Raw genomic sequence first — 72089 nt, 5'->3', positions numbered from 1 at the left:
TTTGAGTTTGAGTTTGAGTTTGAGTTTGAGTGGGGATGAGAAAAAAAAAAGGGAAAAGGGAAAAGGAAAAGGGTGGTAAATGAATTGGTGAGGGTTCAATGATTCAATCCCATTCTCGTATATGTTTGGGTAGTGCGGTGTGAAAAGCGAGAAAGTAATGAAAGAACAAAATAAACTATAGGAGAGGAGTGGGTGGGTATTCACGCGGCAAAATCGTACAGTGTTAGCCTGTCGGGTCATGCACAGATTACAGACTTGCAGAACAGAAGTGCAGAAGCCTCCTCCACCCCCACACCCTTACCCCTTTTCAGATTATCATTACCCTTCATTCCATCTTAATTCTCATTCACATTATTTAAATATCATTACTTTTTTTTTATTTTTTTATTATTATAATCTCACTTTCTCTTTCTTTTCTTATTTTTCTGTTAATACAACCCTTATCAATTACATTCTCCACATTATTTTCCTAATAATTAAATTCAACTTACAACAACTCAAATATATTTACGATTACATTCTTCTTCTTATTATTATTCACATATTTTATCATAACATCGTTTTTATTTGTCTCTAATATTGCATGCATGAATTATTTTAACCCCTATTTCTCTTTCTTCTATTTATATTTTTCTTTAAGTTCTCAGTCCTTTTACTCTGCTTTGCTCACTGTTCTATACGGATGTTTTTTGTTATTTACTGGCTATATATACTAAAATTATTCACCAACAACTACAGGTCAAATTTTATGTTTAGTTCAAATTATCCACCAACCACCAGAGCTCAAATTTTATGTTTAGTTCAAATGCCAGTTAGTTAATCAAAAACCCTTTTAAGAGGTTTCATATATAAACTTAACTTAGTTATGGTTTTGGATAGTTTTTTCTTTTTACATTATCATGTTTTTAGTATCTAAAAAATAAGTGAATTTTCGTTTTCTTTTTTAATTTTCTATTTTTATTCTCTCTGAAATTGAAAATCAATATTTTTAATATTTAGTGTTGTATGATACTAAGTTAATTTTTCTTAATGAAATAAAAGGTCAAATAATTATTCCATGTAACATGTACTAATGTTTTCATATAACGTGAGCATCTGACTTCTAAAAAAACTCTTAAGATTTGTAAAATAAAAATTATTTATCTATTTTAAAATAAATACTAATAACTTAAAATATATAGCGATTTGAAATTATCAAGGGATAATTAAAAAAATTATTTTGTAGGAATTAAAATTTTTAATTTTTCATCAGCTAAAAATATATTTAAGCTTTTTTTATAAATATTTTTATTATCAGAAGCATTTTTTATTTATGAGAAAAAAATTAGAACTATACTTTTGCATTTAACTTTTGGAGGAAAATTTAATTGCTCTAATTTTTAAACATACACTAACTGTTATTTTTACTTAAAAAATTACAATTGGATTTGATTATTGTCTTTTCGCTTCTAAAAAAGATAAATATACTTCTGTATTTTATAATTTACTGTTTATTTTTTAAGTTATAATGGAATCTTATAGAAAATAAGTAGCTATTTTACATTAATTATGCATGGAACCTTTAAAAAAGCAAATAAATTAAAATTTATTTAATTTGATTCTATTCTGAGACTAATTTCAAATTCTTATTGGTTTCAATTGTATCACTTTTCCCTTCAAAGCTGAACAAACTACTGATGCTTATTACTACTCTACTGTCTGAGTGATGATAGTTCATTTTGAACAACGAATGAAGTTGGCTTTTATGAATTCCTAGCTTTAGAATTATCGAATTAGTTCCTCAAGGTCAGTTTGTTAATATCAACTTTAAATTAGACTTCAAAAAGTGTAATTAAAAGAAAATAAAGCTTCTATTTCACATGGGTTTATTTGAGTTCTTAAGCTTGGTGTAATGCAGATTAACTTCGACATATAGATAGTTACATCTAAATTATATAAATCACAATGAAAAATAAAAGGATCACCCTCTTCAATTAATTTAAATAAATTACAAAGTATAAATCTTGATTTATAGATAATGTAGCGAGGTTTCGTGGCAGTTTCCTGAATTTAAAATAAAAAATTATTAAGTTTGAAAGAGCAAAATCAACCATCATGTTGAGACTATGGTCCCCTTAGTTATGGATATGTACTAAACATTAATTACTGGTTCTTTTTTTTCTCTGATTAATTAATATTAGTTATCTCCTTATAAATACTCCAACTAGGTCAATACAATGGATCTTAATTCATACTTATTGCTTTACTTATATACATTGCACTGAACTATGCACTGTCTTTTCTGTTAATTTAATTCATGTACGTACGTAGTAGTATCATTACTGGAGTAAGAGTGGGTTACGTTCAGATAAAAGAACAAACTAATTAACGGGACTAAGAAACACTAAAAAGTTATTAATGTTTTAATTACTTGTTATTTTATATTATAAATAATTTTTATTAATTTTTTAGAAACTAATTTATAATTAAAATATTAGTAATTAAATATAAATTAGTAGTATTTAAATACAAATAATTTTTTAGTCTTTAAAACAGTATTTAATTTAATTAATATAATGATTAATTATATTGTCTTTAAATTTAGTTTTTATTTAGTGATTTTTTATAGTAAAATATTGTCCTTAAAAAAAATTAAATATGCAAATAAAATTTATGAAGGTTTAAATGCTGGTGGTTGTAAGAGTGAGTTTTAGTAACCATCAAGAATCCTTATTTTTAAAATTTCGTTATATACTTTTAAATTAGGTTTAACTAAAAATTATATGTAAAGTTTGCGTTACTGTGAAAGAAATTGATTATGTGTATTTATTAGCAAATAAATACTTAAAAACTTGAAAAAAAAAAAGTTTAGCGGCGTGAAATTCATCAATAATGAACTAAAGCACTGTGGTCAACTTAGGTATAAATAAATTAATGTAGAAAGTATTAATGTTTCATAACATCTTTGAAGTTTTTACAGAAGCAAGAATGGAGAGAATGAAGTAGAGTAGAAGGTTTATGGTTGAGCTGCTTCAGAAGAAGGAAAGGCTATACTTATATTTATAGAGACTAATAAGAATTTAATACGAAAATATTGATATTATTATTTACTGTTATGATAGGTATTTGAGTTGGGAGGATTTAGGTTTAGGGCACATGCATATAGATAAATGAAAAGATATATGTGATTATATTTTGGCATGATTTGGAGGTAGGAGTAGGTGTCTTGAAAGTTGAAAGCATGTGGTGGAAGAATAGAAGAAGGTGGTCTTACATTAGCTTTCTCTTTCTCTGTTTCCGTTTGATCATTTTTGGGGTGAATGGATGAAAGAACAGTGTTAGGAGCATGAGTTGTTGTAATTGTAAGGTTAGTGGTAATAGTAGGAGTACCCTACTACACGACACGGTCAAATCAAAACTTAGGTGTTAGGTTGCCACTTCCAACATCATCCACATGTTAATATCCATCTTCATGTATTAGTTACCACCGACATGACGTTCAACCTTCTGCTGCATTTATGTTTCCAACTATTCATTCCTAAGGAATCCCCATTTGTTGGAACTTGTTTTGATAAAAAACTTCTCTATTTACCAACTTTTTTTTAATGCACAAATTATTATTTCTTTCTTTAGTAGTAATAATAATTGTGTGATACATATCCAATTACAAAAAATATAAATTTATATTTCTAAATCCTGAAAAATAATGCACTTTTTTTTAATTTGTTAATCTTCAAAAGCCATATCAAATATAACACTATATTTATATTTAAATTTCTAAGTGTATACATTGGTTATATAAGTGGTCTTAACTACATTTCTATTATTATTTCAAACAAAACACTGCAGCAAACTTTTTACAAAATACAAAAGGACATATCAAATGAATGATTATATTTATATTTAAATGTTAATTACCAAAAAAATATTAAATAATAATTAAAATTAAAAATTAAAAATAATTAATTATTATATTAACTAAATTAAATACTAATTTAGAGATTAAAAAATTTATTTATATCTAAAATGATTTTTATTATTAATAAAAATTAATAAAATGGTTTTTAAATTTGTATTTAAATTAACTATCTAAGTTTTAGTAATTATTATTTTAGATTATAAATTAGTCTCTAAAAGATTAATAGAGACCAATTTAGAATATGAAGTAGTAAGTAGCTAAAACTTTAGTAGCTAATAATTAGATACCAATTTAAAAATTATTTTAAATTTTTTATTAATAATAGAAATTATTTTAGATATTAATAATTTTTTTAGTTTATAAAATTATCTCTAATCTAATTGAATAGTAATTAATTATTTTACTTTCTAAAATTAGTTTTTATTTAATGAATTTTTTTTAGTGATCAACAATAATATTTTTTCATAAATTTACTGATTTATTTTACCAAATTCTTTGTTATTTTTCTTAAAATCAATTCTAATGTTTTTAAAATGAACACTAACTCAACTCCCATTTTGTTTGCCAAATCAATATGCTTAATTTTTAAAATAATGACATATATATTGTACATTGTTTTTTACACGTAAATATTAGAAAAAAAAGAAAAGCAAACGTTAGATAAAGAATAATAGCATTAGAACAAAAAATAAAGAAAAATACTCGTATAATTTCAAATTATTCTTTTTTATTTATTTATAAAATAATTATTTTCAAGGTTTTGATTTTTTTTAATGTGTTTAAAATTGACATTTTTATGTAACTTCGTGTATTGATATTATATATATATATATATATATATATATATTTTTGTATTTGTGTTCATAATTGAATAGAACAAATTCATATACATTTTAAAATTAAGCATCATACAAATAAAAAAATATAATATGTTTTACCCATTCCATGAAATCAAAGAGTAGATTGAGCATGTATAACACTATAATTCTTTAAAATTCGGTAAATAAATAATCATAACTAGTAAAATATACGATGACATTTTTATAATAAAATGGTTCTTGTAATAAGGGGAACCGTTATTAAAAACAATTTTTTAAAAAAATACATTGGTTATTTCAGTGAATCATCATTAAAAATGTCAAAAAGAATGATGGTTTCTTATTCCAATCATCATTAAAAGTCCCATTTTTTTAAATAACGATGAATATACTCAAAATGTTATTAATTTGTATCTTACAACAACAAGTATAGCTTAAAATTGTCATTAAAACTATTTTAACGTCAAATTCACTCATTGATGACTATTTTACAATAAGTGCACCATGTTCTTAGAAGTAATAATTTGTCTCTAAGGATGAATATCGAACACACAAGGAATAGTTGAATAATCAAGTATAAGATTTACTAAATAGAAAAAAAAATAACAAATTTTGATGGAAATTTGTTATGAATGGAATAATTAAAAAGAAAGTGAGTCAAAGAGTTTGTTGGTTCAATTGGGATTGGGGTTCATCCTTCTTACTCTTTTGTATTTTGATTAGCATGGTAATATTCTATCATTTGATTGATGTTGATGCTCATATAAAAGTCATTTATATCGATTTCTCGCATATAAAATTATTAAGAGAGTCTCCTAAATATGGATTCCTCGCATATTTATAAAAACTTATTATCATTACAATTAGATATTGATAGCAATTAGCATTTCAAATCTATTCCTAACATTCAAATATGTTAATCATTATCATTTGTGTCATAAACTTAGAAGTACTTTCCAGTCAAATCTAAGGATCTTGATAGTGGTAAAGAAGCTTAACAAATAAAATGACAATACCAATCATCAACCAAGAACAAAATATTATATTTAAATATCACCTCAATACACAAGAGTTTGAACAAATTACTCCCAATCCCAAAAGGTAGAATTAGTCATTCATGTTGGCCATTACAAGCATGGAAAACAAGAAAAGAAGATCCAGGATGTTTCTCCTTGACGGCTGCCTCCTCTAGGGTTTCTATCACCTTATATTCTCTCATTTGAATCTCAAATCCACTCAATGATGTCTAGGGTTGTGACTCACGCCTCATATTTAACATAGTTAAACTTGGGCTAAGTGACTTCTCGCCTGGGCGAGTTGGACGAAAAAGGTCCAACGTCACTGGAGTGATCTCGCTTGGGTAAGATTGGGCTCGCTTGAGCAAGATCCTTTAGTAGCTTATGGCTTGGGTGAGTGTTAGAACATTTTAGCTTTGTTTATTCTCCTTTTGCCCTTTCATTTTCATTCTTCCTTATAATCCTGAAATTGATACATATTTGGGAATAAATCGTTCTTATTCAAATTATAATCACAAAATACGTAAAAAGGTTTAAATTCATAAATTAGGGGTTATATTATAGTTAGTTTATAAATTAATATTCATAAGTGTCTGTATTTTAATATGAAATATTACTGAAATATGACACTTATTACTCATCGTTGAAAAATGTGTCTTACAATGACACATCGATCAACAATGGTTTGTGGTGTTCAATGTTTTGAAGAATCCAAATCCTTTGAAGGATGTTGAAGCCTCTGCTTTGCTTGTTGTTGTTGTGCTGGTTTAAGCTTTGTTCTGGGGTAGTTTATATGTTGTAATCCACCCTTTGATTAAATCTCAAGCAATTAGCATCTCAATCTTTATGAAAGTAAAATGTTTTTCAAACTAAGTTGAAACAACCGATTGTTTTGTCGAAACAACCGATTGTTTATACTTGGGTGTTTTGAGAAAGATTGAAAACTGTTTTTGAAAGGTTGAAACTGTTAAGTACCAAAACAACTGATTGATTCGAGGAAACAACCGATTGTTTGTTTTGGAATCATAACAGAAAAACTATTTTGTGTTTGACTGAGCTTTAATGCTTTAACTGAATACGCTCCAGTCATTAAATGCTTTGACCAATCTTTTAATGCAATTTAAGAGTTTGTTAAGATTTGAAAACAAACTACATCTTTGAATATATTAAGAAAAAACAGATTTGAGAATAAGTAATCTTTTGACAAAGTTTTTCTAAAGAGTTTTTCAAAGTGCTGAGATTGCTTAAGAGTTTGTGATTGATCAATGTGCTGGAATGGGATTCTACTTGTATTGATTTCAGATATTCATCTGTAACAAGTGTAATCTTTGTAATCTGTTGAACAATTCGTTTCTGTGTTTGTTGAGATTGGCTGTGTGTTCTTGAGGTGTTCAAGATCAGCAATCTTAGTGTTGGCCAAGGAGAGTGTGTTTCTTGAGGTGTTCAAGGTCATTCTCTTGGTTGTTGTGTAAGTGATCAAGGTGTGGTTGCTTAGTGGATATCCTCAGGGTTTCTGAGAAGACTGGATGTAGCTCTGGTTTGGAGTGAACCAGTATAAACAACTGTGTACAATCTCTCTATCTCTAACTCTTTAAATTCAGTTTATTTGTTGTTTGCTGGTATAAACAACCGATTGCTTTTATGGTATTACAGCTTTTGCTTGCTGTTTTGGCTAACTGAATTGCTGAATCAATTGGTTTCTAAGATAAATTCATTCTAGCTTTGAAAAGTTTGCGAAAACTCTTTTAAACAATTCACCCCCCCGGTTGTAGTTTAAAGTTATCTTTTCTAACAATTGGCATCAAGAGCTTGGTTCTTGAAAGTTATTCAAGTTGATCCTAAAAATCTTTTTAAAATGGCTGATAGACTACCGTTTGGGGAAGGTGCCTCAATTAACAGACCACCCCTGTTTTGTGGTTTGAATTACCAGTTTTGGAAAGTTAGAATGAAAATATTTATGGAATCTTTTGACAAAGGAATTTGGGATGCAATAGAAAATGGTCCTTTTATCCCAAAGTTTGAAAAAGATGGTTCTGTCATTGAGAAGCCATGGTCTCAATGGACTGATGCAGAAAGCAAAAAGGCCAAATTCGATTGCATTGCCAAAAATATTATAACCTCTGCTTTAAATTCTGGTGAGTTTTTCAGGGTCTCACAATGCAAATTATCAAAAGAAATGTGGGACACTTTGGAAGTCACTCATGAAGGAACAAATGAGGTGAAAAGAGCTAGAAAGCATGCTCTCATCCAAGAGTATGAGATGTTTAGAATGCTTAAAGGAGAAACAATAGCTGAGGTGCAGAAAAGGTTTACACACATCATCAATCACCTTATGAGCCTAGACAAGACCATTGACAAAGAAGAGCTGAACATCAAGATCTTGAAATGTCTTGATAGAGCATGGCAACCAAAGGTAACTGCTATTTCCGAATCTAAAGATCTAACATCATTAAGTGTTGCTTCTTTGTTTGGAAAGCTTAGGGAACATGAGCTAGAGATGAATAGACTCAATGTTCAAGAGAGTGAAGATAAGCACACAAGGAGCATGGCCTTGAAAGCATCCAAGCATAAGGGAAAGCAAGATTCAAGTGATGATAGTGATGAGGAAAATCTTAGTTTGCTGTCAAGAAAGTTCAGCAAATTCCTAAAGAGAAACCACAACAAAGACAACAACAAGGATAGGTATGGAAACAAGAAACCCAATGAATTTAATTCAAATAACTATACTTGTTTTGGTTGTGGTGAGCAAGGTCACATAAAGGCAGATTGTCCTAACAAGAGCAAAGAGAAAAAGACAAGCTACAATGAGAAGAAAGGCAAGACAAAAAGAGCCTACATAGCTTGGGATGAAAATGAGGTGTCATCATCAAGTTCTTCATCAAGTGAAGATGAAAAAGCAAACATATGTTTGGTAGCTGAGAATGATGATGATTCTTGCAGTTCAAGTGAGGTATGTTCATGTGCTTCCTTAAATGAACAAAATTATAGTGAATTACTTGAAGCTTTTCAAGAAACACATGATGAAGCTAATAGATTGGTTCTTTCAAACAACCGATTGAAAGATCTTAACAGTGGGCTTGAAAAGAAAGTTAAATCACTTGAAGAGGATCTGAGAAAAGAAAAAAGTGATTTTGAAAAATTGGAAAATCATTTCAAAAATGTCTCTTGCAAGTGTGATACTCTCATTTGCACAAATTGTGAAAATCTTGAGAAACAGTTTCACTATCTTGTTGAAACTGTGGACAAGCTTTCAAAGGGGAAATCAAACTTTGAGAATGTCTTGGCATCTCAAAGCTGTGTTTTTGGAAAGGTTGGTTTAGGCTTCAACCCACAGAACAAGCAAGATAGGTTTTCAAAAAGTTTTTCATTAAAATCAGAAAAACAACCGATTGTTAAGACGAAACAACCGGTTGCTACATGCTTTTACTGCATGAAGAAAGGCCACTCTGTTAGATTCTGTAAAATTAGAAAATACTATGTTCCTAAAGGTTTTATGAAATGGATTCCTAAGGGATGTGATGTTTCTAACAGCAAAGAAAAGTCAAATGGACCCATTTGTAAGGGGACCAAATCTTGCTACTTGAAATTGTTTATGCAGGAAAAATAAAGAGAAAAAGAAGAATTGAGCCATCTGATCAAGCTGTTGAAGAAAAAGGCAGTCATTGAAGTTGAATCAATGTTATGCAAAAGATCTAAACAGTGAAAAGGAGTTTTCTTGATCAACAAGCAGTTGGCTCATTGAAGAATCAACATAAGGATAAAACTTTCCTTTATTTGTTCTCAATTTCTGTTTCAAAGTTCTTTCTTGTGATAAATTTTCTTTTAATCAATGTCATCTGTTTTAAACTGCTTCTGCTTATGGTTAAAATTTCAAAATCAAGTTTTTAACTGTTGCAGAAAAACAACCGATTGTTTCTTCGAAACAACTGATTGTTTTGAGACTGACAGCACTATGAAGAAATTGATTTAATTGCTACTTTGAATTTCTATCCGTTGCAGATCAATTTAAAAGAGAGAATATTGGTCAAAAGATCTGTGTTGAAAGCTGATCATGTTCAGAAAGAAGTTGCAACAGTAAAAAAGGAATATATTCCAAAATCTTGGAAATTCAAGAGTCTTAATGACTAGTCAAAGATCACATGTGAAGACCATGTGATTTTCAGCTTTTTCTGACATTTTCTGTGCAGAACAGAGTCAAGTCCTCTCTCTCTGAAAATCAGGTAACCATTGAATGAAATTAAATTCAAATTGATTCTCTTACTGCTATAAAATCAGGTGCAGATCTCTTCCACAAGAACAACCAATTGCAACATCTCTTGCAATATCTCTTGCACCATCTCTTGCAAAAATCTGTGAAGTGTGCTCTCCTCTGTTTTCATCTCTGCTGTCATGGAATCAACCCCTCCCACCTCCAAGAGAGTCAAAACCAGGGCTGTAAGATCTGGAGGAAGGCTGGAAGGCTGGTTTTCTGGAGACAATGATCTCATTGAGAAGTATAAATATGAGACAAGTATCAAAAAGATAAACAACCCCAAGGTTGTATGCTTTGATTGGCTGAAAAGTCAAAAGCTTGATAATGTGAGAAGGCTGCTCAAGGATCAATCTCTCAGAAAGTTCCTAGAGATGAAGGGAAACATTTATCCAGATTTGGTGAGGGTATTCTACATAAACTTGAAGTTTGAGGGAAACAATCTTGTTTCTCATGTGAAAGGTGTGGAAATGGAGATAACTCATGAAGTATGGGCTGCTGTTTGCTGGGCTTAAGTTCTCAGGTATGAGAATCAACAAGGGAAACCTTGGTGTGGTGGAGGATTTTAACAAAATCCAGTTCTACAAAAGTTGCTTGAAGAATAATCAATCTCAAGTTAGTACATGCTCGGTTGGAGGTTTGAAGCTAGATGAGAGGTTGCTTGCTCTCATTGTAACTTGGATTCTAACTCCAAGGGGGAGTAACCACTCTGTGCTAACTGAAGAAGATCTGGTTTATATCTTCTGCATCACCAAGAAAATCAAGATCAATTGGATTCATATAATCAAAGAACACATGCAAAAAGCCATGAGGTTAGGTGATTATCATTATCCCTATGCTGTTTTAATATCTAAGTTTCTACTCTATTTTGAAGTTAATCTTGAAGATGAAACTTCTGAGCTGGTCAAGTCAACTCAAGAGTTGAACAATGGATCACTCAGCAAGATGGGCTTTACAAAAGTAGGTGGAAAATGGATAAGTAAGGATGGTGATCATGGTGCCTCATCTAGTGGTGCTGCTAATCTTGAACAAGATGAACCTGCTGATATGGATGTTCAACATGAAGATCCAACTGAAAATTTTCAAGATGCAGAACCTAGTGCTGCTAATGGACATCAAGGAGAAAGAATACCAACCATGTCGTCTTTTGAAAGACTCATGATGAATAGGCTTGAAAGCTTTGCTGAAAATCAAAGGAGCCTCCATGATCTCTGTGTTAGTAATTTCCAAAGGATTGACACCAGGTTTGACAACATGGATGCAAGGTTTATGACTCTGGATGAACAAATTGAAGCTGTCCAGAATCAAATCTTTGATCTTCAGTTTGCTGATGAAGAAGAATGAAGGAAAATCAACCGATTGGTCATCGAAACAATCAATTGTTTTTGGCTGTTCTTTTCTGGTTTTAAAATTTCTTTCCTTCTGCTGTTACTGTTTTATTCTGATGTAATGAAAACAATATCTTGTTTTATCTATTATCTTTGTCTATTTGTGAAGACAAATAGGGGGAGATATATGCTGTGTTTCGAGTTTGTTTTAAGTTTCTATTTTTCAGTTGATAAAACTGTTTGGCATATGTAATATGTTTATGATATTAGATATGTTTTCATATTTAAACTGTTTATCTGTATGCTAACAGAATATCATAAGTTCAACGTATTGCTCAAAGTTTTATTGCAGGAACTGCTTCAGATTTAATCAGGTACAACACAAGCATCAGGGATTTGTCTTCATCAAATAGGGGAGATTGTTGAACCTTGTGGTGTTCAATGTTTTGAAGAATCCAAATTCTTTGAAGGATGTTGAAGCCTCTACTTTGCTTGTTGTTGCTGTGCTGGTTTAAGCTTTGTTCTGGGGTAGTTTATATGTTGTAATCCACCCTTTGATTAAATCTCAAGCAATTAGCATCTCAATCTTTATGAAAGTAAAATGTTTTTCAAACTAAGTTGAAACACCCGATTGTTTTGTCGAAACAACCGATTGTTTATACTTAGGTGTTTTGAGAAAGATTGAAAACTGTTTTTGAAAGGTTGAAACTGTTAAGTACCAAAACAACCGATTGATTCGAGGAAACAACCGATTGTTTGTTTTGGAATCATAACAGAAAAACTGTTTTGTGTTTGACTGAGCTTTAAATGCTTTAACTGAATACGCTCCAGTCATTAAATGCTTTGACCAACCTTTTAATGCAATTTAAGAGTTTGTTAAGATTTGATAACAAACTACATCTTTGAATATATTAAGAAAAAACAGATTTGAGAATAAGTAATCTTTTGACAAAGTTTTACTAAAGAGTTTTTCAAAGTGCTGAGATTGCTTAAGAGTTTGTGATTGATCAAGGTGCTGGAATGGGATTCTACTTGTATTGATTTTAGATATTCATCTGTAACAAGTGTAATCTTTGTAATCTATTGAACAATTCGTTTATGTGTTTGCTGAGATTGGCTGTGTGTTCTTGAGGTGTTCAAGATCAACAATCTTAGTGTTGGCCAAAGAGAGTGTGTTTCTTGAGGTGTTTAAGGTCATTCTCTTGGTTGTTGTGTAAGTGATCAAGGTGTGGTTGCTTAGTGGATATCCTCAGGGTTTCTGAGAAGACTGGATGTAGCTCTGGTTTGGAGTGAACCAGTATAAACAACTGTGTACAATCTCTCTATCTCTAACTCTTTAAATTCAATTTATTTGTTGTTTGCTGGTATAAACAACCGATTGTTTCTACGAAACAACCGATTGTTTTTACGAAACAACCGATTGTTTTTCTAGTATTACAACTTTTGCTTGCTGTTTTGGCTAACTGAATTGCTGAATCAATTGGTTTCTAAGATAAATTCATTCTAGCTTTGAAAAGTTTGCGAAAACTCTTTTAAACAATTCACCCCCCTAGTTTAAAGTCATATTTTCTAACAGTATAACCATTTTTAACTGTTGTTAAAAACAATTTCTATAGTAGTGCATGTGCCTTTTGTTGTTTATCATGACCTTAATAGCAACATTATTCTTTCTTGAAGATACATTCTTATGACCTTCATCACACTTAGTTTTGATACAACAATTTCATCTTCATACATCAGCTCTATAACATAACAATAAATAACATAACATTAAATGTGGTATCTCTCACAATTGGACCATACATAGTCTGTGACAACCAAAGAAATTGTATTCGATAATTTCACTACAACATAAGATGATATAACTTTCAATTTTCCTCCCTCCTTTAAGGCTTTATGTTAGGTTATTTCTACATAGGACTTCTTTTTATACTTCTTATGGTAGGTATGCTTTTGTTCATGATTATCTCACACCAAATGTTTTATTCGTCCTATATAGTTCATTGCAATAGATTTGGATCTCCCCTTAAAACTCAAACACAACAAACCCCAAAATATTATCCTCATACCTTTGTAACAAGTCTTGATATTTTTTGGGTTATTACTAGATTCTCACTCTACCTTGGCTAACTTTGATACCCTAAAGGATGCTAGTCAAATAACTATACATTATAAGCCTCTTATTTTCCTAGTATAGCACTACTAGAAAATCATTAAATAGAAACCAATATTAGAGACAAAAAATAATTAGTTGTTATATTGACTAAATTAGATACTATTTTAGAGACTAAAAAAATTATTAGTTTCTAAATGAGTTCTATTATTGATAAATAATTTCTAAATTGATATCTAATTAGCTACCAAGGTTTTAACTAAGTAGATAATATAATAGAACTAATTTAGAAACCAATAATCTTTTTAGTCTCTAAAATAGTATCTAATTTAGTCAATATAACAACTAATTATTTTTTGCCTCTAATATTGGTTTCTATTTAATGATTTTCTTGTAGTATAGGTGTAAATACTTCCTAAATCTTAATACAAGCACTAGCGCAAATTGTGTTATTGACGAAAAAAATGACGACACTTCCTTCAAGATTGTCGTCCCTATTTAACTGGTGGATCTTTGGTAAATATAGTGACCTATAAGACGATTAAATGGGAATCATTGTAGAAAAGAACGGTTAGAGTAGTGGTGGAAATTTATTCGAATTCCTAGGTAGATGTGACGTGGCATCGGCTATTATATAGGCGTGTTGGATGGGACACCTGGCTGGCAGAAGGGAAGGAAGTCGGGGGGTTCGTGTAGTCGCCAGTTATTAAGTTGGCGTGCTCCGATCTCCAGCATACCTAAACCGGCGGTCACCGGGTTGAAGATGAAGTCGCCAGATGTGAACCCAGGCGACCAAGTAATTAGAGATCGCCGAAACAAGGACATCGCCGAAGATAAAGGCAGATAGTCATTTCCCAGCTGGCCAGAGGATGAGGTCGGGAGACAGCTTACTTGAACATACACGGTGAAGCAGGTAGGGCAGATCATGAAGGCGGCCGGCGAGACCACAGGGAAGGTGTGTACGAAGGCACCCGAACTCGCCACCCGAGAAGAGATCACGCTCCAAGGCAGCTATGCACTGAGTTGTATCATGCATAAGTAACTTAGCCAAAAAACCTGAAGAGTAAGAAGTAGCGCCCAAGTCAAGGATGCTCCAGATGATGGCACGTGTACAGCTGGATGCGAGCCACGTGTCCAGATGTGTAACTGCCAGGAGAGAGAAAGTGCCCATGTATATAAGAGTTTCTAACGAACTTCTGAGGTACGCACGTTTAGATTGTTTCTTTACACTTGCGAGTCTTGAGTACGCTGAGAGAGAATTTGTGCACGGTTCCTTAGAGTTCTTGAGTTTTCTCTTAGTATTTGGTGGTTCAGTCGCTGACTTGGGCGTCGGAGCGTGATCGGCCGCAGCGGCGCCGTTCTGTCTTTTGCAGGTTCTTGAGGTGGATCGCAGTGAAGGACGGAGGCTAACACGGCGCAGAAGTCGATCCAGGTTTGACGAGGCAAGGCTCTTGCGTTCTGGTCAGCAGGCAGGATCAGTCAATATAACAACTAATTATTTTTTGCCTCTAATATTGGTTTCTATTTAATGATTTTCTTGTAGTATAGGTGTAAATACTTCCTAAATCTTAATACAAGCACTAGCGAAAATTGTGTTATTGACGAAAAAAAATGACGACACTTCCTTCAAGATTGTCGTCCCTATTTAACTGGTGGATCTTTTGTAAATATAGTGACCTATAAGACGATTAAATGGGAATCATTGTAGAAAAGAACGGTTAGAGTAGTGGTGGAAATTTATTCAAATTCCTAGGTAGATGTTTTCTATACTTGATCTTGGTTTGGGTAAGTTGTGAAATCTTCACCAGTACAACAAGCCCTTTTAACAACAATTTAAAGCAGGTTCCATTGACGATTTTTAAACAGTAATATTTTGGGACATTGTTAAAAAAACTTATTAGACAATGGCTTGGTCCATCATCATATAGGTTTATAACGATAATGATTGATTCAAAAACTAGAGTTATATGGTCCGATAATGTTGAGGATTGAATTAAAAATCGTCATCACAAGTGATATGAATGTGTAAAAAAATACTTCTCAAGGTGGTATATGATGATGTTGTACTAAATCATCATTGTTGGGTTCTTTGATGACGATTGATGTAAAAACCGTTGTCATTTTGCATGTTTTCTATTTTAGTTTTTGTTTTATGTTTTTTCTTGCTTGTTAACTAATCTACATGTATACAGTATATATTCTAGAACCATCCAAAATGAATAATATACTAAGAAACCATACAAAAAGTAAGACAAATGAAAAATTTAAAAGATAATATCCAAAATAGAAAGGTAAAATTACAAAGATAAGTTTATAGAGTTTTGTAATATCATCTAGCCTAATGTGTTGTAGAAGTTGATGAAATATCTTTGGATTCATAATCAAATGATTGAACATCCATAAAATACTACAACAAATAATAACTTGAATAAGTACATAAAATATACATAGGTTGCTGAATTACGAATTAGTTAAACAATTACTTTGTCTCAACCATTTTCAATACGAGCTTGGACATTGTTTGCCATCCTCTTTCTACTCTATGACGACGATAATATTTTTAACATATGCATATACATAGATATAGGCGTGTGACCTTTGATATATATATATATATATATATATTAATATATTAATATTATAACACAAACATACACGCACTACTGAGAATGCAGTTAAATTGGATCAAAAGTTTTCAAATATTTTTACTATATTTCTTTCTCTCTCTTTCTCTCACACTTTGTGCTTTCTTCTTTTGTTCAAATTTCGATTTTATCATCATTCGTATTTATAGGCACTTTTGTGATGATTACTTCATTTGGTTTCAATTAATTTTTACTGTACAAATTTAGCTTTAATTTGTTTTGGTTTCAAAGTTCAATTGGTTATAAATAGATGCATTTAAAGAGGGTGCACTAGAGATACATCGTAACTATAGTAAGAAGTATATGGGATCAAAGGAATAATGTAATTTTTAGGGATATAATAGTATATTTAAAGGAGATATTGTTCATGCCCCAGTTAAAAGCTTGGACTTGCATGAAATAAATTTTTTATGTTTGAATTACACTTTTTCATATTGGCATTTGTGCCCAATACAAAGCTTGAAATATATTAGGTAGCTGTTTGGGGTTATTTGTCTATTGTGAATTCATGATTCTACTTGAGTTGATTGAGGGGTGGAAAGGAGACTATTGCAGGTGTTGACGATTTCATGTGGTTCAAGAATGATGGAGAAGCTCATTGGTGATGATATCAAGGCATGAAGCAAGGACAAGACCTAAAGGAGACAAACAATCATTTGTTTTCTCGCCCCTATTGTCTGATAATGAAGTTGTTTAATAATATGATATTTGGTGGGTTTTATTATTAGAGAAAAATGTGAGTGAAAGCTAGTGAAAATTATGTGTGTATAAGTATAAAGTTGTGTGATGATGGTGTTTGAGGATATGATATTTCGTGGGTTTTGTGAGTGAAGCAAAAATGTTTTTGGAAGTTAATTAACAAATATGATGAGTTTATTGGTAATATAGAATTGTGCAATCAAAGTCAATGTATTTTAATATTGTTTTATATTTTGATACAATTAATTTTAGGAAAATTAATTTTTAACTTATTTGAGAAATTCAATTTGGTTTTGCATATATAAAATTTGTATCATATACAAGTAGCAAATTATATTATATATTAATTACATTTTTCTTATATTTTATGTGAGATATATACAATTTGTATCATATACAAGTAGCAAATTATATTATATATTAATTACATCTTTCTTATATTTTATGTGAGAGTGTGAACTTCAACATTTATAATATTGATCTATGATATTGCTTTTACTTATTATTCTATTGAACAAACTGGTATTGGGCCAAAGAGTGTTCGATCCCTGACAAAATGTATTGTTTATATTTTGAAAAATTTGTATTTCAAGTATTATGCTACTGAAATCTCAGAGGATTTGTTTTTCTCATTTGAGATTTAAAATAAAGATTTGTGCACTATGGCTTTAATTTTGAACAGTCCTAATGCTTTATATAAAAAGAACGGGAGGTATTAGTGACAATCATTATAATGAATTTTGAATTGTTTGATTGGACAATTTGATACTATCACTTGTTTTTCATAGTATATACACTACAAGAAAATCATTAAATAACAACCAAATTTAGAGATAAAAAATAATTAGTCACTATATTGACTAAATTAGATACTATTTTAGAGACTAAAAAATTATTAGTATCTAAAGTGGTTTCTATTATTAATAAAAATTTATAAAATGGATTTTAAATTGATATCTAAATTAGCTACCAAGGTTTTAACTACTAATATTTTAGATTCTAAATTAGTCTCTAAAAGGCTAATAGAGACTAATTTAGAATATAAGGTAGATAATAGCCAAATCCTTTACAGTTAATGGTTAGATACAAATTTAGAAACTATATTATAAATTTATATTAATAATAGAAACTACTTTAGATACCAATAATTTGTTTAGTTTATAAAATGGTCTCGAATTTAGTCAATATTGTAACTAATTATTTTGGTTTCTAAAATTAGTTTCTATTTAATGATTTTCTTGTAGTGGTATGTTTTAATCTAAATTTAATATATTTCATAAAAAAATTAGTTGATTACATTTTGTGTTTATCTTAGTGTGTATATTTGAGTGTGGTTAATTTCATCTCATCACTTACATTTCATGTTACCTGAAAACTAATGTGATATGATGTCAAAATTTTGTAAACTATAAAATATGTTCATTATAATTTACATATAACTCAAATATAAAAGAGTAAATATTCTTAAATAAGATAAGGTCACACATTTATTTTTAAAAAAAGTTAAATTTGCATACATCATGATAAAGCTTAATTATAATGACACATGTACAAAATGTTAAGATGGATTAATTCAGTACATATAAAAGATAATTATAGTAGATGAATTTACACAATTTATGCAATGTAATGTAGATAATAGTGATGAGGGAGTAAAGATTACGTGTTCGTGCATGAATTGTTTAAATAATAGAAGATTGCATGTTATCTGTAAGATCTAAAAATTCATAATGCAATATTTTTCATATACTATGTATTCGAATTATGTTATTTACCAATATTTTAAATATTTTTTTATTTTTTTATTTTTTTTATTTTAATAGGAGACCTAAAAAATAATAATAATGAATTACAAATATGGACCTTTTTCTTGAAGGTCTCCTTCTTTGTGTCCTTCTCTAAGTTCTTGTTCTGGACATTTAGATTTTATGTGTCCAAGTTTATTGTAGTCTATCTTTGCTTACCTTTGCTTTTGAAGCAGTGTCTATCTTTTCATGAGTTCCTTTTTTTTCACATCTTTTTGAACTTTTGTGTGATGATTGAAATCTTCATTATTAGATTTTGAGTTGTTTGATGTGTTTATGGAAGCTTCAACGGGTTTAGACATCTCAAATTTTCTTCTTCTTGTGAGAGGTCTTTAAATTCTTGGTTTTTCTTTTTACTTCATTATCATCTCCTTGTAAAACTCGTTCATAAACAATGGGATTACCTACCATCTCTTCTAGAGGCATGGCTTCAAGATCGTTGGATGTTCTGAAAGCATTAACTTGAGATCTCCATTTTAAGGGGAGGGTTTTAAGAGTCTTATCATTAACATCATATTGGCTCATGACGATCCCCAAGGTTCTGATTTTGTTCAGAATAAATTGAAGGTGTGCTATCATAAATTGAATGGATTCGCCTTCTTCTATTTTAAATGTTTCGTATTGTGTCCTCATCATAGTGAGTTTGTTTCTTCTTAGTTCCTTGGAACCTTCATGCGACAAGGCAAGTGCCTCCGACGTGTGTTTTGCACTTCATCCTCAATTAGAGCACATACGAGGATGTGTCTAGCTCTGACATTTAGATTATATAATTCCTTATGTTTTTCATTCCATGAATCTTGATCAATGAGATTACCAGAGGAGTCAATGAGATAGGGAATACCTTTCTAGATGATTTTGAAGTGTTCCACATTGTTGTATTTTAGAAATGCTATTATCCCTAGTTTCCAGTAGTCACATTTCTCTCCCTTGAACAAGGGTGGCTTGTTGATTGCTTGTCTTTCAAATTCCATGAGTTCACCTAGGATCGTTGATAGCTGTCGTTTTGCTGTCAAATTAATATGATTCTAGCGTAGACTTGTCTAACACTAGAGAGATGATAGTATAATTGTGAACAAATGTCCCCAAGTCGTCTCCCAACGAATACAATAGTAAAATCAGTTGATCAAGGTTTAAAATCTATCTGCAAGCAATAAAAGTTAGCAATAACAATAAAGATTAAAAGGGGGTTTGAGATAGTTGTGCATAAAATATAAAAAAGATTAAAATAACAAATAAAAAGCGGTTGATCCCAAGTTCTTCCACCATTGAATTCTTCACATGTTCTCTAAAGATTAATCTTTTCTCAATCCTCCAACAGAGCTAAACCAGATTGAACATGCGCCGATCTGATTCAACTGAAACTCACCAGTAAAGCATGCGTCTACTAGTTTAATCAATACCTATTTTGTTCCATGCGTATACTCCATGGGAATGCTTACCTCCTCTATCTTGAATCATGCGCCCAAGAAATTAATTAGAACAATGCGAACTAATTAAGAAACCAAAGTTTAAGATAAGGAAGACTCTCAATCATGCGTTCAAGTACAACCTCTCACAAAAACTAGTTTTCCAGAAGATTAGACAATAAAAACAACTGTTATAAAGAATTGAAAGATGAAACTTTTATTGAACAAAACCTCAGAACTCAATGGAGAATTACAAAAGAATCAACCAAAAAGGTTTAGCCTTCCATGCGGAGGCAAAACAAAAGAATTACTAAGAAGAAACTAAACTAAGAAAACCCTATGAAGCTCTCTCTTCTCTCCTTGATGCTTGTATCCTTTTATAGGCTTTTATGCTCCAAGGATCTTGGGAGAATATTGTAGTTTATATTTTGTTAACCGTTTCCAAGTTTTTGTCTTTCTAGAATTCTTGTATTTTGCAGAAGATTTGCTTCCAATTCTGTTTCTGAGATATTGTAGATTTTATTTTCTCTTTCTTCTCCTTAGAATTTGTTTCCTGTTTTGGTTCAAGAAGCAATTTGGACTTTTGCATATTTGGCCCATTCACAAAGGTAGATGCTTCCTCCGGATAATTTACTCTAAAAACACAAAATTAACAATAATAATAGTTAAGGCCTAAATAAACCCAATTATAAGAATATTAATTAAAAAAATGGATTTATTTGTTATTATAGTCCAATAATCTATGAATAAGGCTAATGAGTGTGAATAAATATATGTTCATCAGTCGTTTTCTCAAGTCTTATAAAGAACTAATTTATAAGGTTAGCTTTAATATCAATTGAAGGTACAATTGGCTAGAAAAAGGGGGTGGAGGTTGAATGAAGTTCAAACTCTAAACGCAAACCTGAAAAACAAACAAACACAAAATCTAACAAATAATAGAGAGATAGAGAGATGGAAAGAAAGAAAGAGAGAAATTGATCAGAAATGGATACTAGATCACCCCTTAACAAGGGTTACATCCAGTCCACTTGAGTAATCCAGTCAAGAGACTTTCACTAAGTATTCTCCACCTTTCCAAGTACACCAATATTTTACACCTCTACAGGTTCACACAGTACTCTCTACCTCTGCAGGTTCTCTGTATATTATAACCTCTCTAGATACAATGTCCTAATCTCTCTGTGAGACTAAAGACCTCTACATACAATGAGAAAGTTTTAGTTCAGAGAGGACAATGAAAGCTCACAGGGTATACTTTACAAGAGTGAAAGACTGATAATGCTTACACTCAAAACCCAAATTCTCATAGGTTACTCTCTTCTACCTGATACGAAAATGTATGCTCAATTATAAAACACAAATGCAAAGAGCTTTTATGCACCCTTGAATGTATCATATATCGCTTATATGTATTTTGTTTTTATGTTCTTTTCTTCTGAAATAGATGATTTAGGGTTTCTTATTTTCTTAGTAGTTGTTAGACGCTTGATATAGAAATTATTGTTTTGATTGATCTTTACGTGTAAAGTTTTTCAAAAAATTTATTTATCTTCCTTAAATATGAACGTTGAAACTTTAATGTTACTTTAATCTTTATTACTTTGAATATTAGCTCAATTTCCCATGTTGCTCTTTCTCTGGAATGCATTAGATGCTAGATATGAACATTTTTGTTATGATGTAGTCTACGCATTCTTTGAACATTATGAAACATTTGAAAAAATACTTTATGCGAATGTTGAGGCTTGAATTAATCCTGCTCTTGGATATTCTCTTTCCAGTTATGTTCATCATCTTTTATGTGTTAGACACTCGATATGAAAATGTTGGCTTCAATGAGATCTTTACGTCTTAATCATGTTTTTGAATTTCAAATACTTTCTCCACATGTATGAACTCTATGTGTTCAACATTGCTCATCTCTACACTTGAATATTTCTACATATCCATTGTTCATCTTCACTTTTGTATTATGTGCTGAAATAGAAAACTTATGGTGTGTGTCTTTAATGCGAATTTTATCTTTTAAAATCATCAGATTACTTTGCGTACTGTATTCCTTTATTTAAATCTTATTGATGTTAATTGACTCTTGATTGACACAAATCTTGCTTGTCAAGTTTATCTTTTGTTTATCAAACACTAAGAAATAAAACTTTTCCTTTCATCTCTAAAAGTGTCTTTAAGTCCCTTTGATATTTTCTAGGAACAAAATAAGTATTAGAGAACAATATAATTTACAAAATAAATCATGTTTGTGAATTATCAATGCTTTCTAATCTCAAATATCTCACATTTAAACCACTTTCAAATTCTTTCCAAGCTAATATTAATTTAGAACAATGAAGCATAATTAACTTTATCATGGATAATAGCTCATTAGTCATACTTTGAAAAACCTTTAATATAAATAATTCAAACCATGTTTATCGAAGACTTTTACAGTGGAATATTGTTTAGTCAAATTATTTCCAAAATCATTTAATCCAATAATCTTATTTAAAAAATATAATTCAATAATATCAAATAAGAAATTCAATATGGACACTTCCGTGACATAGTGGTTTGCCTGACAAGTTGAAGATGCTTGTATCGTCTGATTTGTGCAATCTTTAGTACGTCTGCTACTTGTAAACTTGTGCATTTACCTTGTGTTTCTCATGTTGGATTAGGATTCCTCAATCATATAATGAAACGTGAATAATGATTAAATAATACCTGGTAGACCCGTGATCGTATGGCTGAGGGACGGAGACATGATCTTGATCGGGTTCCCCTTTAGGGTGTATCGCTTAGAATGAAATTATGTGAGTAGAGAGGCAAAGAGATGAGAGGCTCGAAAATCCCTTTAGGGAATGAGTTTTGGCCGTGTGATGTTAGAATATGAGGGTGTCTCTTTAGTTGTTTGGTAATCTCTATTTATAATACACCCAAGGGGAAACCCTAATTATTTATGGTAAGAGTAATTACGTCCATCAAGTAATTACCAATAATATCATAGGATAATTATGGTATGAATTAATAAGATAAATAATCGTGAGGTGCCACATAATATTCTTACATTCTCCTACTTGGCCAAAGGATTATTTATTACGAGCATTAGATAAGTCTGGCCAGATTTTAATACTCATTTTAGTCCTAAACTGTAATTGTAGCAGAGAAATACAGTCTTTGAATCTGTATTCAACTCAAGACCCTCATTAATCATACTACAATACAAATTTAAAACTTAAGTAAATTTTAGGATCAATTGATAAGTAAGCCCTTTAGACTTTGATTTGTACAGTTAGTGTTTATGTATATTTAGGCATGCATAAACATATTTAAGGACACAAAAATCAAGGTAAATGAGGAAATTTTATTAAACATAAGTAAGTACAAATATGCTATATAAGGTCTTTAGATAATCCCATCTTCGAAACATGTTCTTCGAATACTTTAGGTGGGAGACCTTTAGTCATCGGATCCGCAAGCATATTTTTAGTACTAATATACTCAACACAAAGCTTATTTTCCTCAACTCGCTCACGTACGAACAAGTACTTTGTATCAAGATATAATCCAGCGCCACTCGAACTGTTATTGTTCGAAAAACTAACGACAGCTGAGTTATCACAATAAAGCTTCAATGGCCTGGAAATGGAGTTAATGACTTTGAATCCAGTGATAAGATTTCGCAACAACATTCCATGACAAGTTGCATTGTACACTGCAACATATTCTGCCATCATTGTTGAGGTTGTTATTAATTGCTGCTTATGACTCTTCCATGAGATAGGCCCGCCTGCTAACATAAAGATATACCCAGAAGTGGATTTCTTGTCATCTTTGCATTTTGCAAAATTAGAGTCAGAATAACCCACCACTTCTTAACTGTCACTTCTTCTATAGGTCAATTTATAGTCTTTTGTTCCTTCTATAGGTCCTTGTAGACATGGTCAAGGTAGGCCCTTTGGGATAATCCCAAAATCCCCTTAGCTCTATCTCGGTATATTTCGATGCCAATAACATAAGCGGCCTCTCTGAGATCCTTCATGTGAAAATTATGCGAAAGTATGCGCTTTGACTCATGCAACATGTCTATACTATTACTTGTCAATAGAATGTCATCTACGTAAAGGACAAGTATAGTAAAGTTGCTCCCACTCATCTTGAGGTAGGTGCATTGATCCACTTGATTCTTAAGGAAACCTTGTTTCTTCATGACTTCATCAAACTTTATGTACCACTGCCGTGAAGCTTGCTTCAGTCCGTAAATGGATTTCTTCAGCTTGCAGACTAAGTGTACTTGACCTTCAAGTTTAAAACCTTCTGGTTGTTGCATGTACACGTCTTCATACAAGTCGCCATTAAGGAAAGTGGTCTTGACGTCCATCTGATGTAGCTCTAGATCAAAGTGAGCTACGAGGGCCATTACGATCCTTAAGGAATCTTTTCAAGAGACAGGTGAAAAGGTCTCTTGATAATCAATTCACTCTTTCTGAGTGAACCCTTTTGCAACCAATCTTGTTTTGAAGCGTTCAATGTTTCCATTTTGATCTAGCTTGGTTTTGAACACCCATTTAGATCCTATGGGTTTTACTCCGTCGGGTAATTCTACTAGATCCCAATAATTGTTTTTCTTCATGGAGTCAAGCTCATCGAGCATGGCATTATTCCATTCAGAAGACTGATCACTAGTAATGGCTTCATTGTAAGAGGTAGGATCAATATACCTTCCGGCATCCATTTCTGCTTCATTCAGGTAGGTTACATAATCATCAAAATTTGTAGCAGTTTTAGTTCTAGATGACCTCCTGAGCTGATTAGCGGGTTCTGCATTGTACTGATGTTGGTCGTTCAGGGTGCCTTCATTCTCGGATGGATTCAGAGTAGCATCAAGTTCTGAGCGTGGAGTAGGTGGTGCAGTGACGCGTGGAGTGGGTACAAGAGGAGTGATCAGAGGCAGATTAGTAGTCGATGTAGATTTCCCCCCGCCTCTTGTACTTCTAGTAAATCCAGGTAAGGATTGTCACTGCTCCCACTGATCTTGAAATCCTCTAGGAAATGAGCATGATTGGTTTCTACAATGCGGGTGACGTGGGAAGGACAATAAAATCTATAACCCTTTGAGTGATCAGGATACCCGATGAAGTGACAAGTTACTGTTTTCATGTCAAGCTTCTTTAAGAAAGGGTTATAAACTTTAGCTTCAGCAAGGCAGCCCCATACTTTCATATATCTAAGAATCGGTTTCCTTCCAGTCCAAAGTTCATAAGGAGTTTTAGGGACAGATTTGGAAGGAACTCTATTGAGTATATGAACTGCTGCTTTTAATGCCTCAGTCCAGAGGAATAAGGGCAAATTGGAGTTGGCTAACATACTACGCACCATGTTCATTAGGGTCTTGTTTCTCCTTTCAGCAACACCGTTTTGTTGAGGAGTACCGGCATGGTGTATTGGTTCACAATCCCCTGGCTTTTACAAAACTCATAAAATGGACCAGGGGCTTGTCCCAAATCAGTATGTCTACCATAGTATTCACCTCCTCTATCTGATCGCACAACTTTTATTTGAAGATCAAGTTGTTTTTCAACTTCAGTTTTATAATCTTTAAAAGTTGTAAGTGATTCAGATTTTTCCTTAATGAGATATAAGTACATGTAACGAGAATAATCATCTATAAAAGTGATAAATGAATTATGTCCTGTTATTCCAACGATGTTGTAAGAGCCACTAATGTCAGTATGAATAAGTTCTAATAATTTTGAACTCCTAGTGGCACCTTTCTTAGTTGTGGATGTCATTTTGCCTTTGAGGCATTTGACACATGTTCCAAAATCAGTGACATCGAGAGATGGTAAGACTTCATCCTTTACAAGTCGAGATAAGTGATCTCGTGAAATGTGGCCTAAACGTTGATGCCACAACATGGATGAAGTTTCTAAGTCTCGTTTTCTCTTGGTCTTTGTTAAGTTCTCATTAATATTATATGATAACAAAGATTTGGAGAAGCTATCATCTAGTTCTAAATTATAGAGACCGTTATCCAGAAAACCAGTACCAAACAATTGAGAATTTAAAGAAATAGTAAGTTTGCCATGACCATGGGAAACATAAAAACCATCAATGTTTAACTTTGGTCCTGATACAAGATTCCGAGTAATCTCGGGAATATATAAGGTATCATAAAGTTTAATACATTTTCCAGTTTTCATAACTAATTCTAAGGTTCCCACAGCTTCGACAAATAGTTCTTGTCCATTCCCCATCTTAAGTGTTCTTTGGTTTCTTTCCAGCTTCCGGATTGTAAGGAATCCCTGGATTGAATTGGTCACATGAACCATAGAACGAGAGTCAAGCCACCAAGTATTAGTTGGAATATTTAAATTAAAGGACTTAATTATCATATTTAGATGATTACCTTTCTTAGCCAGCCACTCCTTAAAGCTTGAGCACTCAGACTGCTTATGTCGTACCTTGCGGCAGAACTTGCAGTAGGACTTGCTAGTGGATTTGTTAGAGCTGGAGGGTGCACTTGAATCAGTTTTAGGGACCTTATTAGATTCCTTTTTATGGAATTTGCCCTTCTGCTTCTTCAGCAGCCACGAGGTAAGCAACATCTGGTTTCTCCAGCTTCAGGCGCTCTTCTTTTGAACAGTCATAGTAATCAACTCACTCATGGACCATTTGTCCTTCTGAGTATTATAGTTGACTTTGAAGGCTTCAAACGCAGAAGGAAGAGAAGTCATAATGAAGTGGACTAGGAAACCTTCACTGATCTCCATGGCTAATCCCTTAAGTTTACGGGTCATGTCGCTCATCATCAGGATGTGCTCGCGAATGCCGGTGCGCCCGTCATATTTTGTAGTCACCAACTTCAAGATAAGAGTACTAGCATGCGCCTTAGAGGTTCCTTGAAATTGTTCCTCCACAGAAGCTAGATAAGCCTTAGCGTTAGGTGAATCAGGAATGCCTCCTCTGATGATTGGGCTGATGGAATTCTTGATAAGCATAAGACACATCTTGTTACTCCTTTGCCATTTCTCATAAGCCTTCAGGAGTGCTCTTATCAGTGAGGGCAAGAGGAGCAACTTCAATTAGTGCATGATCAAAATCCAGCATCGCAAGAGTCAACATCAAGGAATCTTTCCAAGAAGAATGATTTTCACCAGTCAAGATCTCAATTCCCATATTAGGGGCTGGTTAGACGACGAATTAAGATACTTAGGCTAAGGAAAAAGTTAGAGTGGCATAGGGAAACTTAGATCTAAAGCAGGCATAAGTAAGAACCATTATGATAATGAAGCTGTGATAAAATCTATTATAACATCAAAATAATAGACTAGATTAGGTTCTACTTAAACAATCAGCTTTCACTTTGGTTAATTACCAATTATTTAAGCATAATGAACAATTATAAGTAAGGTATGTGCAATAAGAATGTGACACATCATCTTTGAACAGAAGTGAACATTTAAGCTTATGCACATATTAAGTTTGCAAAACACAAGTGCATCAAACATCGTTGGACAAAATAGAAATAATTATGTTTTTAGGCAAATGTCATGTGAATATTTAATAATTAAGTGTACTCACAAGTAAGTGAAGGTGCTTAATTACACTCAAAAAACAAGACATAACCCATCATCGTTTGACAGAAGGGAGACTCCTGTTATTAAATTTAAAGCAAAAATTTAAATTTAAATTTGTCAAACTTAATATTTTTTATTTTTTTTAAGAGTTTAACAAAATAAGTAATTTTTTTTAATTTTTAATTTTATTTTTTTAAACATAATTACGGTATCATGAGATTTACCATATTTAATTCGATAAATAAAAGGAAACGCGTAAATATGTTACTCGTAAAGCCGATAAGGTGAGTAGCGGAATATTAGGGATTTGGTTTTAAATTTGGTCTTCAAAATTTTAATTAGATTGATATGTTTCCAAGTTTGACACGACTGCTATTTTCGAAAATAGTAATAATAATAATAATATTAATACCCGGAAATTAATAAGGCAAGAATATACTATCCTAAATAAGGAAAAACTTGGAGACTAAGATATCAATTTTTATTTTTTTTTATTTTTTAGGAAAACACAATCAAATTAAATCCATTCCTAATTAAGGTAATACTCACGAAAATTATATGAAGAACACATAACATTCATGAACATAGAATCAAAATTAATTTCATTCGAAATAAGGGAATACTCACGAAAATTATGAAGAACACATAACATTCATATTAAATTTTTTATGGATCTCGAAAAAATTAAAATTTATTTTATGATATCAAGGTTGATTTTCGAAAATAAGTGGTTCAATAATATATCAAAATAAAAACATCGAAAATCAATAGGTTGAATCAAAATCCTCGTTTCTTCCAAATTTAGGGAAAACGAAAGAAGAATCGATTAAGCAACATAAATGCTCTGATACCACATGTTGGATTAGGATTCCTCAATCATATAATGAAACGTGAATAATGATTAAATAATACCTGGTAGACCCGTGATCGTATGGCTGAGGGACGAAGACATGATCTTGATCGGGTTCCCTTTTAAGGTGTATCGCTTAGAATGAAATTATGTGAGTAGAGAGACAAAGAGATGAGAGGCTCGAAAATCCCTTTAGGGAATGAGTTTCGGCCGTGTGATGTTAGAATATGAGGGTGTCTCTTTAGTTGTCTGGTAATCTCTATTTATAATACACCTAAGGGGAAACCCTAATTATTTATGATAAGAGTAATTACGTCCATCAAGTAATTACCAATAATATAATAGGATAATTATGGTAATTGATGAATTAATAAGATAAATAATCGTGAGGTGCTACATAATATTCTTACATCTCAAGGGGTTTTGTCTAATGTGAGCTTTTAATGAGTTCGTCAACAATAGAATCGTCTGATGTGATCTTTCTCAATTATTTTATCTGGCCCTTTTTATGATGAGAAATTTTTCTGACATTAAAAACGTGTGTCATTTGTTTGTCCACAATAATTTTTCTTGTTGTATCATCTTGAGTCTTGCTTGACTTATCTATTGTTTTTGTCTCAACTTATACTGCACATGAATGAATTGTTTTATACCACATCACACTTTATAATGTTTGTTATCATCAAAATATACAGACTCTCATATCATGAGATTGTTTGATGGGTATTAATTTGTCTATTGGCTCAACATATGTCACTAGGAGAATATTGTTGAATTAGATGGAGGCCAAGTTCAAGTGGGATGAATTAACACAAAACATTTTCATAAATTTCAGCTTATATTGAAAAACATTATAATTCAGTCGATTGTTAATTAAAGAAATTGATAAAAAATTTAATCAATAAACGTGTCAGAAAAATAAACCAATTATCTCACTAAACAGTTTATTCAAATTTTATCAGAATGTATTAGAGAAAAAGATAATAAGTTCTTTAACATAAACAATTGATTAAATTGTAAAGGAAGATTAATATGTAGCAGATTAAAATGTAGAAATAACAGAATTAAAGATCACCAAAATTCTTGTACTGGTTTACTCTTTTGAAGAGCTACATCCAATTACCACATCCCACCGAAATGGATTTCACTAAGAACAACACAAAATTGTACAAAGAAGAAACAAGAACAACAATCTTGAATCCTACAAGATCAGTTGTAACACCCTCTTACAATTTATAGTATCTAAGAAATCCTATCTTGCGCTGTAATACAATTCAATTACAAGAAAAAATAATAATAAAGAATTGAAAACACCTTGGAACAGAAACCAGATAACTCAAACTGGGTTTCTAGTTTTTCAGCATTCTCTTTAAAACTTTTTCGTTTCTAGTTTTTCAGCATTCTCTTTAAAACTTTTTCTAACAAGATGATGGAACAACTTTTCAAAAGCTTTGTGAACAGTAAACCAATGTTTCTCTCAATTTCAAATTCAAAAACAAAAGTGTTACTCTAACGTTTGAAGGTTAAAGGAATCTATATAGAGATTCTTGACAAACAACAAAATTGTTTTTAAAACATAATTCTCACTAAGAATATGGTAAAACACGAATTTACTGGTTAATTTCAGTTAAAGTGAAATTACTCGTATAATTCAGTTTTTCTCATATGTTAAAAACTTGACCCGAAAAAAATTATTTTATCTAAGTTATTAAAACATAATGTTTTTAAAATATTAAAATTGTTCATAGAAAATAGTTAAATCTTTTATAAGTATTTTCAATAAATTGATTTATGAAATGAACAGATGAAAAAAACTTAAACTTTCATAAACTATCTTAAAAACCTTTTCAAAAACATTCAAACCATTTTAAAAACTTTATCTGAAATCCATCATCTTATTTAGCAAAAGATAAACTGTAGACACAAGACTAACCTAAAACTAAACAACCTAAACCTCATCAAATACCCTAAGATATCCAACAAATATGTCTCTAAGTTTAAAGAATTAAGAAAGTATTCTACTTTTGTTTTATCACCTAGATGAAAGAATGAAGTGCATAAAATCTGAGAATGGACTTAGGTCTAAATTAAGAAATGTAGTGGGAATATTATATATTTCTAATTTTCTTACATTTATGCACAAGTGTAAATTTCTAAAAGATTTTTAAAATAGTAGAAATAATAACCCAAAGTATATCATACCTAAGTCAAATAAAAGGAGACTTGACGAGGAAAAACCTTTTAATTGCCCCCAATGGAGATCTCAACTCAATCAATTTCATTCTAAAAATTATAGTCGACTTGTGAATAGTTAAATTAGGTGTCTTAAGCGTGGAAAAGATCATTATGCTAAAGATTTTCATCTTAAGGACTTGTATGTCTCAAATTTGGAAAACTTATTTATGTAATTTCTAAATGTGAATAACAAAAACCACATTCCAATCATTCTACACCCAAGGCAAGACCAACGATAACATGAAGATTCTACACCATGAATGGCCTTGAAACCGCTCAAAACCATGTTCTGATTCAAGATACATATTTCATTAAAGGTAAGATTTTAAGTGTACTGTATAACACAGGTGCAACCCATTCGTTTATTTCTTTTGATTATGTCCAATATTTTGAATTGTCAATCTCATTTTTAGACGCTAGTTTAGTGGTTTCGACTTCCACAAGTAAATTTGTAAGTACCAATAAAGTCGGTCTAGATTTTCCTTTGTTCATTAAAAATATAATATTTTTGATATATTTAATTTATCTACTTTTATCATAAATATATATAATATTAGGTATGCACTTGTTATTTTCCAACCAAGTCCTTATGAATTGTAAAAAAAAAAATCAGTAATTTTTCCAATTTTGGGAATCTTTTATATAAAATTTATTCAAAACTTATAAAAGTATGTATATGAAAACTCATAAATTAATCTTACAAGTATAACAAAATACTCACTATTTGTACCATAAAAAAAATTAAAAACTCTTTTAAACACCCTCTCCAATTAGTAATTTTACTTTCTAAGAGGAAGATTGTGCAGTACAAAGCAAACTACATTCAATTAGCATCCAATAGAATTTGGGTAATCTGCAAAATGAAGTGGAAACCCTTTTTCTTGGTAGAGTAGACTGGGTGTGAGATTTGGTGTGAAGTTCCTTTAAGTATGGTTGTTGTTATGGAGACAGGGTTGCTGGGTTGATGAGTAACGAGCTCAGATATGGGCCATTCTGGGCCCTACTCTAAACAAAAAGTTAATCATAAATGTCGTAGACAACATGGGCCTCAAAAAGGTTTGATCCTATCATATTCTGATCAACCGTTAGGCCCACTATGTAAGGGTCATTAAATAAATCTCCCTCATGGGCCAGCCTTCTTCTGAAAAATAAGTAGGGACCATAAAAGCAAGCTTTCACTAAACCATTTTGGTGTAGAGAATAAAAAACCTTTCCCCATTGTCTCCCTCGAGGATACACCTAACCCTCTTACCTAACATGGAATTAAAGAAACGGTTAGTTATTCAATTATTCCATTATAAATGCATATTACAAATTTTGTTGTAATGTATTTGACATTACAACTTTCTCACTTTTTTTTTTCTGACTTTGCTTGTGTATGTGATATTATTTCACGTCTTACTAGGTTTTTGAATATTGTCTTCCATCGTAAGCATTGTCATGGTTATTTTTCAGAAAAACGGTTTAAACTCAATAATGGTCAACAAGTTAAAAATACACCTATTCATAATTTTGTGAGAAACAACGAACAAAACTTAAATGAGAACATAATAAAATTCATTTTTTTCATAAACTATTGATATGATATGTACATATACATTACCGCTTAATAATAATGTATACTTAAATAATAATATAAATTATAAGTATTAGTTCAACTTGTATTTATTTTCTACTTTGCTTCATTTTAATTCTTGTAATCTATGTCCCGACGTTTTTAAAACTTAAAAATTACATTATTGTTTTTATCATAAAGTTTTTTTTTTATATAAAAGCTTTCATTAGATATCACTATGCAACTTGACATCTCAGTTAGGTTGGCACCTCAAGCAACAACAATCATTTATCATAACATGAAAAAAATATTATTAAAAAAAAGAAAATACAAAAAGAATATATGGGGGAACTAGACCAAAACTCATGTGTTAACAAAAATAATACATAGGTAGAATACCTATTCATAAAAAATTCTAAGAACAGACTAAATGGAACCCTATTATACCAATGAAATAATTCTCTATGAATAAATCCTATATATTAGCCAACTTGTCAGCACACGCATTCCCTTCACGAAAAATATTAGTAACTCTAAACCTGATTTTTCCATAGTAATTAAGACAAAAAGCATTCACAGAACATTAGTCCTAATAGTAAACGCGGCACAAACTAAGGTAGAATCACATTAAAGCCATACATTAGTAAGCCCTATCTTTTGAGTTTTCTCCATAACATGTATAACTCCATAAAACTCAGCAAACATAGCAATCTGAACTTTAAGAAATGCAAAGAAAGCACCAATAAACTCCCCCATACTCCCACGAAAAATACCTCCACAAGTAGCAAGACCAGGATATCCCCTAGCAACCTCATTAGTGTTAATTTTACCCTAGTCTGGTGAAGGGAACTCCCATCTAATAGGAAGAGGACAAAGAACTTTACCAGTACGAGTATTAATACCAAAAAACTTAATCACGTTGAAATCCAACATATCATTCTTCATTGAAGCTTTAGAAGAATTTCCCACTACACAAGTTAAATATTTAATTATTGAAATAACCCTACAAACATCAATCTTATCCTGAAATCTAACATAATTCCTCATACACCATATCATCTAAATAGAAAAAGTTATCACAACAAGCTTAATCAATTTAACCAAAGGACTACCATCACTCTTAATTAAAGAAAGAAGATAATCCTTATTAGATAAATGAGAAGTAAGAAAAATTTGTCAAACCTAACTCCAAATATGCAAAGCATTAGAACATTCAAAAAATAAATGTTGAATAGATTCCTCGTGCTTTTCACAAAGCGTACACATAGAACATATATACAAACCTTTATTCTGAATATGCTGATCTGTAAGAAGTCGCCCATGAAAAACTTTCCAGAGTAGTAGAGTTTTGGAAGGCGGAATAGATGAAGACAAAATGAATTTACCCCAACCACAGGGAACTCCTGGTTCCAAGAAAAAAGTTCCAATCGATTTAAGAGTGAAACAACAAGACTCGTAGTCCAATTAGGAATATCTTGTTCCTCCCTAACCATGATATGATTAAAAAATTGAGGCATTTGATGTAAAGACAAGGGAATATTCCAATCACAACATGTTCAAAATTGAGATACTGTATCTGGAAAGCTAACACCATCAGATAACCCTGCAATATTTTCTAAAGAAGTAGTAAAACACCATTTATCATTCCAGAAATTAATAAAAGTGTTAGAATATATGACTTTAAACTAGAGGGGGGTGAATTGTTTAAAGAGAGTTTTCGCAATCTATTCAACCTTGAATGAAATTACTTCGAGAAAACCTTGATTAAGAAATCCGTTTTTCAAAACATAAAGCAAAAGGCACAACACTAGTAAAAACAATCGGTTGTTTTACCGAAACAATCGGTTGTTTATACCAGTTAACAAATATCAAAACTGAATTTAAAGAGTTAGGGATAGAGAGAATGCACACAGATGTTTATACTGGTTCACTCCAAATCCAGAGCTACATCCAGTCTTTTCAGAAACCCTCTGAGGAAATCCACTAAGCAATCACAACTTGATCACTTACACCACAACCAAGAAAAGTGACATTGAACACCTCAAGACACACACTCTTCTTGGCCAATACACCAACACTAAGATTGTTGATCTTGATCCCCTCAAGAACACACAGCCAATCTCAGCAAACACAGAAACGAAACTTGTTTCACAGAGTACAAGAATTACACTTGCTACAGAAGATAATCTGAAATCAATACAAGCAGAATCCTATTCCACAAACTTTGATCAATCACAAACTTTCAGCAATCTCAGCTCTTTGAAAAACTCAAAAACTCTTAGCAAAAAACTTGTCAAAGATTAATTCTCAAATCTGTTTTTCTGAATTTATTCAAAGATGTAGTTTGTTATCAAATCTTAACAAACTCTTAAATTGCATTAAAAGATTGGTCAAAGCATTTAATGACTGGAGCGTAAGCAGTTAAATCATTTAAAGCTCAGTCAAAGATAAAACAGTTTTTCTGTTATGGTCCCAAAACAAACAATCGGTTGTTTCCTCGAATCAATCAGTTGTTTTTGTTTTAACAGCTTAACCATTTGAAAAACAGTTTTCAAATCTTTTCTCAAAACATCTAAGTGTAAACAATCGGTTGTTTCGACAAAACAATCGATTATTTTAACTCTGTTTCAAAAACATTTTACTTTCAAAAAGATTGAGAATGCCTATGCTTTAGATTTAATCAAAGGGTGGATTACAACATTCAAACTACCCTAGAACTAGACTAAACCAGCACAGCAACAGCAAGCACAGCCAAGGCTTCAACATCCTTCAAAAGGTTTGGATTCTTCAAAGCTTGAACACCACTTGGTTCAACAAAAAGTACATGTACCAACAATCCAATAAGTATATATCAAGTATAATAGAACAAAACTTCTTAATTCCAGGCCAAAGTGATGAAGACCTGAAAGATAAAGCATCCCCTGGCCAAGCCCAACATTCCAAAAGGATGACCCAGAGCATGACACATGATCCAGGGCTAGGTCAGGACCATCCACTAGCTAGTGCCTTACAGCCTATCATTCCTCAGAGAATCACCAGAAGCAGAGCCCATGTGATGGGAGCAAAACATCAACTAGTTTCCTTATTTGTAATTTCAATAGATTAGGTTAAAATAAACTAGAGTAAGGTGTGCTTAGTAATTTGAGTAGGGTGTTCTTAGTAATTTGAGTAGGGTGTGCTAAGTAATTTGGGCTTGTGCCAAGTCTACCTTTCATGACAAGTGCTTCTAGGTTTAGGTTTTCTTTGACCTACCTTCTAAAAGGCTTCTCACAAATGACACCCCTACCCCTCTATCTTGTTCTCCAAGACACTCTCTCCTACAAATAGAGTGTCTTACCTCATGTATTTCACACATTGAATTTTGAATAGAAAAGAAACTTTGTCAAAGTGTTGAGTGAGTCTTGAGTTTTCTCTTTTTTGGGTCTTATCTTGGGTGTTTTGTGCAATGCAAGTGGCGGCTCTTCACCACTCATCTTGGAGTCTCCCACCACTCCAAGTGGCATGACCACCATCATCATCCATAAGCTTCCTCTATTTCTTCATCTCTTCCTTCCTTTTACCATTTCCATTCCTCTTATATTCTTGTGTTTTTCTTTTCCTTTTTGGTTTTTCCATCTTGTTCCTTTCCATTATATGCTTTAATTATTCACCTCTTCATCATCATCACCATAAAATTGTGTTTTCTCTTTGCCCTCTAGAAGTGAACCTTCACACTAACTTAACCACTTGGTTAAGTTCGTGTCCAGTGGGAATCTTCTTTAGGTTTCTCGCCATATTCTGCTTAAAAATAAAAAACCATAAACAAAGTGCAACCCATAAAATGTCCAATCTTAAAATCAACTCACATCATGTGGTAATCAGAGCATGGTTTTAACTTGTGCTTATCTTTTTAGTTGATTTTTCTGTTTTAAAAATTCCAGCACATTTCAATTTTGCTTTATTTTCCTACAATTTAAATTCTGCTTTGCATTTAGCACCTTTCAATTCCGTCTTAAAATTCTTTTCATTTACATTTTGGCTTTTTATTCATTAAGCACTCTAAATTCTGCTTTTGATTTTTTTTGTCAATTTTTTTTCCTTACCTCTTTTGCTTGAGTCTTACGTTCTTAGTGTTCTAGGAGTCTTAAATTCATTCTGCTTATATTTATTTTTAATTGTGAAGAACAAAAAATCAATTAGAATTTGTTTGAGTAGAAGTTGATTTAGATCCAAACAAAGAATTCAAGTGATCATATGAATTGAATCCCAAGCTATTTGTGAAAATTGAAAAGTGAAGTTAAAATATGCATGATAAAAAAATGTGGAAGTATTGAATCCATAGAACAAAAGACAAAAGAAACAATTTGAGTGCATTCACATTTCAAAGTTCAATTACTAAAGAAGATTCTTTTTTTGTGGCAAATTGTTTTCATATTTGTGGAATTTTATCCTTCTTGCTTTTAAAATTTCTAAGAAAATCAAAACTTCATAGTTAAAAGTTTAAGTAAGTTTCTTTGAGTCTTCATAAGTGTTTTTCTTGTTTGTCTTGTTCAAAGTTTTGTCATCCTTTAAATTCTACTTTGGTTTAGCTTTCTTTCTTTTATCTTTTCTTGCTTGTATGCAAATCTTTCTTAAGTTTTGTTAAGGGTTTTTTGGTGAGAAAGTGTTAAGAGCTTTGACCTTTTTTACTTGAAGTGTTCCTACCAAGGGTAAACCTTTTTAGAGTGCAAATCTTTCTTGAGTGAATTAAAACTTTTTCCTCCTTTACTAAATAGTCGAGTGATACAAGTGAGTGTGTGGGTTAAATTTTTATTTCACCAATTTTTTGCTTTCTTTTGTGCACAATCATGGCTCATTTATCTTCTGGAGAGTCTTCAAAGCCACAATCTCCTATAAGAGCACATCTTATGGGGGAGCGTGCGGATGCCAAGAGAAGCTTGGCCCACAAAGAAGAGGAAATGAGGCAACTAGTGGAAAGAATGCAAAGATTATAAGATGCTCAAGAGAGGAAAGCTAGAGAAAGGAGATGGTAGCCTAGAAGAGCTACTAGAAATTATATGCACTATGAGAGTCAAGAAGAAGAACAAGACTGGAGAGTACACAACTTTGAAGAGAGGTGCCATCAACACCAACCACCAAATCCTTCTTTTCCTTTTGTTAAATTACCTAGTTTTAATGGGGAAAGTGACCCCAATTTGTATTTAGGATGGGAAGCTAAAGTAGAAAAAGTCGTTAATGTGTATGAGGTCGAAGAGGACCAAAAAGTTAAGTTAGCATCCCTAAAGTTTTTAGACTATGTCAATGGTGGCATCAAGTTGTAATGGACATTGGTTTGAACAAGAGGTCAGTCGTGGTCTCTTGGTATGATTTAAAGGAATGCATGCGCGTGCGGTTTGTTCCTCCTAATTATAGGAAGGAACTCTTGTTGAAGCTCCAACGGCTTCATTAAGGACCTAGGATGGTAGATGAATATTTTAAGGACTTAGAAACCACTTTGACTAAAATTAATATGCATGATAGTAAAGAGTCAAAGATAACTGGGTTTGTGAGTGGTTTAAGAAGAGAAATTCAAGATATTGTAGAGTTGTATGAGTACTCTTCTTTAGAGAAATTGGTTCACCTAGACATCAAAGTGGAATCACAACTTTTGAAGAAAACAAATTTCAAAAATGCTCATAATGATGGATTCTACAAATATTCATGGAAGGATAAAAACAAAATTTCTACAAAAACTTTTCCTTCCAATTTTTCAAAAGAAACCACTTCTCTTCATAGAGATTCTAAAGACAAACCTTCCACCTTTACCCCTAAGTCACCCACCAAAACCTCAAGTACAAAATGTTTTAATTGTTTAGGTTTTGGGCACATAGCTGCCAATTGTCCAACCAAAAGAACAATGATGGTAAAGGGGGAGTTGTAGTGAGTGAACATAGTTCCCAATCCTCAAGATCTAGCTTCCCTACCTCTTCAAAAAGCCAAAGTGAGGAAGATTATGAGTTACCTTGTGAAGGTGATATGTTAGGAATATCATGTTCCTCCCTAACCATGATATGATTAAAAAAATGAGGCATCTGCTGTAAAGACAATGGAATATTCCAATCACAACCTATCCAAATCTGAGAGATTGTATCCGGAAAGCTAGCACCCTCAGATAACCCTGCAATATTTGCTAAATAAGTAGTAGAACACCATTTATCATTAGCGAAATTAATAAAAGTACTTGTACCAACAATCCAAGAAGTATAATCAAGTATAGTAGAATAAAACTTCTTAATTCCAGGCCAAACCAAGCCCAACCTTCCAGAAGAATGACCTAGAGCATGAGACATGATTTAGGGATAGGTCAGGACCATCCACTAGCTAGTACCGCAGAGCCTATCATTCCTCAGAGAATCACCAAGAGCAGAGCCCATGTGATGGGACCTGAGCATCAGCTAGTTTCTTTATTTGTAATTTCAGTAAATTAGGTTCAAATAAACTAGAATAAGGTGTTCTTAGTAATTTGAGTAGGGTGTGCTTAGTAATTTGGACTTATGCCAAGCCTACCTTTCATGACAAGTGCTTCTAGGTTTAGGGTTTCTTTGACCTACCTTCTAGAAGGCTTATAAAAAATGACACCCCTACCCCTTTATCTTGTTCTCCAAGACATTTTCTCCTATAAACAAAGTGTCTTGCCTCGTGTATTTCACACATTGAATTTTGAATAGAAAAGAAACTTTGTCAGAGTGTTGAGTGAGTCTTGAGTGCTCTCTTTTTGTGGGTCTTATCTTGGGTGTTTATGCACTGCAAATGGCGACTCTTCACCACTCATCTTGGAGTCTCCCACCACTCCGGCATGACCACCATCATCATCCATAAGCTTCCTCTATCTCTTCATCTCTTCCTTCCTTGCACCATTTCCATTCCTCTTATATTCTTGTGTTCTTCTTTTCCTTTTTGGTTTTTCCATCTTGTTGCTTTCCATTATATGCTTCAATTTTTCACCTCTTCATCATCATCACCATATAATTGTGTTTTCTCTTTGCCATCTAGAAGTGATTATTTACACTAACTTAACCACTTGGTTAAGTTCGTGTCCAATGGGAATCTTCTTTGGGTTTCTCACCATATTCTACTTCAAAATATAAAAAAACCATAGACAAAGTGCAACCCATAAAGTGTGTAATCTTAAAATCAACTCACATCACAAAGAGAGGAAGATCTATAAACCTTTCTAAACTCGTATTTTGATTTAAGAACCATGACTTTCAAGAGAAAAGACCAATGCCTGTTGTTATAAGCAAAGTTCCAAGCAAGCTTAAGAAGATATGCATTATTTTCATGATGAAGATGAATAATCTTCAAACCTCCATTCTCAAAAGGAGAACAAATCTTATCCCAATTCACAGTAACTATGCATTTTTTCACGGTCTAAATAAAATTTCGACACCACTACTCAACTTGCTTAAGAAGTGAAACATGCCATTTATACATATTAAAGCTATAAGCTAGAAATCCAGTATTCACCGTATTAACCAACTGAATTCGACCCATCATGCTAAGAGATTTACCTTTCCATGATGCTAGCTTCAGTTTGACTTTATCAACCAAAGGTTGAAGAAATCTACACTTTGGAGAACCAACAAGGATAGGCACTCCTAAATAAATGAAAGGCAAATAACCATGACTACAAGAAAAAAATACGTTGAATTTTGGTGACAAATCTTGCAAAATTATCCATGGTGAAAAAACTACTCTTAGAATTATTAACATATTGACCAGAAAAATCACCATATGTTTTAAGAAAAATACTCAAATTTCTAAGAGACTTATTTTTTTCCCTACATAAAACAAATATGTCATCACCATATAAAAAATGAGAGAGACTGAGATAACCTTGCGGGCTAGCCATAGGTATAATTTTGTTATCATTCACAAGCTTAGAGATACCTCTACTAAGAAATAAATATTGACAGTGAAGAGCATGATCAAGTTCCTCCTTAGCAATCTTTTCTTGACAAAGAAGCCCATGAATATTAGACAAACTAGCAATCTCTAAGTTTTGTTGAATACCAAGGAGGAGACATTGCTTAAGAAGAACTGCATTGTGAACATTACCAAAAGAATTTTTATTTCAGTCTCGGAGCTCAATTTTCAACCTTTTTAACTTATGTTGCAAAATAAACATATGACAACTAACAACCTTATTAGCCCAAGAATCATGAATAAGCTTCATACATGAAGTCTCCTGAAGCCGCATAGAAAAGAAACGAAAATTGCTAACCTTCCTTAAAGAATTACTAGCAAGACTAGCAAGAATAGGGGAATGATCAGAACAATTTTTAACAAGAACCTAATAGTACCAGAATCCCATTCATCCATACACACTCCATTACATAATGCCCTATCCAGTCTTCTATGAATTCTATGCAACCCTCTCCTTCCATTACACCAAGTATAACAAGATCCAGTAAAAGACATACAAGAAAGATCATTAGTATTAATCCAATCAAGAAATTCACTACAAGAAACCTAATTAGGAGCCACCTTCTTTGCAGTCATCAGCCGAGAGCACAACATTAACATCTCCCAGAATACACCAAGGCTCTGTGAAGAAACTAAGATCCCTAAAAAAATTGTCTAACCAAGTATGTGTTAGCACCATAAACACTTGTAAAGCTAAAACATTTATCATGCAGAAGGCAAGTTACAGAAACAAACTGATCATGACCAAGAAATTTTGGACAAGATTAGGAACTGACAAACACCAAATCTTAGCAGCTTTATTAACAATAGGAGACGTAGCCACCAAATACATATTAACAGATTTGAAAAGGACTTCGAAAACATCAATGTACAACATTATAGGTTCATCAAGAAATACCAGAAGGGGTTTATGTAGTTTAAGTAAACTAATCAACATATTCAAAGTTTTGTGGTTTCCCAGTCCTCTAACATTCCAGAAAATGAAGAAACCTACATTGTGACATTGTAGAGAGAACTGCCTTAGCCGTTTTTTTTGGATTTACCAGTCCCCTTAGGTGGTCTCCCTGGTTTTCTTTTAGTGCGAACTATTTCCTCCCAAGTATCACTAGCATGCTCCTACATCTCATTAGGATCAACCCAAAATTTGGAGACAACCCAATTTTCAACAGTGATATAGTCAGAATTAAATTCAACAATGGTAGTCGGAATAATTGACGTACCAATATGAGGAGCACCTCCCACATCTGTAGTTTCCAAACCATCAAGAGAGGAAAAGTGATTTTGTAGGACCAACATATCATTATCGAGGAGTAGTGCTTTAACATCCCTAAGAGATTTAGCCTTCCGAGGGGAGGTATAACGCAACAGAGATAGTACTGTCACAATAGCAAAGACTTCCACATGATGGCCATCAATAGGAGTCTTAATTGGTGCTTTAGTATCCCCATGTGATTTATCCCTCCGAGGAGAGGTAAGACGCGACGGAGATGGTACAACCACAAAAGCATAGACCTCCATATGATGATCGTCAATAGGAGTCGTAACTGAATGCTACAAGTTGTGACTCTGAGCCCTTGGCTTGCATAACAACACGTGAATTCCTTACCATCCCCGGTTCTGAAATATCCAAAGTGGGAATGAACAACCCCTGCCTAGGTGAAAACCTATCATGATCCGAGGCATCCTCGAGAGGAGGCATATCTGCAAAATCATCCTCCCCTCCATCTATTTTATCAGAAGCAAGGTGACCCAAGAGTGACCCTGCATTAGCCCTGCCAGGAGCATCAGTTGTAAATTTATCAATAGGGCCTTCCACGAGCTTCGGCTGGGGATCTTTCTTCCGATACTCTTTACGTTGTTTAGGAACCGCGACCCTCCCCTATTCACGTTCATCAGGAGTTGTCTTTTGAGAAGGTTTATGTTGAGGTCCAGGAACACGAGTTTGATCATGAATCACGCGACACTGAGCAAGCTCATGCCCAATCATCTTACAGTGAGAGCAAAATGGAGGGAGCCATTCATATTCCACATCAACTACAAAAGAAAAGTCTGGACATTCAACCAAGAGGTGATCGGGAAGAGGGGACAACAGATCTATATCCAACAACGCTCTAGCAAACAAACCGCTATTCTTTCTCATGGTATGATCATCCAAAGACAAAGGAGTACCAAGACCTCTGGTTTTGGAAAATATCGCCCTTGGTCTCCAATATTCCAAAAGCAAATGGTAGATTCTAACCCAGACCTGAGTTTTAGTACTCTTCATAGTAGTTGGAATAAAGTCTTTTGTCCAGGCAAACAATCTCAAGAAACTTGAAGATAACTACAATGAACCCATCCCGAGGGACCCATCGCATGTCTTCTAAAGAAACGAACTCAAACTCATAGAAACCCTTCCCAAGAGGAATTGTTTTCCACGGTTCAAGAGTCTTCCACAGCGGCTACAACTTTTTAGTTAAATCAAGGTGAGTGAGAGGTTTGTCCCCCTTATATAGAATAATTCGACCATGTAAATGGGTCTTGCAATCCTCAAGACCAGCCAAGTAATCTGCCTCATCAACCTGGACAACAACCATGTCTCCCTTAATACAATGAGTAGGTAGTTGGGACAAAGGAATGTCACATGTATTTCCCAAAGCCTGACATAACATACGCTTTCTTATTAGGGAACACTTCTCAGTCCATCAAACAAGCCCATGGGATGAGGAAACCTGTAGAGCCCTCCGCCATTCTCAAAGGCTAACAAGCTGTCGACCAGCCCACGCCAGCTGCCACCGTCCCACTGGCCACACCACCTAAAAATCTTGACTTTAATACAAATATTGATAAAAATCGTGACTTTACCACAAATTTCGATAAAATTCGTGACTTTATCACAAATTAGAACTGGCGACATGAAAAAGGTGGCAACTTTGGTTGTGTGCAATAGAATTTCCAAGAAGAAATTTAAGGAAACAATACACCTTGGATGCAGATGTAGAGAGTCATCGTGTCACCACCAGCGTCTCGGCAGACTACTACGCTGCCACAAACCAACACCCACGACCCCTGCGCCACCACCGTCCACCACCAAGCTGGAGAATGAACGACCACCCATACAAACCCTAACCGCACCAAAACCCTTTGGATGAGAGAGAACAGAGAAAAATCTTATATCCAAAGAGATTTGTTAATAACTATATATATAATTTATAATATTACATTATTATACAAATAGACAAATTTGTTTGTCAAATTTAAAGAACTTTACAAAAAAAAAAAACATAAAGCTTCCTCTTTGGTTAATGAAAATATAAATTTTTGGTTTTTAAAAAATATTATTACCTATAAATATTAGGATTTATATTTTAAAAAAATTAACTAAAATTTCAAAAAACTTAATTGTTCATGTGATGGGTATGAATATTCGTTTAAAAGTTACTATTAATAATTATATATCCACACATGTCAACCCATACCATGGATACTTTAAAATTATTATAGAATAAAAATTTAATAAAATTATTTTATAAATGTAAATATTAGAAGAAGAAAAAAAGAAGTTAATTGTGATTTTAAAAAAAATCAAATCTGTATTCTCTAGTTTAGAGTTTAATAAAAATGAAAATATAATTTTTTATTAGTCAAAAATAAATTAAATTAATTGAAGTATTTAAAAGATGCTTTAATCCTTATTAAAAAAAAAGTCTAAGTTCCTCCAAAACATCAAAGTCCTACTGAGCAAAATAATTTAGGGTAGAATCATATATATCTTAAAGAAGTCTCAATCATATATACTTCCAAAACTCCAATAGAGCCTCATACAACTTTAAAATGACATTACATGTTCTTCTTTTCCAGCCAGTCATAAAATTGAGATCACATTGTAAATTTTTCTTCTCCCAGTCTCTCTATATAAAGGCCCCTTATACCAAAACTTGCAAGTTTTTGGGGATGAGTGCAGTTGGTATTCCACCTCCCCGTTGATGATATTCATACAAAGACAAAAAAAACATTTCCTATTCTTCAAGCTTTTTAACTATCTCCACCAAAAAGAGTATCAAACAAACAACATCACTGCACAAAATAGAGAAAACAAAATAAAAAAACCCCTAACCAATATCACCTAAAATGCCCTAAAATTAGAAACAACTCTTTTCCAACCCAGAACTGTGTACAGACCATAAACCAATTGTTCCTTATTAACAGCCCACCAGCAAACTGTTCTTTAAACTGCGTTTTACTTTTCAATATTTGTCAAACAGTTAAATTGATCAATACACCACCAAGAAGAATATGGAACGTTTGTTGATTTCCTTAACGAACTCTTCGGCCAAGTCGGCTTGCTTAACAATTAAGAACCCTTCCCGTTCAAGGTACCTTACTTAACAATTAGTAGTTCTTTTTAAACGAACGCGTAATGCGCCAATACGGTTAAGGAAGTTTTTGTTGGGTTTAATAGTGCCAAAGTTCAAGAGGGGGTGAATTGACCTTTTAAAACTTTCTCGCAAAAACAGAGTTTAACACAGTTTTACAGAAAATAAATCGATTTATGTGAAAATGAACAGATTTATTTCAGCACTGTTTTTGTTTGAAAAGCTTTTAATTCAGCAAGGTTAATCACAAGATTATGCAGTGAGAATTTCCAGCAGCACACACACAAATATCAGATCTGAAAAACAGTGAAACACAAAACAGCAAGCTTCAATTTCAAGCACGTGATTAAGGTTCAATTGATAGCATGCTAATTAATTGAGTGACCTTTGCAAACAATCTGTTCCAGTGGCTTTTAACAGACTATGAGTGTTCTTCTTGATGTCAAGCAATTTTCCAGAAATTAAGAACAATGAATCACAGAACAGCAAGCTTCAACTTTAAGCAATTTGTTTAAGGTTCAATTAATAGCATTTACAGTTTCTTGAGCAGCCTATCACAGTAAATCTGTTCCAATGGTTTTTAACAGATTATATATGTTCTTATCAGATTCAAACACCTTTTTCAGAAATCAAGAACAGTATGCACAGTGCCCAGAAAGAACAGATTTATTTTCAATTGAACAGATTTATTTCTTTGCTGTTTTATCAATTATGCAGAAACGAAATTGCAGAGAGAGAGAGAGAATGAACACAAGCAATTATACTGGTTCACTCAACCTGAGCTACATCCAGTCTTCACCAACAACAGGTGGAAATCACTAACACACAGTACAACCAAGTACAATTCCCACTGTTCTTGAAACCTACAAGAACTTAGGTACTCTTGCTGAAAAAACCTATTTCAGCATACACACACACCCACTCTTCAAGAACACCTATCAAGAAGAGTGTTCAACCAAACAATTACAAGAAAGAGATGTGAAACGACTACACCTGATTGAGGATACACAGATCTGCCTTAAACCAGTAGGCAAGATTGCTAGAACAGTAGCTGCACCTCACACCAAGCTTTTGGAACTAAACCAAGAACAAGCACTTTGTGATTTTTTGAAATCTTTGAAGAACAAGTACTAATCCTTGAAAACACTTAACTCTCTGCTGTCAAAACTTGTTTTTTGCAAATGTATGAACTGTTTGAATCGTTATTAAACTCAGAACCAAGTTTGCATTTTATAGAAAGCCAGCTTATAACAGAATTTTGAAAAACAGTTAAAGCTGTTATAAAATGAACATATTGAAAATAAAATGAACAGATTTATTTTCAAAAGCAGTTAGAGAATTTGTTAAGTAAGGAGACTTAGTCAACCATTCTGGTGCAGAGATAAAACTGAAAACGTTTAAGCATGACATGGCACCAGAGGCAAAAAGAATCTATTCATTTACAGGTGAACAGATTTATTTTTTCAAAACGAAACCAGAGAAAGTTTAACTATTTAAAACTCAATTGTTTTGAAAAGAAGAAGACTTAGTCAAAATACCTGATGCACAAAATCTAATTTTTACAAGACTTTAGCCAAGGCATCAGTGAAGAAAATGAATCTGTTTATTTAGAAAAGAACAGATTTATTTTTATGCAGTAAACGTGTTTTTGTGTAAAACAATTTAAGAAAACTTATGCTTGTTCTTATCACATGGCCAGTGGTTATGAGGTGAGTTACTCAGCAAAAAGCCACTCTTAGACAACCTCTAAGCACTAACTAAGACATACTTAAAGCAAAGCAAAAATACATGAAAAGTACATAAAAGTCTTCATCAAACACTACATATAAGTCTTCATCAAACACAATCTTGAAGGGGCAGCAACCATCTTCAACAGTTTTGTCTTAAAACGGCAATCCCTACTAATGTCCTAAATCTACACCCTTCATCTAAGAAAGTTTTGTCTCCAAGACAATCTCGAACAGTTAAAATAAAGTTTGCTTCGATTAAGGAAATTGTCTTAAAATGACAATCCTCAACGTCTGGTTGGTGTTCAACCTATCTAAATCTCGTTACTTAAATCATATTGGCCCAGTATCAAGTCGGCATTCAATATGTTAAAGACTCAGCTTATTTAAGTTATAGTGATTCAAGGATACGCTCAACATTCAAAATTGTAAAGCAATTCAAAAGCCCGAGTGATTTCCAAAGGATCTTAGTCCTAATGATTGTTCGACATACATTGTTAAAACTATACAAGTGTCAATAGAAACATTCAAACAACTGAAAAGATCAAAAGCAATAAGGTAGTTTGGTCGGCAATCAAAGAATTTTGCCAAATATTAGTTCCTTAAGTCACTCCATTTGATAAGTCTTTGTATATATCGACTATAATTAATTCAGATATTAAATATTTTTTAGTTATGTAATGTTATAGTGAAAATCTATTTATTTTTATTTTTTAAATATTATATGTTAAATTCAACTTCTTTAAGAAAATATTAAATATTTTTAAAAATTTATATAAACTTGTAAACTTGATCTAATAAGAATTTGTAATTTAATTAACAATATTAAATACATGGAAAGAGTTATTGTATCTAATTTTCCTAATGTATGTATTTATTTATTTTTTTTGTTGGATTTGATAGCAATGATTAGGTGGGTTTAGATTTGTAAGCTTGATCATAAGAAATGAAGTGGGTTTGATTTTCAGTTTTCAAAAGGGAAATTAATATGGGTTTAGTGAAAAGGTGAGTTCTGCCACTAAACATGATCTTGCAAAATAATTGAAATTATAGCACAAAAAACTTCATTTTAATGATTAAATTTTGCACCAAAAGGAGGCACTGAGAGTTTTCATTAAGAGCGTAATAAATATATACTTTCACACTAAATATTTCTATACTATTAATCAATTAAAGTTTCATAATTTTTAAAATAATTATTTACAGTTCTTATACATATATATTTATTTTTCTTCTCTTAAGAACTTACTAAAATACTAAATATAAAACTTGTATATGATTAAAGACTCTATCTAATCTTAGAAAGTATAACTAAATAAATATTAATGTGATTTGGTGATTTTGCTATTAAAGAGAATGATGAGAAGCACATAAGAGTTTGCTTCTAAAGGAAGGAATATATTACATCATTATATGGCCACAACACAAACATATAGCTAAAACACACCATCAACATAAACTCTTTCATAATCATGGATCAAATCAAACCCATAAAAGGCTACTGAATTACATAATTGCAATCACCACGTCAAACCAAAACAATCTATGTTCTCATAAACAACATAATTAAAAACATAACTTTCACTTGCTAAAAAAAACTCAACTTCAACTTACCTTCTTTTGCTCATTTATAGATAACTATATCAATTTTAATTCAACATCATTTTTATTTTGTAATTTTAACCCAAAGAACGGATCAAAATAAAAATAAACTATTTTTTAAAATTATTAGTAGAATAATATATGTAAAATATACTTCTATAAAAATATACCATTTATGTAATCTGTAATAAATATGCATATATTAAATGAATCATATTCTCAAGTCTTTAATGTCCAATTTTTAAATTTGACCCCTAAACCCTAAATCTTAAACTCTAAAAATTAAAAAATAAACTTTGGAACTACTTCTACTTATAAGACAGTTACAATTTTTTTTGGTAAAACATTTAAACTTAATAGAAAAAAAAATTGTCTTAAAAATGAAATAATAGTGTTTTCAAAGTTTAAAAATTACTGTAGAATATATGAAAAGAATTACTAATTATTGTAGAATTCTAAATAATACTGTTTTCAAAGTTGAAAAAATAAAGATTGAAAAATATTTGAAGTATCCATATAATATCCGAATGATTATGGATGTGATGCGATATAACACCTATTTACAAGTTTCCAAACTTGGAAATTTAAGAAAGAAAAAAAGAAACAAATTTTTCAATACTTAAAAATCTAATTCTATTTGTACCAAAATTTGTGTGGGATCTGATTCTTGGTTTGGTTTGAGTTTTCTTTTTAGGTCATTTCCTTTAACACCATTGTTTCCATAAGCACATCTATGGAGATGGTTAAAGAATCGCAAATTAAAAAGTTTTTAGGTTGTACGGTGTATAAGTAAAAAATAATTTTTAATTGTGTAATTTGAAAGTTTACTTTTATGAAAAAAATAAATTTTAAATTGGGCAATTAAAAAAATTATTTCATATAAAAATGACTTCTAGACAGTAGAATTCAAACATCACTTTTTCATAGAACAAAAGAGCAAGTGAGAATTTTTATTTTTATGGAGCGATAAGGAAATTATAGGGGTGCAAATAAAATTCCCTTCTCTTTTGGGTACGCAATGTGGCTCATATATAAATTGTAGGCTTCAAAATTCTAGAATTTCTTTTGCACTCCCTACACCCACATGCTTTTTATAAATATTAAAAGAGTCTTTCTTCCTACATCTCCATACCTTCTTGCGCTACCCCATACTAAATGTGAAAATACCGTTTTATTCTTTTTTGTGTCACTCCCATACATAATTCGGAAGATGTTTTTGGATCCAGAAGTGTTCTTTAGATTTATAAAATCCAGAACTCTTTTTTGGATTTGAAATAAGTCTATGGATTATGTAATCCGGATATATTTTGGATTACATAATCTGGAAGTCAATCTCACACATCCGGATATATTTTGGATATATTTAGAAAAGGCTTCTAGATTATGTAATCCGGATATATTTTGGATTACATAATCTGGAAGTCAATCTCACACATCCGGATATATTTTGGATATATTTAGAAAAGGCTTCTAGATTATGTAATCCAGAAGCTAATCACACATCTGAAAAAAGACTTCTGGATTACATAATCCAAAAGTTAATCTTATGTATAGAAAAGACTTTTGGATTATGAAATCCAGAAGTTAATCATAAAAAGCTTTCAGATTACATAATCCGGAAGCTAATTATGATCTAAAAAAAGACTTCTAGATTATGTAATTCGAAATATTAAAAAAAGATATATTTGAAATACAAAAAAGTTATGAGAGTGGCATAAGAAGGTATGAAAGTGCAAGAAGAATCAACCATCTTAAGTCCTTTAGTTTAAAGTTCATTTTTGATTGTGCTATGAAATTTAAAAACATATATTGAATTATTCTGGAACAATAATTTGGAAGTTAAGGTTATATTTTAGATTAAATAATTTAAAAGTCAAATTTTGTATAAAAAAAACTTTTAAATTTTGTAATTTGAAAAACACAATTTAGAAGATACTTTTATATTACACAATTCAAAAGATATTTTCATATTAAAAAAATATAACTTTTTTATTGTACAATTCAAACATATCTTTCGAATTATTTAGAACATGTTGCTAAAGTAGAATCCAGGTGTTTCTTCCATTTCATGATACAACACATGGACAAGGGGGGTAGTTTTGTCTTGTATGAACCTCATGGAGATGCAGGGGAAACCGTAGGGGTACAAAAAGAAATAGCCCAAAATTCCAAAGATTAGTCCAAAGGTTTAGTCCATTAAACTGCCTATCCCTCGTTGGGTCTAGAGTTTTCAACTATGGCAAAAATTTATGGGATTTTCTTCTTCACCTCCATAGAAGATGTTTTTTTTTAATCTTTTTTCATTCACGCTCATCTTTTCTTTCTTCTGGATTTTAAAATTTTTAATTCTAAAATTCGAAATAATTTTGTATTTAAAATTTTAGAATTTAGAAGGTCTACAAATTATATAATTTGAAACTGATAAAAAACCTGCATATTTTGTCGAAAGATAGTTTTAAAATTAAAAGATTTTAGAGGTGCAAGAAGAAACTATGGAGGTGGAGAAGAAATTGCCAAAAATATGGGATTGTTTTGTTATGAGTGGTCATAGAAAAGCTCAATTATATTCTAAAATTAATGTGGTTAAAATATTATGTTGGATGGAGCTACTATATTAAGATATTGTAATATTTATAAGTTTATATTTTAATTTCTTAAAATTAGATAATGATACCTGTAGAGTTGTTATTTAATTGCTGATATATTATATAAATGTATTTGTTCTTATCTATTATGAATGAATAAATAATACGAGTACCAGAAAATAATATATGTATTGAAAATTGATAAAAATATTATTTGATAGGAAAGTCATAAAGTAAATTTGTTAAATTTGAGTAAAATTAATTTAAAAGATATGCTAACAATAATTTTGTATTAAAAAAGAAATAAAAAAAATGTTGAAGAAAGAGAAAAGTGAAAATGTGATGTGTCTATAAGCCATCATTTTCTGTGTTTTTGTGCTTTCGCATTCCTTTGGGGAATCTTTCTGGTAAATGAGGCATCAATTATTAAATATTAAAAACATGAATGTATGAGATTTCGTAGTTATCTAAGAATATTAATGAGAGATACTGTAGAAGTAGTAGTCAATTTCTATGCCCTCTCTAATCACTCTTCTTATTTTAATTGCTTCTTCTGTTCATACGCACATGACTCTCTCTCCCTCTCTCTCTCTCTCTCTCTCTCTGCATCTTTTCAATAATTAGGACAATGCCACTAATAAAATATTCTTTATTTTTGCATATACTAGTTTTTTAATTTTTAAAATACCATCAATTTTTTTTTTAATTTTAATGAACAATGTTTTCCTTTTTTTGTTAACAAATAAAAGAAACTTCACTAGTAATTGAATTCTTCTCACAACTATAGGTTATTAAATGAAAGGTCAAGTACATCCTAGATATACGGATAGAGTAATACATAAGAAATATATATATATATATATATTATTTAATAAGATTTAAGATTTATAGTTAATATTAACAAATTTTCATTAAAATACAATCTATTTAGATTTAAGATTTATATCCATTTATATAATATTAAATATTATAATTTTTCAATCATATGAATCTCCAATAATGAGAAAATATTAAATCTTATCATCATAATTTTTTTCAATACACTTACTTTTGGATAAGATTTATTTGAGAATAGAATAAGAATATTAAATTAATGCTTTCTTTCATTTTTTTATAGTTAATGTTTTCTTTTATTTTATTATATATAAAAGTTGTATTAAAAAAATGTTATGCATTATTGATATGAAAAAAATATACCGTAAACCATTTGTTTATATATAATAAATTTACTCTGATGATTTGTAATTAAATAATAATAATGTAAAATTATGAGTTAGCACATAATTAATTTTCTCTAAAATTTATTCTAGTTTGGCAATAAACTATACTATATTCATCTCTTCTTCTATCTCTCTTCCCCTCACTATCTGTCTAAAAATATAAAAAAATGTTTTTCTTATAATCATGATATGAAATATTTATAATTAATATTTATTGAAGAATTTGATTGATTATATCTTATTTTTCTATTTTTATATAAAATTTGAAAATAAAATTTTCCTTTATAAAAAAAATTGAGTTAAAGATAATTGTATTAATATTTTTTTGAGCATTCCCAAAATGTTTTAATTTCATTTATTTAACTCTTTGCGGATAAAAATAATAATAACATGTAACTTTTTTTAGAGCAGCGTCATTGAAAGATTATAATCGTAATGTATCACATCATCATAAAATTATTTGAAATAGAAAAATTAAAAAAACAATAACTTACAATTTTATATTTTTAAATTAAAAGTTTACTATTGTACGTAATAAAATTTATTATGTCAATAAACAAAATAGTAATTTTTTTATTGTTAAAGTTGAGTATGGTTAAATTTTTAAGTAACTTTCAATTAATATATTATATATAATACCACTCTAACGAAAAAATTACTTCAATCCACCCAAAATAATCTCTGGACATTTTCCATGGTGAAAATATTTTCTAAATACATTGATACTTCTCCACATTTAATGATTCATTCCCAGTAATGATATCCAAATGAATCTCAACCAATGTCATAAGGGTATTGAAAAGGAAGAACAACAGAAAAAAAAATCATTCAACAACCCCTTATGATAATATAATATCCTAAATTAAAAAAAATATATATAATTAAAAATATTAATTTATTAAGTGGATGTTTTTGTAACATCCTCAAATATATAAACTTTTTTTTAAAAATAAAATAAAATAAAATCATGCTCTAGATCCACTCTTTTCTCAAAGTCTCTCACACAAATAATATCTTATTTTACGTTACTTAAATAATCTGTGAAGGTAGATAATTTTTGTTAAAACGTTGTTTTTTCATACTTAATATACCATTACATAACATCTACTTTATTCCAAATGTATGACATCGATTTTTTATAAGTTTTCATCATTCACATATAATGCATATTATTCACCTACAATGCACATTAATAGTTTATACATTATTTAAGATTTCTCAAATCAATAACACATAAATTTAAACTTTCACAAACCAATTGATTTTAAAAACAAATATCTACTTTGCATAAAACAAAAACAAAAAATAGTGCATAATTCAAATCATTAAAAGACATGAAGAAATGAAAAGAAAAAAAAAATGAAAGAAGTTTGTTTAGGCTAGATCAATTGAGAATTTCTAGCTTAATCGATAATGGACTTTTAACTTGAACGAGAATTTTTAGATTAAGTAAGAATTAGCTCGCTTGAGCGAAAATCTGTTGCTAAGTGAAAACATTAGAAAATTAGCCTCAATAAGAAACTCAAATACATTTTCAAAGATTTATTCAAGGACAATTCAACCATACAACTTTTAAACAGTTTAAAAAGATTAATTTGGACTAAAATTCATTCAAACATTATTCTTTAATCATTTCAATATAATCTAAACTACTAAAACTCATCAAACCACCATCAAATTCAGTTTAACTAACTTTATACTCTAACATACATAATATAGTCAGATAAACTTATTATCTAAATTACTTACCGCAAGATTTTATTTAAATTCATAGTTTCCCTTACCTGAAATTTTTTATTCTAGTGGGAGTTTTAACTCATTGGAAAAACCAAATTTCAATTTAAGGTAAAATATATTGAGATGAACATTTTTCTCAAGTGTCCCTGTCAAGATTGATGGTTAAATACTAAGGAGAAAGAGAAAATAAGCACTACTAGAAATTTTTTAAACAGAAACGAATTTTAGAAACAAAAAATAGTTAGTTGTTATATTGACTAAATTATGTATTATTGTACTGACTAAACAAAATATTGGTATTTAAATTAGTTTATATTATTAATCAATAGTTTCTAAATTAGTATTTAATTAACTACCAAACTTTTAACTATCAACTTTAAATAACTGGTAACTAAAACATTGGTAGCTAATTAGATACAAATTTATTAGATACAAATTTAGAAACTATTTATCAATAGGAACTAATTTAGATATCAATAATTTTATAATTTTTTAGTTTATAAAATAACATCTAATTTAGTTAATATAACAATTAATTATTTTTTATATCTAAAAATTATTTTTCATTTAATAATTTTTTTTATAGTAAAAGAATATCTCGAGTGAAAATAAATATATTCTAGCTACAAAATTTAATCGGATAGAGATTTACCTCGTATCATCAGATTTTTGAAATATATGAGAATTGGATGTATAAATTAAGATAGATGAGAGAGAGAAAGATAAGGGGAGAGAGAATGGTGTTATCTTTTTTCTTTACCGGGGTCTTACATTACTGTTTTAAGTGTGAAAAGTTAAAAAAATTAATATAGAATCTGTTGTTACTTCTTTGTTATAGTAATCCAATCACAATATAATCGTAAAATCACATAGATTTGGGCAGTACCAAGACTTTCTTCGGATTTCTAGAACCTTAAACCTTAAATTTTCATTCTTTTGAAGTTGCAGTTTTAGCTTCATCCATGGCAGCACAGCATGCTCTCCAAAATCCTAACACTGGCTTAAATTCCCTGATGGTTTTTCCAAAGTCACAAGCAATGAACATCTATCTTTTTCCTTTCGTTAGCCATTAAAGTTTGATGAAAAAAAAAATTAACTTCATTGGTAGATAAAGTAATCCCTGTGCCTGCTAAGAACAAATAGTTCTACTCAGCACCATATCTCATCTTGTCATACCTCTAACAAGATTCTAAAAAACTATTCTCAACCACGTTTGTATTCACAATATCAAGGTACCTAAGGTTTGTGATTTAAGGTGATCACAATTGTGACCACATCAAATATATTTATCTGCAATTTCCTAGAGTGCCAATGATCATGATTAAACTTTATTTATGAATATTGTGAATGTAATTTAAAAACTAATCTCTACAAATTAGTCACTAATATGTATGGATTGCATCCCATTTACATATATTCACGTAAAAAAATGTCAAAGCAACTTTATAAAATGACTCACTTAAATCTATTTAAAAGGTATCTAAGCATATGTATATATATACATCCACTATGTTTGTATACAATTTCCTTACTGTATCAAAGATTTGATTAGGTCATAATAGTGACTATGATTGTGATATAAAATCTTCATCTTAATAAATACGTTACATGATCTCCACAGAATCTCATCAATTATATTTGTTACAATTTCCTACTATATAGAAAATCGAGTTCAAATTATAATTTTGAATACAATTACAATTTAAACCCTGAATATAATTATATTATAATACGACTACAATTTAAAACCTTTATGTTAAGCTATAAGAGAATAAAATTAGTGAAAAAGGGAGCAATGTCATCTTCTTTCGTGTAAAAACGTAAAAAAAATTAATAACTCAGAACTCTCTACCACGACCATTTTCTTCTTTCTCTTTCTATCTCTTCAACTAAACTCTTTTTTTTTCTTTTTTTTTTACTCCATATATCATTTATTTTAGAATCTGATTGCACCACGTTGTAACCGAGGAGTTAAGAAACATTTCTAACCGATCATATTTTTAAATAGAGTAAGTTCATTTTGTTCTAAAGACCTCTTATTCTCTGTTTTTCCTTAGGATTTAGTCATCAATTTTGGTAGGGTCACTTGAAAACAGTAATCCTCTCAACTTATTATATACTGAATTTTTTTTATGTTTTGATAATTTGCATTAAGTCCTTAAATCTTGAAGCTTATCCAGAATGATGAGATAAAATGTTAGAAGTTGCTTGAAAAGCAAGCAATTAAGGTAAGAGAAGCTAAATTTAACTTTCAATAATATCCTAGGCTAGAAGATCTAAATGTGGAGGGAACGGGGTCCCAAGTTTCAATTTCTCTTGGAGGATGCTATTTGATAAAATTGTTTGATTTTATGTTGTGTGAACAAGTATAAATATTAGATTTTGATAGTTTGGAAATTTAATATTGTTTTTAATGTTGGAAAGGTTCTTGAATGTTATGAATTTTTAAATGTTATGTGATTGAATGATATGTATTATATATGAATGATGAAAATTGTATGAAATTGATGGCATACATTTGGGATAATGTATGAGTTATTGTTGGATGGTACATTAAGTATCACTATAAGAAAATCATGGAATAGAAACAAGTTTTTTAGAGACCAAAATAATTAGTTGTAATAGTAACTAAATTAGAGACCATTTTAGAAACTAAAAAAAATATGGTTTCTAAACTAGTTTATATTATTGTTAAATAGTTTTTAAATTGGTATCTAATTAGCAACCAAGATTTTTGCTACCAAATTTAGAAACTAAATAATTGGTAGTTAAAACCTTGGTTGCTAATTAGATACCAATTTAAAAATTATTTAACAATAATAGAAACTAATTTAAAAATCATTTTTTTTAGTTTCTAAAATGGTCTCTAATTTAGTTACTATTGCAACTAATTATTTTGGTCTCTAAAAATTGGTCTCTATTTCATGATTTTCTTGTAGTGTATGAAAAGTCTATGTTTAACAGAGATCTTCTAGCTTCACTGATGATCTAATATAGACTAAGATATCAGGTGATGAGAAACTGATGAGGGAGTTCATACACATTGGGGTTCACTGTAGACACTTGGTATTGGATGTTTGAACTGATACTGATCTTTGATGTATGGACTAGATGTTAGTCTCTGGTAGGGGCATACTTAATGAATCTTCCGGAAGATGATGAATTCCAGTGTAGGCAGTGTGATTGAAATGAAATCAAAGTGTTATGGATTGAAATGAAATCCAATGATTGTGATTGAAAATAGATCCATGTGTGGTCTATATGAATGATGTAATTGGTATAAAAATTTTATACGACAACCGGTAAAGAAATGTTTATACTTGATTAGTCTGATTGGTTCTTTTTTCATGAATTAAGTATGTTATGATTTTTTTTTCTATTAGCTTACCCTTTTTTTGTGTTGTGAACTGCGATGATTGTACTACGTACACAAACAGATGATCATACAGGTGTCGAAAGGTCTAGAGGTCTTTAGGATGTTATTTTGAACCTTATATTGTAAATATTTGTATTTCTATAAGCTCTAATCATGCATTAGGAATGTTTTGAAAAACTCTTAAGTTTTATAAAAATATGTGAAACTTGTATTATAATAATTAGATGTATTTTGAGGTGTTACATGTCCCACTCGCATTCTGCATTGTTTATTTGTTGACATAATTTTTTTTTTAAACGGAAAATAGAGTTTGTAGCCTGAAAGATTAACGGTAAATACATTTACGTCTTTGGTTTCATACTCCTTTAGCTACTTGCGTTTTCTGTTTTCTTTCATATATATGTCAATAGGTTATTTGAGAAAGTGAAGAAAAAAGCTTATTGTTTTCCTCGATGAAATTCACTATGTGCCACGTACGTGTGTTTCCATTTATAGAACGTCAAAGGGTGTTGTCATGATCTATCAATTCTAATTAATATTTTGAATAATGAATCATATAATCACGCTTGACAGATACTGGTAGCTTAGTAAGAAAATGATCCACGTCACACTGAAGCTTACAGGTTTCATGCGTAGAACAACTGCAGATGATTAGGGTATTGTTTTCTTATTTAATGGCTTCTCACCCCACTCACAACTCATGTCGATATATATATACACACACGCGTATGTATGTATGAAGAAGAAGTGGTTGAGCCTATTAATTACTGATTGTTACTAGACATGACAGCTTCTCACGTCTATATACTAATTAATATGAAATATCACATTCTTATAATAAAACTATATCATAATCTATCACTTTTATTACTTTCTCTTTCTTTCTTCTTATTGTTCACTTTTTTGTAAAAAATTGTAGAAAACAATTTATTTAGTATAAATAAAATCGGTTTTGGTTCTATTAACACCCTGAGAGGAACTTGCAAAATATATAAATATGATAAATGGTATGATGTGGTAAAAGTAAAATAAATAAAAAGATATTAACAAATTAGTTTATATATTTTAGTGATTTTGGCATCTTTGGAGTTGCAGTTCGACTCTAGCAAAATGGTGATCGACTGACAAGCATAATGTCTCTAATGGTCCCTAATTGTTTAGGATTATGGATGGTCATGCATTGAATTCATTCACTTTTATATTAATAAATAAAGGATTATATATCTATAATACATAAACTATAATGTTGTAAGAAAGTTTTATAGGTGACTTCATCCATGTAAAATTAGTCAATAACTCTTATTAAATTTTTATTTATAACTTAAATAGTATGTGTATAGGTGATTATGGTGGATAAGACTAGTGATCACCTTTTCATCAATATAACTTATATTGTTAGTAAAGCGTCAGTATCTCTATTACAACATAGGCGCTCATACTTAATACACAATCAAATAACGACTCACATCATTTTAAATATATGATTACATATCATTTAAAAATTTCATAAATCAATTGAATATACAAATTAATATTCATTTTGCATTTATAAAATCATTCATACATACTCCAATTCATTGAAGAGACAAGAAGAAAAGAAGAAAAAGAAAGAAATTTTCTTTTACCTTGAGCGAGAATGGACTCGCTTGAGCGAAAATATTTTAGCTTAAGTGAAAATTTGGTCGGAAGGGTTGGTTTTTAGACTTGTTTTTACTTGAGTGGGAATTTCTTCGCTTGAGCAAGAATAAATTTAAGTATAATGTTATTTCGCTTAAGAAAGAAGTGCCTCGCTTGAACGAAAATATTAGAAAATCAACCTTGAGAACAAAATCAAATGTGTTTTCAATGATCTTTTAAAAATCATTCCAATAATACAACTTCTAAACAGTTCAAAATGACCAATCCAAATTATGCTTTGTTCAAAAATCATCCTTCAATCATTTCAATACAATCTAAATCATTCAAACTCATATATTCATCAAACCATAATCAAAATTCAATTTAACTAGTTTTATATTTTAACATGTATAATACACTTACTAGAATAACTTCTTATCTAAACCAGCTATCCTAAGATTCCATACAAAATATAAATAATTTCCCTTACCTATAATTTCTTATTCCAAGGAAAATCTAGTTCAATCAGGGAAGTCACTCCAACATTTAAAGACCTAAAACAAGGTATTTAATTATCACCAAATTTTAGTATGAGTTTAATCAAGTTGAGAGGAACACTTTTCTCAACTAACCTCGCCAAAACTTGATGAGCAAATTATAAGAAAATAAAGAGAATATAGAATCTTTAGGGTAAACAAAAATTGCTCTATTTGAAGATTTGATCAAATAGAAATAATCATTGACTCTTATACTACTACAAAGTTTATCAAATTTTGAAATAGATGAAATATGAAGGAAGAAAAATATATAGAAAGGAAAGAAGAGATTAGAGAGAGAGAAAAATAAATAAAAAAGGAAAATGGAAGAGAAAGGAAGGAGAGTAAGGAGAGTAAGGTTACTAGGAAAGATAAGGAAAAATAAAACTTTAAAACAAAATTTATGATTGCTTTAAAATCTTCTATCTTTTAAAAAGTGGCTTCTAATTAAAGAAAAGATTACTAACAAAATCAAAATTTCAAAAGAAGTTAGAGATGACAGCAAGAGAAATAAATTTTTAAAAAAATGTAAAATTTATAAAATAAATTATTAAATAATTAAAATTATAATTTATATACCAAAACATACTTCATAATTTAATTTATTTTAAAAAAATACATTTACTAACAAAAAAAAATTAATTCTTACATCCACACTAATATATTTTATTTGTTGTAGTTGATAGAGACACCTTAGAAAGCATAAGAGTAAATCAATTCTAGATTCATATTCCTACGAAGAAGCATTTAATAAACAAGTCTAATATAAAAAATTGAGTATAACTTAAATCAATGCCTTTCTTGCTTACATCTCGCTTCAGCGAGAATGCGTTAGAAAAATTGGGTCATTTTATGTTTTTATCATTAAGTCCATCAGTGATGTAGGAAGTCACCTAACCCTAGTAAATTAGGTTAAATAGGGGGCTAGAGGTTCAACCCTAGTGTGTCAGATTGAGACAAAAACACCATTGAGCGATTTGTAACCAATTGGGAGAATGGAAAGTGTTAGAAGTATGTGTGACTAATTCTACCCTTTGGGGATTGTGAGTAATTTGTCGAACTCTTATGTATTGAGGTGATATTTAAATATGATATAATATTATGTTTTTGATTGATTATTGGTATTGTTGTTTTGTTTCTCACTCTTGATCTAGAATCTTAAATCTAAATGAAAGGTAAGGATTCTGACCTAAACAACAATATTTAACATATTTAAGTGTTAGAAATAGACTTGAAATATTAATTGCTATCAACGTCTGAGCGTGACAATAAGTTGTTTTTATAAATATGCGAGAAATCGATATTTAGGAAGCGTTCTTAATAATTTTATATGCGAGAAATCGATATAAATGAATTTTATATGGGAATCAATTTCAATCAAAGAACTCAATGTTAACATGCTAATCAGAATAGATGAAATTGAGAAAGATGAAACCTAATCACTAATTTTCCAACTTGAAGCAACTAATTCTTTGTTTGTTTTCTTATTAATCATCGCTAACACAACCACTTTCAACACACTTTTTATTGTTCTGTTTTATATTTAACGAGTATTATACTTGATAATTCAATTGTTCCTTCTAAGATCGATATTCGTCCTTAGGGACAAATTATTACTTCTGGCAACGCGGTGCACTTGCCATAAAAAGTCATCGACACGCATTCCCTTCACGAAAAATATGAGTAAGCCTAACATGATTTTCCCACAGTAATTAAGACAAGTATTTCATCGATTACGAAGCATACACGGAACATTAGTCCTAGTAGTAAACACAACATAACACAAACCAAGGCAGAATCACATTCAAGTCATACATTAGTAAACCCCATCTTTTAAGTTTCCTCCATAGCATGTATAACTTCATAAAACTCAACAACCATAACAGTTTGAACTTCAAGAAACACAGAGAAAGCACCAATAAACTCCTTCATACTCCCACGAAAAATACATCCACAAGTAGTAAGACCAGGATATCACCTAACAGCCCCATCAATGTTAATTTTAACCTAACCTGGTGAAGGGAACTCCCATCTAATAGGAAGAGGACGCAAAACTTTACCAGTACGAGTATTAATACCAAAAAACTTAATCACGTTAAAATCCAACATATCATTCTTCATTGAAGCTTTAGACGAATTTCCCACTAGACAAGTTAAATTTTTAATTACCGAAATAGCCTTAGAAACATAAATCTTATCCTCAAATCTAGCATAATTGCTCATACGCCATATCATCCAAATAGAAAAGTTATCACAACAAGCTTAATCAATTTAACAAAAGGAATACCATCACTCTTAATGAAAGAAAGAAGATCATCCTTATTAGATAAATGAGAAGTAAGAAAAAACTATCAAACCTAACTCCAAATATGCAAAGTATTAGAACATTCAAACAAAATGTTGAATAGATTCCTCGTGCTTTTCACAAAGTGTACACATAGAACATATATGCAAACATTTATTCTGAATGTGTTGATCTATAGGAAGTCACCTATGAAAAACTTTACAGAGTACTAGAGTTTTGGAATGCGGAATAAATGAAGACGAAATGAATTTACCCTAACCACAGAGAATTCCTGGTTCCAAGAAAAAAGTCCTAGCCGAATTAAGAGTGAAACGACCAGACTCATCTAGAATCCAATTAGGAATATCTTGTTCCTCCTTAACCATGATATGATTAAAAAAATGAGGCATCTGATGTAAAGATAAGGGAATATTCCAATCACAACTAGTCCAAAATGAGAGATTGTATCCGAAATGCTAGCACCTTCAGATAACCTTGCAATATTTGCTAAAGAAGTAGTAGAACACCATTTATCATTCCAAAAATTAATAAAAGTACCTGTACCAACAATCCAAAAAGTATAATCAAGTATAGTAGAATAAAACTGCTTAATTTCAGGCCAAAGAGATGAGGATTTATAAACCATTCTAAACTCATATTTTGATTTAAGAACCCTGACTTTCAGGAGAAGAGACCAAGCCTTGTTGCTATAAGCAGAGTTCCAAGCAAGCTTAAGAAGATATGCATTATTTTCATAACGAAGATTAATAATCTTCAAACCTCCATTCTCAATAGGAGAACAAATCGTATCCCAATTCACGGTAACTATGCTTTTTTTTTAGAATATCAACAGTCCAAATAAAATTTTGACATCACTGTTTAACTTGCTTAAGAAGTGAAACGGACCATTTATACTAATTAAAGCTATAAGCTAGAAATTCAGTAATCACCGTATTGACCAACTGAATCTGATACATCATGCTAAGAGATTTACCTTTCCAAGATGCTAGCTTCAATTTGACTTTATCAGTCAAAGGTTGAAGAAATCAACACTTTGGAGCACGAACAAAGATAGACACTCTTAAATAATTGAAAGGCAAACAACCATGACTACAAGAAAGAATATGTTGAATTTTGGTGACAAATCTTGCAGAATTATCCATGGTGAAAAAACTACTCTTAGAATTATTAACATATTGACCAGAAAAATCACCATATGTTTTAAGAAAAATACTCAAATTTCTAAGAGACTTATTATCCCCCTACAAAAAACAAATATGTCATCAACATATGAGGGAGTGAGATAACCTTGTGGACTAGCCATATGTAGAATTTTCTTATCATTCACAAGGTTAGAGATACCTCTACTAAGAACTTCCTCTTCAAGACAAAAAAAGTAAAGGAGACAAAGGATCACCTTGTCTGACACCTCTAATGCAAGGAAAAAGAAACCCACCAAACTGCCATTTATTCTGATAGAAAGCATAACTGAATGGAAAATTGTAGTAATCCAATCGACAAATGAAGGGTGAAAACCAAAGTGTGTCAAAACTAATAATAAGAACTTCCAACTTAAAGTGTCAAATGTTTTATGAATATCAACTTTGTAAGCCACATTACCTCCTCTAACATTTTTAGAAAGCATGTTAATAGCTTCAGAAGAAATACCAATGCAATCTTGAATTTGTCTACCCTGCACAAACCCATATTGGTTAGGAGAAATGATTCTAGCAGCCATAAGTGCAAGCCTATCCACCAGTATCTTGAAAATAATCTTAAATTTGAAATTAGCAACAACAATTGACTTGTAATCTTTAATGGAGTCAGCATCCTGAATCTTAGGAATAAGAGGTACCACATTAGTGTTCATTCCAGGGAGAACCCAATTTTGTTTAAAAAAATGTTGAACAACATTGCAAACATCTATCCCAATAATTTCTCAGCAAGAATGATAGAAAACACCACCAAAACCATCAGAACTAGGATATTACCATTAAGATTAAAAACAGTATTCTTGATTTCCAAAAAATCAGGACATTTAATCAACATCATATTCTCCTAAAAGGAAACTAGCTCAGGAATATAAATACCAATAAAATCTTTCATATTACTTGTATCTAGAACATTAGAAATAGACTAGGCATAAAGATTTTTATAAAAGTCCAAAATATGATCCTCAATGGGTTTAGGATTCTCAATTACCTCATTATCAATCCGTAAACGATGAATCCCACTAGAATTATTTTTCCTCTTGACCACAACATGGAAAAAAGCAGTATTTCGATCCCCATATTTAAACCATAACATCTTAGCCATTTCTTTCCAAAACAAATATTGATAGTGAAGAGCATGATCAAGCTCCTCCTTAGCAATCTTTTCTTGATAAAAAAGCCCATCAATATCAGACAAACTAGCAGTCTCTAAGTTTTGTTGAATACCAAGGAAGAGACCATGCTTAAGAAGAACTACATTGTGAACATTACCAAAAGAATTTTTATTCTAGTCTCGGAGTTCAATTTTCAACCTTTTTAACTTATATTGCAAAATAAACATAGGACAACCAACAACTTTATTAGCCCAAGAATCATGAATAAGATTCATACATGAAGTGTCCTGAAATCACGTAGAAAAGAAATGAAAATCGCTAACTTTTTTAAAAAATTACTAGCAAAACTAACAAAAATACGAAAATGATCAGAATAATTTTTAACGAGAATGATAAGTATAAAAATGTAAATTAAACTGTATATAATTTATTGATGAACAAATTCGTCAGTTAATTATCTCTGATTTTCCACACATTAATTTATCAATAACATACTTATGGCTATAAGCTAATTTCCAGTAAATTGCTTTTCATTAGTAATCAATCATTAGATGTCCACATAATTTTTTCGTTTACCCACGTATACTAGCTGTAGGTAATTTTATTTTTGTAATGGGCATTTTCTATAGAATAACTATGACCATGTGTTAAAGGGCGTTAGAAAGCTTTATTACTAAAATGGTTATTTTTTCATTAATTACAAAATTAGGTAAATTTTAAAATATAAAAATAATTAAGTTATCTTTATGAAAACGATTTCAAAATATAGAAAATCATGTTTCAATGATTTGCTTTTCCAGATCTTTTTTTATTTAAAAAAAAATTGTAGTGGCCAACACAAATTGCTTATTTAGCCACCATAAAATGGAAGATTTTCCTATTTTTTACTTATGAATCAAACTGTGGCGATTGATAAGCAATTGTAGGTTTTTTTTTAGTGTTTTAAAGAAATTTTAAAAAATCTGGAAAAACGAAATTATGCTTTGAAATATTTTTTTTTACACTTTGGAATTTGTATTTCTTTTTAATAAAACTTAAAAAAAGTTTTAATTTTTAAAATTGATTCATTTTGATAATTAATAAAAAAAAATGCGTCATTTTACTAAAAACCAAAACATGTTACAGGCCAACGTACTAAAAAAGACCTTATAACTACACTATTATATAAACATATAATGAAATATTTTTGGATTATAAATTTTATTTTAGAATCTGAAAAAAAGTTAAATTGATGATTTTGGTGTTTATAATTTTTTTATCTACTTATACTTTTTTTACAATCCCCATTAGGTTTTAGAAATTTGTTTTCTAGAGAACTAAAAATTTATAGAAAAAAAATTAACCCAAAAAACTTTTAAAAATTATACAGATGTAAATACTAAATTAAAGAAAATAACTATAAAATGAATCATAATAAAATCATGTGATAGAAACAAAATCAAGTTATCTAAATTAAAGCATTTGTAAGAATAATAAGCAAGTAAGCTAATTTAAAGCATTTTCGTGGCATAATTAAGAGAGATAACTTCAAAAACACAAGCAAATTCCAATTTCTTTTCTAAAGTAAACTCATTTATTTGATTGATGAATATTGAATAGTGAGATTGCATTATTGACATGATGTTCACATTTATTTGATTGATTACTAATCTAAAGAGGACAAACACTAATGAGACTTTCACCAATGAGTTGGAATCAATCACATATGACATTACTTAACTAAAAACCCCTTATTTGTGGCTTTCTCACATATGTTCTTTAACTTGTCTTTTTATCCAATGTAAAATATTACATTCACAATACTCAAATACTTGTGCCTAGTTTGTTTTTTTTTTTAAAAAAATACATATAATAAAAACAAAAAACAAATAAGTCAAGAAAATACAATACATAAGAAATAAAATTATTTTTTAGAAATGTTATAATTGAATTGATTTGATAGGAGATAAATTATTTAGATAATAATATAATACTCATTTTATCTTTCACTTTACATAACACGAGCAAAACATACAGGAGTTAAATAGTATTTTTTTTTAAATATCCATTGTCTCACAAAAAAAAAAAAAAATCTCGTCATCTCCACTCCATTTTCATCCATCATCACACCAAACAGGACCTTAGTTCTTAATCACTTATTTCCATTAATAACTATAAAGATTTCATTATTAAAACAGCAAAATTACCAATAAAAAATCAAGCAGTAAAATATTGACTCTCTAAAATATTAATCTTGAATTATATAAGACTTCATTTTCCTTTCCTTTTTTTTAAATTCTAATTTCGAATCTTTTGTCTCTTCTTTTGAATATTTTTTTTTATGTAGATAATTTATGGTTAGTTTTCTTTTTTTGTGGTTGAGTTTTTTTAAAGAATTTTAATAAAATGATATTCTTTGAATTTAGTGTTTATTTGAGACGAACTATTTTTGTCAGTATTTAATATTATGTTTCTGTTTTTAGATAAATATTTGTACTTTTCGGTAACCCTCTTCTATTTTATCTACTATTTCTAATGTTAATTTGTTTTTATCGTAATCATACTTACTTTATATACACACACTCAATTTTCTACACCTTCACAATAGTCAATCATGCTCTAACTCTTCATCATGGGAGCTAAATATAGAGGTTATTAATATCTTTTACGTCTTCCGAGAGAATTTTTCTAATAATATTTTGGTTATTTTTTAAAAAAATTCACTAATATTTAATTTTTGTTTTTCTCCTTAACTTCAAATTTTTCTTCATATATTCAAATCTTTTACACTTGCAACATACAATATTAGGTTTTGTATCACTCTATTTTTGTTGATATTATATTATTTTTTATTGGTCTTTTTCAAGTTGGTTGGTAGTCTTTCACCATTTTGTTTTTTATATATTTCTTTCCGTTTTATGACAGGAGGGTTTTGTTTTTTTAGCACAAAAGTTTCCCAATTCTGTAATTTCTTGAACTTGACTTTATTTACTCTAATTTCCCATTTTAAAATTATTGCATAAAGAGACTTGTATACCTTTAACTATTGAAAGTATCTTTTCACAAGTTATTTTTTTATTAAGGTATATCCATTTTGTAATTTTTCTCCAATCTTTTTGGGAAAGATTGATGGTCTGCTATGAATTTTTCTTTTCAAATAGTTCTTTACAATCCTTATAAGTAATAACTATTTGCATGAAATTGTTATTATATAATCTAAAATATCTTAGGAACATATAAGATTATAATAATCAAATTTAAAAATTAAAAATAATTAATTACTATATTAATTGAATTAAATATTAATTGAATTAAATATTAATTTAGAGATTAAAAAATTATTGATATATAAAGTAGTTTTTATTATTAATAAAAATTTATAAAGTAGTTTCTAAATTGGTATCTAAACTATTAACTACTAATATTTTAGATTCTAAATTAATCTCTAAAAGACTAATAGAGACTAATTTTTTAAATACTTTATATAAAATATATTTTTTATATAAAATTTAAATTTTTTAGTAATTAGGATGGTGGTTTAGTTGGGTATATAAAAAATAAATTTGGATATTATTGTAAATTTTTTTTCTCATGACTACTTCTCTTTGAAATTAAACTTTAATTTTATAATTTGATTCTATAATACAATTATTAGTTTGTTTATGGTTATATGGGACATAGATAAGAAAGAATTCAGGTTCCATATTTATAGTAAATTTTTTCATGATTGCTTTTCTTTGAAATTAAACTTTGATTATGTAATTTGATACTCAAAATTGTGATGGTTAGGTTGTTCACGAATTATATGAGATATGAATACGAAATGATAAGTCAGCAAACTTATACATTTTAGTAATCCTTTATTTTTTTTAATTTTTTTAATGAATTAAATAGTTATTTGATGTTGCTTTAGCTATATAACATATTATGAATTTTAAAATAAAATATTTAAAATTATCTTAAGACATTATATTAAAAAAATATTGTATTATAAATTTGAAATATTACATTTATCTTTAATAGTTATTTTTCTATTTTATTTATTGTTTTGAAGAGAGAAATTAACACTTCTTTATTTTCAACATTAAAGGATTTACAATTTTTCCTATTTCTCCTTGTTTTCCCTTTCTTCTCCTCCTATTTGATTACATTTATTTTTAAGTTATCTAAAGCAATTTCACTCAAATAAAATAAAGTGTGAAATTATTTTCTTGAACTAATTATAACAATTTCTACTATTTAGGTCGAATGATCGAAAGGATGAAAAAATGACAACAAGACTGAAAACAAAGCAAAAATGAATAAATAATTAAATAGTAAAATACTCTAGAAAAGTCCATTAAATAGGCTCAAATACGTGTAGTATGTTTAATAAATATAAGGTACGAAGAGTAAAAGCCCAATTGGATCTAATACCCAATAAGAGAGTATTATAAATAGGTGATCAACCGAAGATGTAAGTAGAGTGAATTTTATCTGATAATTAACTAAATCGATTCTGACTTTATCATCGAACCCCATTGCAGGTACACACACCCGTTCGAGAGCTGACCTTGAACCCAGAAGCCGAGAGTTCAAGTTAACCCAGTCCAACAAGTGAGAAACCACAACCTACATTCAAGCCTAAGCCTAAACCAGTAAACAATATAGCCGAAAGCCCAAACCCAAATTAGAAGACCGTGAAGTCGAGAAGTCCAGTGGAGAAGAAAGAGTTATTTGTGTTCCAAGGCCCTATAAGAACATTTTGGCGCTCAACATGGAGTCGAGAAGTAATTTATGTTGAATCAAGTGTGTTCAAGCTTTGAAGAATCCAAATCTTTTGGAGTTTGATGGAAGGATGGATGTGCTTGTTGTTGCTGAGGTGTATTAGAATAGGATCTGAGATAGATTATTTGTGTTAATCCACTCTTGATTGAATCCAAAGCTTAAGCATTCTCAAACCTTTTTAATTGAAAGTGTTTTTCAAACTAAGTAAAAAACAACGTGTTGTTTTGTCGAAACAACCGATTGTTTTATACTTAGGTGTTTTGAGAAAGGTTGAAAATTGTTTTTGATGGTTGACTTGCTGTCAAACCAAAACAACCGATTGATTCGAGCATTCAACCGATTGTTTGTTTTGGGACCATAAAAGAAAACTGTTTTGTGCTTTGACTGAGCTTTAAATGATTTTATAACTGAATACGCTTCAGTTTTAAATGCTTTGACCAGTCTTTGAAAGCAATAAATAGTTTGTTAAGCTTTTGTAACAAACAAAAAAGATAAAATCATAGAAAAACAAATTTGAGTTTTTCACTGATTTTGCTTTTGAAGAGTTGAAAGATTGCTTTGATCAAGAGAGAGTGGAATAGGATTTTCATCTTGTATTGATTTCAGATCATTCTGTAACAAGTGTAATCCTTTTGTACTTTGTGTAAACTCTGTTGTGTAAGGCTGAAAAGTGCTATGTGTTCTTGAGGTTGTCAAGATCAGCATTCTTGGTGGTGTATGTGCTGAGCCAAAGGAAGTGTGTGTTTTGAGGGGATCAAGGTCACTTCTTTGGTGGTGTGTGTAAGTAATCTAGGTTTGATTGCTTAGTGGATTCCCCCAGTGGTTTCTGGGAAGACTAGATGTAGCTCTTGGTTTAAGAGTGAACCAATATAAATTGTGTGCAATCTCTCTATCCCTTGAACTCTTTAATTTCAGTTTATATTGTTAACTGGTATAAACAACCGATTGTTTCTGCGAAACAACTGATTGTTTTTCTGGTGCTGTGCTAAATTACTTTGTGTTTTTGGCAAACTGAATTCGGAATCAAGTTTTCTCAAAGGAATTTCATTCTAGACTAAAAAGTTTGCGAAAACCCGCTTTAAACTATTCACCCCCCTCTAGTTTAAAGCCATACATTCTAACAATTTAACTAAAGAAGGAAGCGTGAGTAGAAGAGGAGATCAACCGAGAGAACAAAGAGATAATCAAAATGGTATGTCGATGACTATGTTGATCAAATTGCAAGAAGAATTTGAAATGCTAAAGAAGAATAATGAAGAGGAGTTCAACATGCTGCGAGTAGAGAATGCATATATGAGGTGAAAAAATAGTTTTAAACACATCGTTTGAAACTGTCCAACCAAGAGCATGTATCCACTAGAGTACATATAATGAAGAAAGTTTTGAAGCTATATGGAGAAAGCTACCATAAACTTATGGCACGTTTACTGAAACATTTGTAAGGAGACATCCTTTTTCCGAAGCCATCATAGAAACTTCGCTACCTGAAAACTGAAGAATTTAACTATGGATAAATATGATGGAAGTACAAATCCTAATGAACATATAGCAGTTTATACAACTCATATAAGTTTGTATACATGGAATGATGTCATTTTGTGTCGAGTATTTCCAAAAACTTTAAAAGGAGCAACTTTAAGTTGGTTTACTCGATTACCACCATTCTCTGTTGATTGCTTTGATACTCTATTTGAAAAGTTTGGAGCTTAGTTTGCTACAAGCCGACCACACATTTGACATCAATTGCTTTGGTAAATATAAGGCAAGAAAAGGGAGAATCGTTGAGGCTATTCATGGAGCACTTTGGAAAGGTGGAACTGAGTATTCGTAATCTAAGTCTGAAGGTTACTATGCATCATATGATTACAACTTTAAGGCCGAGACCATTTTGTTGATAGTCTCTGTAAAAAAACCAGCAACAAATCTTGATGAGTTAAGGCAGCGTGCAACAAAGTTTATGCAGATGGAGGATTTGAGGGAGTTCCAAAATTAAGTAAGGGTGGATGGAGGAGTTGAAAAGAAGCCGAGTGAAAGGGAAGGATTACATCAATATAGAAAGGCAAGAGAAGAACCTCGTGGACAAAAAATTCTACAATATACAACGTTAAGCACCAATAAAACACGAATATTACAAGAAGTAATGGCTACATAGATAATTCCACCACCAAGGAAGCAAGAACGCCAGAAGGAGCTGACAAAGTAAACATTGTCAATACCATAAAAATCATGGCCATCAAACGAAAGAATGTGTAGCTTTAAAAGATCGAATTGAAGAGTTAATTAAAGTTGGGTAGTTGAGACGCTTTGTGAGAGATGGAGCGATAAGGAATAGACAAAGTCTAGAGCCGAGAGGTAGGGGGTATGTTGGTAGAAGAGAAAAATAGTTTGAAAGGATGGATGACAAAAGGGATGACAAGAGGGACGAAAGAAGAGAAGGAAGGGTGGAAAGACGAGATGAAAGAAGTTATCACAGCCTTTAGCGGAGGAGAAACCACGAGCGAAGTTTAGGAAGACCTGTTAAAGATTTTATCAATACCATTTCTGGAGGCTTTGTCGAGGGAGGAGTGTCTTCATCTGTAAGAAAGAGACATTTAAGGAATGTCAGGGCCGTAAATCATGTTTTTTACTGATAAGGATTTTCTAAAATTGATCCTAAACAATCCGATGGTGATAACGGTGGAGATAGCAGAGTATGTTGTAATGAAAACTCTGGTAGATCAAGGAAGTTTTGTTGATATTTTGTTTTGGGAAACTTTTCGCAAGTTGCATATGTAGAAAGAAGATATGATACCATATCGAGAGCAAATAATCGGGTTCTCGGATGAAAGAGTTGATACAAAGGGATATATTGATTTGCAAACAACCTTTAGAAGAAGAAGTGCAACAAAAACATTTAAAATCAGGTATTTAGTGGTGGATGCATGCACTTCATATAATACTTTAAAAATTTTAATCATATTTTGAGTGTTCATATTTAGAATTATTTACCTCTAGTTCGTATTCAAGGGTAAACATTGGGAACTTTATCTCGAAATTAGTAAAATTAATTGGTTACATTGTTTTTTATATCTACATTTTTTAATGTTTTTAATTACATATTTTTTCTTAAACATATTAATTATTCTAGTTTCATACATAAAGAATTTTCCTGGATTAGTAATTTTGTTTTAATAGGATAAGACTCTACTTTAAGAGTTTTTAATTTATAATAAATTATAAGATTGCTAGATTTTTCTTCACTTCTTTTTTATCAAATAACTTATTTTAATTAGTCTTGAACTTAATTATAGTAATTTATATAAAAAGTAATTTTAAACTTAATTCAATCTTATAATCTTATAATATCTAACTTAATTTTATAATATTTCTATGAGATTCCAACATTAATTTTTGATATTATATTAAGAAAATAACTTTAAATTTAATTTAATTTTATAAAATTAACTTAAAAAATAAATTATATATTTATATATATTATAAAATATTTTTTTATGTCCATGTGAGATTTATAACTATTTATGAAAATATATTATAATAAAGATAAACGGTAAAAAAAAAGAATTGAGAAAAGTGGAATTATTTTTATTAAAGAAGAATAATTATATTATGTCCAAATATGGTATTAATAAATGTGTAATTTATTGTGGAAGACAATGGATGGGCATAAAGTTATTTGAAACATAGTTAATGCTGTTGTACATGTCGCGAAATTAAATGTACATATTTGTTTTTCCTTAGCGATTTTCCTCTTAAATACACAAAACTTTATAGATTTAAATATTGTTTAATTCATTCTTACGTACGTTGGTACATACTATATGGTGCCTTTCTTTTTCGTTT

The 72089-nt window shown here is 30.7% G+C and overlaps 1 protein-coding gene across 1 annotated transcript; it reads right to left on the bottom strand.

Annotated features, from left to right (window-relative positions):
* Positions 1 to 26597: 26597 nt before the first annotated feature.
* On the bottom strand, positions 26598 to 26984 carry LOC137825304 (uncharacterized). The gene has a single exon (XM_068630979.1). The coding sequence runs from the start codon at positions 26982 to 26984 to the stop codon at positions 26598 to 26600; it is 387 nt and encodes a 128-aa protein (XP_068487080.1).
* Between the last annotated feature and the right edge of the window lie 45105 nt (positions 26985 to 72089).

This window comes from Phaseolus vulgaris, chromosome 8 (genome assembly GCF_051622355.1).
Source record: "Phaseolus vulgaris cultivar YP4 chromosome 8, ASM5162235v1, whole genome shotgun sequence".
In the NCBI taxonomy this organism is placed as follows: domain Eukaryota; kingdom Viridiplantae; phylum Streptophyta; class Magnoliopsida; order Fabales; family Fabaceae; genus Phaseolus; species Phaseolus vulgaris.
Note: the sequence above shows the minus strand (reverse complement) of the source record. Positions and strands in the feature narration are given on the sequence as shown.

Bases quoted from the DNA above. Each gene is read 5' to 3' on its own strand.
- LOC137825304 (XM_068630979.1), bottom strand. From the start codon at position 26,984: ATGTGTCTTATGCTTATCAAGAATTCCATCAGCCCAATCATCAGAGGA.